Here is a 64,636-nt window from a genome sequence, read left to right as displayed (position 1 = left end):
CAGCTATTCATAACAAGGGTGGCCGTAATTGGTTTTAATATGACCGTAATTTGTAAATGACGACCGTAACTTTTAAAGGATGACCGTCATTTCTAAGAAATATCCGTATTTATATAACTACCTTTTTGTATCCAATGAAGTTAATCGTGTTGGTATAAACGTATTAATATGAGAGTAGTATCCTATAAGTAGAAGAAACTCAGACGTGCTTCAAATGCATAGTTCACCATATGTATCATTTTAACAGTAGAGGGTTGAATTTTTTAAATGAATTTGCAACAAGACATGCACATGAAAAAGTGGGGAAACGATGCAACAAAAGTGCGATAAATAAACTCATCATAGATACCAGGACTAAATTTTGCATATACGCCAGACGCGCGTTTCGTCTACAAAAGACTCATCAGTGACGCTCGAATTCAAGAATGTTAGAAAGGCCAAATAAAATACGAAGTTGAAAAGAAATGAGGACCAAAATGCCTGAACGTTTTGCCAAACATAGTTAAGATGATCCATTCCTAAGGTAGAAAAACCTTAGCATTTCAAAAATTAGAAGTTTTGTAAAATTTATAAATATAACTTCTAGTATATCAATGATAATTCATGTCAGCACATAAGTACTGACTACCGGGTAGGTGATAATTGTTAAAAAATACAATGGTCTTAGTAAAAAGTAAAAACACAAAAATACCGAACTCCGAGGAAAATTCAAAAAGGAAAATCCAAAATCAAAAGGCAAAATCAAAAGTCCAAACACATCAAACGAATGGATAACAACTGTCATATTCCTGACTTGGTACAGGCATTTTCTAATGTAGAAAATGGTGGATTGAACCTGGTTTTATAGCTAGCTAAACCTCTCACTTGTATGACAGTCGCATCAAATTCCATTACATTGTCAACGATGTATGAACAAAACAAACATACCCAAAGAGTAAAAATGTCAACGGATGTCTAGTTAGTAAAGCGCCTGATCATACTGGTTTGTACTTTATGTCGCCCCCAAATTCACAGACGCTTTGATATCTATGAATTAGTCATGCTGACATCCAATGCAGTAAGTTATGGTGACATTTTCTGGATAAAATTTAGTATGCGACACTATCGAAGGTATTTAGAGAAATTTTAAGATTAGCATATCTATTTACCCTAACAACTCTGTTGTCGTAAGTTGCACATATCGATTTTATTGTAAGTTGCATTTCAAAATATCTGCTGCGCCTGAAAACATATTTGAAATTTGACAACGCTTGATGTTTTATTGTGTGTTAGTATAGAATATATTCTATAAGTAGTTAAATATACAAGATGACAGTTGACTCTCGCATCGTCTTGATTATGTCTTCCTTTTTGTAGCGTGCTTAATTTTTTAATAATAGCCAGTCTAAATGATATTTCCCATTGTTATATGACTTTGGTTAAATGTTTGTGCAAATTTGTTGTTTTTGACACGAAATTCTTTCGGTTGTCTCTACTGAACCATTTCCTTGTATCTGATTAATCTTTAGGAATGTTTGGTTTTGTATTTGGTTCACTACTCAGCATGCTGCCAGTTTTTCCTTTAGAATGGTGTTCGCATAGTATATGTCTTGTGTATATAATATATATATATATATAAAGGATTCGGGTATGAATACATATTACACAATCAATACATACACAGAAAAAAACAACTACAATCAAATTAAAAGCAAAGACACTGCAAGTCATCTCAAATATGTTTGTATGTGCCATTTGTTTTAAAAGACCACAGATGCTTATAATATTATTATGTCAAATGATAAATCATCAAAACGTTTGATTTAATTTGATTTGGATAAAAATGTAAGACTAATAAATGGAGGACTGTGATTTTTTGCTATTATATGTCCCAGACTCTCTTGATAATTCGTAATTCATATTAGAGAATTATCTACAAAAACTTGTTTGATTAGCATAATTTTTTTTTAGCTTTCTGTTATCGAATTGAATAATATCCGTGTTATAAATGTCATTTAAATATAATTTTTCAGTACAAACGAAATTCACGTACCAACAATAATATGGTTCTGCGCTCATATAGCATTCTTTTTTGTGTATGCGTTTTTATGATGGCGGAATCGGTCGTTTGGTATCCAGATATGGTAAGTCATGCACTTTAAGATTTGTTTACGATTATTTTGACGGATATGCCATTTTGTATTCATAAAACATCAAAAAGTGTACTATGTTTATAATGAAGTACATCATAAACGAGGTTAGTCACATAAGACTAATCACACAGGCACTCGTCTCAGAATTTTTTGATTTATATACCTTTATATAACTAATAATGGTATATAGGACAGAAAAAAATTGAGACGAGTGCCTGTGACTAATCAGTAGCGAGTGAATGAAAGAAAGTTCATTCAGTTTTTTTGAATTACTTACTGGTTTCTTTATTACATTTTAGAGACGATTTAGTGCAAATCCACCGTCTATGTCAGTTAAATTAAAGACTGAACCGTATACCTCGGTAAGTATATTCAATATCTGTAAATTTACAAAATCAAGCATAGATTTTTAGTCAGAGGTTTTCATTGCGGAACAAGTATATGACAGTTGCATTCAGATATAAGGCTAATTTTGCCGCAAATAATTTACATCAGAAATTGATCAAGAAGAAATTTCAATGTAACAAAACAGAAGCTAAAAAAAAAGCGAGACCGCGTGCGTCGACAGTTGAACATCTACTCCTACACATGCATCAAAAAGCCATACAAATCATCACTTGCACGCAGCCAAATTCCACAATCGCTATAGGACAAAAATGGTGCACATTAGACGACTATACGACTATTCCGGTATTTCAAGATCTTAGGCCGTGTTCACACCAAACGCCATGTACAGTAAAAATGTTTACATTTGGTTTAATGTAATATACACTAGTTTCACATTAAATTTGTTCACATCTATACACCTTGTTTAGCTACCTGTACCTAAGATTTGTTCACATTTATAAACTATATGTCATTTAAATATTCATAACGTTGAACCGAATTCAAATTTTCGAACAACTTTTCTAGCAGTTAGGGAACGACCATTTGACTTTACAAAAAAGGAGTATGGATTTTTTCACAATTTGATTAAAAAAAATTGGGTCATTCATATGATTAGAATGAACAAATATTCTGAATCCAAAGTTTCCCCATATATCATTGAATTGGTACCGTCGAGAAAAAAAACTAATTATAAACTCTGACTCGGAACCCCCTTTTTTTTAAAGTAAAATGGTTGCACCTTTAAAAAAGTCATCTTGGATGATGTGCAGTAGTTTAAAGATGTCTCGAATACGCATTGAAAACGTAGGCTCGCCATCAGCGTGCTCACAGACGAAGAAAAATAATTGCGATGTTAAGGATCACTACATTTCTATCTTTTCTGTTTGTTTCAAATGGTATTTTTTCTCCGAGGAATATTTGGCAAAGGGAGGGGGGGTTATGTTTATTTTTTTTTATTTCTAATTGTATTTTTTAAGGATCGTAAATACTACACAAACAAACTATTAACCTCACCCTTTTTTCAGTAATGCAAATTTATAAGTGAATCGTATTTTGAGTATCAAGACGGTGGCAAATATTTCGGTCAGTGTGTACGTTCAATCGATTTGGGAAGACCTTTTCAAATGAATTATCTGTTCGGCAATGATGATGTGGCAATGATGATGGAGGAGTCTTGATTAGGGGCTAATAAGGCTACGTAAAGTAAATTTTTTTATAACAAATAAATATATCAAGTTTAGACTAATATTTCTGTAAACAGCTTTATTAATAAGTGTTATAAGTATCAATTTTATATAAAGATTGTTTCTATTTTAAATAAACATGGGAAAAGTAAAGTTCTGAATGCCTAGTTTTGTGAACACTTAACCTACACAAGGCCTACATCGACTATCGACTGCATGTAGACAAAACATGATTTAAACTACATGAAAACATTGAGTTTTATCAATGGGAACGTAATTATGTTTAGTTTATGTGTTTGTTACACTAACACAACACCGAGTTTATGTCACTGTGAACACGGCCTTAAATTAAAAACATTTCGTTAGTGAGTTAAGAACCCTATATTTTTTCGTTTAAAACCAAGTGCTTGTTTCAATATCGTTCATCCTCATGGCTATGTTGGAACAACAGTTTATGTGTTAAAGTACACACCTGCAAAGAGACCTTATAGTTTTGGTAGATTCCCTTTCTCTCAAGGTCACAAGGATATATAATATGCAAGCACTCACTATAAAATGTGATTAATCAAATGATAGGACATCATTTTCAATATATGTCTAGAAATGAAGAGAAAAAAATTGAAAAGATCAATTTGTTTTTGTCTTTTTGACTATAAAAGAGCTATTTAATAATTCCGCTTCATTTGAATCGGTAGTAAAGGTACACAATTAGTACTCGTTGGAATACTGACTGTCTGCTGAAATATGTGGTGTGAGTGCACAGAAATGCTTGCATCTCTTATATCCGAGTTAACTTTATTGAAAGGGAATCTACAGAAACTAGAAGATCTAAGAAATGTACACGCTTAAGAAATTAAGGAAAAACTTAATGCACAAAATAACAATATTACATATTTGTATTTGTTTTTATCAACATTTATGTATTCTATATTTAGATTCTGTCGGACAATTATTATATGATGCCTTCAAACCACCAAAATTCTAAAGATAGACAGTACTTTAGCATGCAAGAGCAACGAATTATAAATGAGCCTCGGAATAAAGACGATATCAAGGTAATACTGATCATCTTCACTATCAAATTCATATTATCAAAAAGTGGGGAGCTTATAAACATCTTGAATTTGAACAAAGAACAGTTTTAATAGTATATATGTTTTACCGTTTGTACACATAACAGACACATAATGATGTTATCAGCGTTATAATTGCTGGTCTTTGGAAGGATTTGAAAGTTGCCGCGATGAATTTATCAAATCATGATGAACGACAAAATATATTGAACATTACAATTTTGAATAATATTCTACGTAGAAATTATGATTTTTTTTTGTAATTACAAGCTGGTATTTCTACTATTCATCTGAGTACTTGATTATTACCAGTAAACGTTCTTAATTAATTTTTTTTATTATAGAATATTCTTTTTAGATAAGGGATAGGCTTAAAACTTTGGACGGGATCTTACACTCCTATCATTAGCCCGTACTGTGATGGTTTTGTTTATATATGTTTTTGGTACCAAGTGTAGCGATGACCAGATACTGTAATTCATAAATGTATCCAATAACTTTTATTTCATTTAGAATTTTATTCTATCTTAAACATCAATGTCATATTTTGATTGTCGAGCAAGAACAGAAGAAATTGGGTGGATTGTCAAAATTGAAACTCAATCGTTTATACATTAGGGCTTAAAGAGATATTAACTGGTAAAACATGAATAGAACACATAATAAATTGCATGTGTCAGACGCGCTTTGTGGATTTACTTTCATTGGGAACACTCATAGTATAATATTTATATGGCAATGATGTAAAAGAACCGATATAGTTGAAGAGCTATTTAACCAAAAAGGACCTAAAAATATTCAAATTAGGAAATAACTGTTTTGTATTTTAAGCTCCGACGGCATCAATCGGGGATTTGATGGTCGCAAATTAAGTTAACTGGCTACGCGTTAGCAATATACAATATTGTTATCTCCATTCTAATGAAACTGACAGAAAGCAATGTTAAAACATGTATTTTAAATCTGTCATATGCCGTCTGCGCTTGCCCGTACGTCCAATAGCATCATATGTCAATTGATGCCATGTAAAAAAGTGACGATATCCAATCAAAATGAACGTTACAAACGTTGTTGCATTAGAATCCATCTTATATCGTCTTAATTTGATTGTGCCTCAGGGAGTAAAAACCTTAGATTGGTTATAATTTCAAAATTTAGAAACAAACTTTCTTTTAAAGGTTTGTTACAAATTTTGTCAGTACCAAAGTACTATTTACATAGGTGATGATTCCCTTGGGGACTAAGGGTCAACCAGCAGAAGTTTCGACCAAGTACTGGTAAAAATGAAAATAACAGGTTATAAATGCATGCGCCCGAAGCGCCTTACTGGACTTTCTTTCATCAGGAACGATATAGCCGAATATATAAAAAGCCAATGATAATTGTGCTAATTCATTTGTAATTGGCGATAACTGGTTCTTTACCTGTGATTCATATCTTTTTCGTTTGAAATATTTTAATAATACAAATAAGTGCTTTTCTGATTAACTAAGATAGTAAGTAAAAAAATGTAACTGATTTGCATTTACAACAATACCCTTTTGATAATGGTATTTGTCTATTTTGATATTTAGTTTAACACTGATTTTATCTATAACTAATTGCACAAAAACTTGGACTAGACGAATAACAATATCATAAATTCAACTTACTGCTTGCAGTGTTTTGGTTAGACCCAGATGTAAACTTGAAAATTTTCATTTGCAAAATTCAATGTGAATTAGCAATGTCCAATATTTTGTAGTTTTAAAATATGAACACCTTCGCTTTCTCTCATTTGTTTCTACTTTATATAGCGGATGAGTGTTGCAGGAACAAACGCACAGCAAAAGCCAAAGTAGTTAACTACAACTTCTACAAATGGATATTAGTACACAAACAGGATGCCAGTGTCATGACATTATCATTGATGTTACTGATTTTTCTGTTGTGTGTGACACACAACTGCATAAACCAATAAATTATATCTATTGACTTTTGATTAAACCATCTTATATACATTTTTTGGCATGGTTTTATTGTCCCTGATTGATTTTGGAGTTTCGATTTGTGTATTATCCAACCCTTTTTTTATATAGTGTTTATTGCAAATTAGTAATTGTGTTTTTGTGATAGTCAAGACCTCAACAAAATGACACAATGTTAACAAAAACAAGACCCGATGTCAACTTTGCCATCACAAACGATGTTCACGGCGACGTTCTTTTAGTAACATCAAATGAAATCTAAGTTTTACATATTACAATTTTAAATTAAATGTGTTCTAATAAAGCTGCATTTCATAAGAGCAACATTTGCTCGCCCACAAAAGTAACTGAATCAGGATAACAGATACCACAATTTTCAAAAACGTTCCAAAATTATTACAGGGGTTGTCATCTTATCTAGAAAATAAAATGTTTGATTTAATTTCTGACGACCGATCTTTTATTGTTAAGTCGTTGATAGAACTATTAATAGCATTAAACTGACTAACGAAAAGGAATGTTACACTCGAGATGTTTCTTGTACCGTCCATCAGAAAGGCATTCCAGGATATACTTACTAATACGTGTAATCATAATAGTTCTTTCTTCTTGTGATCAGACGAATTAAAATATGTTTTTTAAGTATTTGAATGGATAAACGAGTTCTGAATATCTATAAAACCATTATTGTTGATTTACATTAAATGATTTACGTTTAAAAACCTAACTCACATAAAATACATTATTTGAAAATGTAATTGTTGATCATTGTTGTTATCATCTGAAGAAGAAAAAAAAAACAATTTCACATTATGTTCCCCTCGGTTTTGGTTTGTAACCCGGATTTGTTTTTTCTTAATCGATTTATGACAATTGAACACGGGTATATTACTATATAAGGTACAGATATGTTCTAATGATTAATGTTTCAAATTGCAAATAAGCTGCAGATTATAACAAAACATCAAAACCAGATTTAATCCACCATTATCTACATTAGAAAAAGCATGGTCAGGAATATGATAGTTTTATTCGTTTGATGTGTTTGAGTTTTTGATTTTGGCATTTGGTTAGGATTTTTCAGTTTTGAATTTTCCTCGGAATTCATCATTTTTGTGATTTTACTTTTCGTCTCAGCATATAGAATTAATCACTTCACGGTCGTTGCAGCCATATTGAAAAGGGACAGATTTTCATAATGATGGAAAAAATGCTAAGAAAAACAAGGAAAAACCATTTACATAAAACAGTTGCTTAAAACATGGATAGATTTTCGCGTAATTTCTTACTATTTTCACATCTATCCCAAAATTATGCCCCTATTCAATGTGACTGAAATCACCCTTAATTGCCCTAATACAGATTCATACTAACGCTAGTAAATCTCTATTCGGATTTATAATGTTCTTTGACTCTTTTTTTATTTAGTGCTCTAACTGATTCGATTTCCACTGATGGATCGTATGTACACGTAAATAATGAGATTGTTATCTAGTTTGCTAAAAGTTTACACATACATTGCATTTTCTTCTTTTCTGTGATGACTTATTCTAATATCTTTAAGCTTAAAATCCATGAAATTAAGAAGAATATACCAAGAATTTATCAATCTACTTAGTCGAAGAAAACAGACAATACCATGTCCAAACTTTCAAACTTATTAGTCGATTGTAAGTCATGGAAAAGTTTTCAAATTACATACTAGCGCTACTCTTAAACTAATAAAAATGAAAACCTTTATCGTAGCTGTAAACAATGTGTGTTTAACAAAATGGCTCTAGAGATTAAAAGGCGCCGTCTTACAGGATATTTTTTTCTGAGATTAACAGTTGAAATATCAATAAAACAAAACCAATCTTTTTAAGGTGTTTAACAAATCCACAAAACTTGCGTCTAAAAAATCTGCTATTAAGAAAAATGTCATTTCTACGACAATTGAAAATGTCATGACTCAAAAATATTATGAATACTATATTGATAGTTCACTCACCAAATAGTATGTATGGCATAAGTTGAAAGTGACATTTCTTATCTTCCTTTTCGTCTAAATCATGTCATCTGTCATAAATGACATTTGTTTTTTACTAATTTATTTAAATGAACAATGTCCTAGAATTGATTATATCCACTTCACTTAAACTTTGGTGGATAGTTGTTTTATTGTTAATCATATAACACCTCCTTTGTTTTTTGTATGACATATACATATATAATAAAAAAGTACAAACAAGGAGATGCTTTTATCAACGTGTATTCTTTGTACCTGTATTATAATGGTGGAATCGATGGTATGGTACCCAGAGATGGTTTGTTAATTGTATTCATTTAGTTATTTACAAACTTTCAGGTTTTTTTTAGTAAACTGTTTAATGAATGATATCACCCTTTTGTTCAAACTCCTTTATAATAATTATAATCCTGGAACCTTTGATAACTATTAGGTCATTTTTCAGTAGCAATAAACAAAATAGCTATGTCAATTGGACCTGCTTTGAAATTCTGTGCGCTTGAATTTTCACTTGATAACATTTTTGTTCGCTTTGGAGATTCCTTATATCGACAAGTTATTGGAATTCCAATGGGGACTAACTGTGCACAACTTATTGCGGACCAGTTTTTGTATTGTTATGAGTTATAATTTATGACTAAAATTAGCAAAGACCAAACGAAACAACATTTGATACCAAAAAATAGCAATACTTTTAGATATTTGTATGATATATTGGCTCTCAATAATGACGACTTCAGTATGTATACTAAAGAGATTTATCCTATTGAACTTACTTTAAATAAAGCTAATACTAACAATGACCAGTGCCCTTTCTTGATCTTGATATCTATAACATTAACGGAAATTTTAATACCAAAATTTATGATAAAAGAGATGATTTTTCATTTCCTATCGTTAATTATTTATTTTAGATGGTTACGTTCCCTTGTCACCATCTTGTGGTGTTTATATATCTCAACTTGTATGATTCGCTCCTGTATGTAACAACGTATTAGATTTTAGCGAGAGAAAATTATGTATTACTGAAAAATTACTACAACAGGGTTTTCGATATCACAAACTAGTCAAAACATTTACTAATTTTCATCATCGGTAAAAGGAAATAATTCGTAAATATAACTCAAAATGCAGACATTTTATACGTTCAGGTATTTGACATCCAATCTTTTATTGTAATATTCTTTATAAAGCACAAAAAGGTCAGTATTCACCTCAAAGCTTACAAAATCTTTAAACAGACTTATTAATAAGAGATATAGTTACGATACTTTTGTCAGGTCATTAAAGATTGCATATTTTGGCTTTAATATGGATTCACTTATAGGGTCTTTGCATCGGAACTAAACATATTTATTTAAAAGCAGTTGTTGGCATGACACGGGTTATGTTCTTCTCATATATTTTATGATAGTATGATACTAAACACCTAACGGGAGGGATTGTGCCTGATATTCATATGATGCAGACATAATCTTTCAATCAGTTCAATTGAGGTCTGGAGCTGGCATGTCAGTTAACTGCTAGTAGTCTGGAGCTGGCATGTAAGTTAACTGCTAGTAGTCTGGAGCTGGCATGTAAGTTAACTGCTAGTAGTCTGTTGTTATTTATGTAATATTGTCATTTTATTTATTTTCTTTTGTTACATCTTCTGACATCGGATTCGGACTTTTCTTGAACTGAATTTCAATGTGCGTATTGTTATGCGTTTACTTTTCTACATTCTACATCTAAAGGAATGGGGAGAGGGTTGAGATCTCATAAACATGTTTAACCCCGCCGCAATTTTGCGCCTGTCCCAAGTCAGGAGCTTCCGGCCTTTGTTAGTCTTGTATGATTTTTAATTTTAGTTTCTTGTGTATAATTCGGAGATACGTATTGTTAAAACTGTCGCCATATTCCTAGGATTGATGCAAACATATAAAATTTATAAATAGCATATATAATACAAACTTGATAATATGTCTCTTTATAAACATTATAATTTATAGATTATGTGATATGATAATTGCAGGAAATTAGTGAAACCAATATATTTCGATATGGTTCCGAACATGAACATTGCAATGTTCTATAATAACAATGATAGTAATTGTGTGAAGATGGTGAGGGAAGCCGTGGATGTTGGGTTTCGCTTTATTTTAATTGACACAATAACATTGAGAATGGAAATGGGGAATGTGTCAAAGAGACAACAACCCGACCATAGAAAAAAAAACAGCAGAAGGTCACCAACAGGTCTTCAATGTTTATATATATATATTAATTTATAAATGATAATTCATATCAACCAATAAGTGAATTTGTTTATTTGTCTGTCTATTTTGAAAAACTGACCGTAAGATATGAACGTTACAGGAGAAAGATATTCGATCCATTGTATAATTTTTCATACATATGTGCTCACCTGCATTTTTTTGTGAGTTTCATATTGTTCAAGATTTGTTTGACTTTTCGTCGTTTTTCGGTTTTTGTTTGTTTGTATGTCCTTTTGGTACCTTTTGCCTTCCTCTCTCTTATATATATATATCTAACTAATGCAAAGAGTCCTTTTGGCAATCTGTTCATGTTTAACTCGTCGTGACTTGTCTGTGCTGTTGGTTTGCTCTTGAAGTTTTCCTTCTGTACCAACCTTTGTACGAACTAGAAGCCGTAATTCCTCATTTGACAATAATTCACATACGCACCTTATGTCAACGCATGTTTGATGAATCATTACAAATATCATTTGCAGGATTTTAAGCTACAACTCTATATTATTTTCCTTTTGTTTGTTTCCTTTTCATTATTTTTGTAATTTTTGCTGTTACTTGTTTGGTTTTTGTTACTTCGGGGGAAGCGACGTTTTTTTGTTTGATTTTATTGTTACTGGAACTATAAGACTCTTAGAGTCTGTAAAAACTATAAACATGAGGTGTAACTTGAGAACTAGTTTAAAACGTTCTTTTTTCAATCAATAAAATATTAAGAAATAGCAATACTTATATTTTCAAGATCCATTTTTCGTTTGTTAAAGAAAAGTTCTCAACATTCATCTTAATCTTTTATTGAATATAAAAATAGAGTGCTTAAATTGAATGATGATCAGTTCCAGGACGGAACAAAAAGCGGAAAAAATAATATTTTCATAAACTCTGATCATCAAAGCTTAGAATAGTACAGTTGCCATAAACAATAATATATCATTTTATATTATCCATGAACGCTAACTATAACTGCAAATTCAACACCTCCGGTTTTTAAGACGAAATTTGTGTCGATCCTCCTGATTTACAAACCAGGCATGCATCTTGGACGAGTTTTTTGTTTTTTGCTTTCCTTAAATTTTGTCTAATATTTGCCTATCGTAATATATATTTGTGACTGTATTTTCTTTGTCATTTTTACTTTTCTTTCGAAGATGTACTTTTCTTGTAGTTGTAGGACATCATTTTTGTTTGTCAAATGCGTTTTGCACCTAACAAATAAAAAAACAACACTTCTACCATAACAAACAAAAACCACATAAAGTTCGCAGCAGTATGGACACACAGATTGTCAAACAGAAATATACTTGTTAAAATTAACTTTGCTTTCTTCATTTTAATATTTGCATTTTTACATTAGACACTTTAAATCATTTTTAGAATTATTATGACGATTCTCAACCGATGCATTTAAATCCTCATAACTTTGAAGATGAACAGTACAACATCATTGGGGAGCAACGACTTCTAGGGAAGCTGCGTAATAAAGAAGATTTCAAGGTAAAACATATCTGATCTTTTGTAAATGAAAAAAACACTTTATAGATTTCTAACGTCCAACGCCCTTTCTGGATAATCATATCGGAAAGTTTATACCAAAATGTTATAAAGCTAAATTTATGAAATGGAGATAAGATTGACTTTTATCATCTCATGATTTCGCATGAGATTTGCTAAAACAAGTGGCAATAACAGCGGAAATAGATTTAAAAGACGACACGTGTCATTTTGATCTTTAAAGATGTCAAAATTTCATACGAGCTTTTAAACGAAAAACTACGAAAAAAATAACAGCCAAAAAAATTCCATTTATACGACTCAATACTGAGAATTACAAACTCCACCAAAATATGACTTTTTCTTAGTTATAATACTGCAACCAGTATCTGAAAATAAAAATTTATAACGAAAAATACATATCTTTTTATACGTTTTTTTTATAAGAAATATCGATTTTTGAATTTCATATCGAGGACCTAGAGACATTAGAGCTTTTTTTTTGGCACAGTCCAACATTTTAATGTTTTTACAAAACAACCACTCATGCCTAATTTCTTTCGTTTCTGATTTTCACAGCGGAAGCGGATTCTTGGAGAAAATCCAGAGCGAAAGCCAAGATACCGATGATTATTCAGAAAAACAGATCACGTTTTAGCTGTCACATAAATTCACAAACCAGAGTTTGTTTGAACACTTTTGGTTGATAATGTGTTGCAGATGTTATGTAATTGATGGTATATATTAAAAAAAAAAGCCATTTTGTATTGATGGTATATATTAAAAAAAAAGCCATTTTGTATTGATGGCATATATTAAAAAAAAAAGCCATTTTGTATTGATGGTTGATGTTTCATTTTGCTGTAAGGAAAATATTACCGTTCCAGCATTTGGTATAATCATATAATACAATCATTATATGTCTCTGATAAAATCATTCGTCCTCAATGCTCTTCAATTTCCAACTTAATTTGGACTTTTTACCATTTTGATTCGAGCATCAATGATGAGTATTTTGTAGACAAAATGCGCGTCTGGCGTACTAAATTATGAGTCTGATATCTTGGTGATTTGGTTTTACATTAACGAAGTCGATGACACTAGTACTGATGGTGAAGTAAGTTTCTTCCCCGAGGTTATCACCAGCTCTGCAGTCAGCACTTCTGTGTTGACATAAGTTGTCAGATACATGTATTGTCATATTAATAAATTCAGTGTTTACAAACTTCAAATTCATAAAAAAATAAATGATGTTCTACACCAGGAATTAATGGCCCCTTACTGTATTTGGCAAAATCGTTGATGCTCTTAAACTTAAAAGAAACAAAAAATAGACAAAGAAACTAAAAATCACGCTCGTACACGTTTTCAAGTTGTAAATATCTTAAATAAAGACAACCGAATTATACCGCTGTTCAAAAGTCATAAATCGATTTAGAAAAAAACAAATCCTGGTTACAAAATAAGACCATTTTAAAATAAAATAAAAACAAACATAAGAGGAAACAAAAGAACACTGAAGTGCAACAAAAAAGCACCGACAATGCAATTTATATAGAAACGAACTTTTAGATAACAACTACTAGAACCATATTCCTGACTTGGTACAGAAAATTTAAAGACAAAATGGTGGGTTGAACCTGGTTTATGGCGTCAAACCACCTAACCGAGTCTTCTTACATTCTGTCATCAACGGTATATTTTTAAAGTAAAAACAAAAACCACAATACAATGATGTATAACTAAAGACAACGACAGACCTCGTTTGCTTGAAGTTGTAACAGGCGCATTTACATGCGACAGGGTTAAACTCATCTATTTAGTGTACTCGGTTTTGCTTTGTGTTTTTGTCACATTGAAAGGAATTCATACAGGGTCATATATAAACACACTCTGACATAATTTCAGAAAGGTTCAATTTTAATTGTGCACTTACATTTTACTTTTCTCTGTCAATGCTTTTGATTGCGTTTTGAGAAAAGTAATACTAAGATTGATTTTGAGCTTCACATTTCTGAACCCTACAATTATAGGTCTATTGGTCAAGACTTGCAATTTTCATATTCATGCAGGAAGATCCATTTGCAGCCTCATATTTCTTTACGTTTTCAAATATTGTGCCTACATTAAAACCGATCTAAGTGTCCAAATGAAGCTAAAGTTTTGTAGAAAAGATCTTATTGAAAATAGCCTTATAAGAAATGACGTCTGTGTTAATTGACCTTTCATCTTCCAATTAATTTGAACAAAACAGCAACTATGTCTTTTTGCTCAACATAGGCGACAGTTTTCTGCAAATCACTCCTTTTCAGACCTCTACTTGAAAAAGAACAAGAGGCTGACAGATTGACAGCAAACCGGATTTTTCTGCATGACAATGATATTTGCAACTCTGGATCCCAAAACACGATCAAGTATGAAAAAATAAACAAATTTTGTAGGGCTCAGAAATTGAAAGTTGAAACATTAATCTTAACCTCATATTTTTGGTATATTACATAATATTGGAATTTAAGAGACTTTAAAAGTACACTCACATTTGTTAAGCAGAGAGGGGAGGTAAACACATTGAAGTCAGTAATGAATGACGTGAGCTTTTTAGATTATTGTAGCAACTACTGTTCACTGAATCGAATTTGAAAGGCAGTTGTCTCTCCAAACTAACTTTGCCTTCTTGATCTGTAAACATTCATCTTTAATGGTAATACAGTGATAATATTTGAATAGAGGTTTCAGCAGTATTTGTTTAATAATAGTTAAAACAAGTAACCATAATTAAATCTAAGATGATTAAAAAGACAAGATGAACAAGTTATTAGATAAGTATAATTTAAAGTAGTGATGATACTTTTTATCATGAATAAGGCTGAATTTCAAGAAGAAAAGGCCCTGGCCATTAGGAGTTTGACATAAAGAACTTACAACTTTTTTTTCATGAAGGCAATATGTCAATGTTTTGATGTCCTTTCAGCTAAGCTTGTATTTTTTCTGTTTCATGGGTACAGAAACCAATCATATGAATAAAACATACATTTGTAACTATGCCCTTTTGGGGCTAGACTAAATTCATGAAAAAGTCATTTTTTATAAAACAAAATTGCAGTTTATTATCAATACATGATATTCAGTCTATCATAACAAATACATGATTTTAACATATGGAATATATCAAGAGAAAATTTAACAAAAAACATTATCATAAAAAAACCCATTAAATTCAAATACAATTTACATTTGAATCTGAGCAAGGATTTCAAACATTATGCCTTGACTTCTAAAAAACTAAATTATCTGTTGGAAATTTTGTTAGATCTTGTTGTAAATTGTATATATCTGTTGCTACTCAACTTCAACTTTGTTAGATTCATAATTAAATGAAATGACTATTTACTAGAGTAAAAAATATTATAAAACTCTCTAACTATTTCAAATAAATATGTTATGATACCCATTTATAAGTGGCACAGTCACAATTATTTTCATATCAATGTAAAGATATCCATTTATAAGTGCCACAGCCACAATTCTTTTCATATCAAACAATTATCTGGAAAAAAATGTTTCCAACACAACTCTTATTTATATGGATCTTTACAAAATAAAATTGTAGAGAAAAAAGGAAAACAAAATATTTCATTCCTATGGATAAATTGTAAGTAAAAATTCTAATGATATTCAAGGATGAACTTTAAAAACATTCTAAAAATAATGCATCAGAAATGTAAAATTGCGTATTTTCAAATATAACTCACAATCAAGTAATATATGCCATTGTATACCATTTAAGATATCTTTTGGTCCAAACTTTTAAAACAATGCCATTTTCAAAAGAAATTCGAAACTTTGGATGAAATTTTAGTAAATGCAAACATATAATGTACTTTTTTTCTTGCATTTCCATGAAAATTAGATGATAACTGATAATGAGTTAAAATGTATGTTAGCGTCCGTTTACATGAAATTTTAACCATTCAGGTATAAATTTCTCTATTTTCCTATGATGATTATCAATTTTTTTTCATCTTAAGTTGATGGAATACACAATTCAGAGATACCAGAAGGTGATTAAGAGCCTGAATTGTTCCTCTGGCAAAATAATGCCAACAAGATATTTATTTTTTTAGTTTGTTGTGAAATATTCATTTTCGAATACACAACTTAGTGCATTCAAGTAAAATTAAGGCCAGTTAATAATGTTTGCTCTTCAGTGTCTGAATCACATTATTTATTTGAGCAACAATCAGGATAAGAAATATTTCCAAGAAACTCTCAAGCTGTCCCCTTTTACCAAAGTATTTCCTTTTATTCAAATTTTGAAAGAAATATCAAGGCTCATATCAAAGGTGGACTTTAAAGTAATAATGATTGTTATTTTGATAAAATTGAGTTTTGCTTTTATTCAAACTATAAATGGTTTCTTTTAATCTGAAGGGCCTGCATTTTTTTCATAATAATGTACCTTATGAAGACAAAATTGAGAAATATTATGAAGACAATAGTGAATAAGAATGTGTCCAAAGTACACAGTAAAATTGGGGTAAAAACTCTTAATTTGGCATTTAAATTAGAAAAATCATATCAAAGGCAACATGTGTACACATTTTCAAGTTTATTGGACTTCAACTTCTTCAAAAAAACTACATTGAACCTGAAGGAAAAAAGACAGAAGAACAAAGGGATGCACAGACTGTAAAAACAAAACTGCCCATAAATGGGGCATATAAAATAAACTTAGAAAGCAAAAGAGATTCTATTTTTTTTTAAATATCAGCAGATTGAAAATTATGTCAGAAAACAAATCATTAATACCATTGAGATATTTTACATTAACAAAAAAATCCACTGTATAACTAATGTATATTAATAAAAACTTTTCATAATTCATAACATGTATACTATTAATATTACTTCACCAAATCAAAACAGACTACATCATAACTAAAGTTTATAATATAACTGTTCACATATATATATTTATATATTGGTAAATTTTACAACCTTCACATGATTTGTAATATTGTTACACTTTTAACATGATGATAAAGAAATGGATATCATCCCACTGTCTTCTTATTAATGAAATAAAAAATATAGTGAAAAGAATGGACATCATTTCTATGCATAACTTTATTGTTTTACAATACAAATTTTAAGAAATTTGTATATCTTGTAAAAATCTTTTTAAATCAATCTATATTAAGTTGTTACAAAAAGTGATTATAGCATTTCATAAAGTCTGCATGAAATTGGTATACTTTCCTGTGTATTTCATGATTATTTTCTGGTATTATTTTATTTTTGGTGCAGATACATGGATTTCATACAATAACTTGCTGTAATCTTTGGCACATATTATAAAATAAATAATAAAAAACACCTTGTTTTTGTGACAAATTTAAACATATGCCTGTTCTCTTATCACATCTAGATTATAGCTTCTTGCATACATAAAATCACATTGCCTGCATGCTAGGCACATAGTCACATGGTGGTGGGTCTATCATTTGATTGGATGCATGATGTCCAATGGAGACTACTTTGCAAGTCAGATGACAGGAAGACATGGATTACACTTTTAATAAGTGTCAAAGTTTTTCCTTCTGTGGTTTATTGTTAATTCTGTATGCCTTTTCTTCAGCTCTCCTGAAGAAAAATAAATATTTTCAAAGTTTGATATGTATATATATTAAAGAAAAAAATGTTCTCACTTTAAAAAGAAGATCTGGTAATGTTTTTCCATCACAACATGTCAAAAGATAGTACTGGCTTGATGTAGTTTGGACATCAAACAGTTTTATCCCCAGCTAAGTATATATCTAGGATTTTGATTGGTTAATAGACGTCGTTACAAAACCCATAGCCCCTGGGTGTTGCTAACCCATATCCCCGGACGTTGCTAACCATTATCCAGGGGAACTTCACGCAAGTTTTCCTTAGTTTCTTGATTGTTCCTTTTGAAATATTGAATTCTGTAGATTATTCATGATGTTTGTAATTAAACGTTTAATTCATTACAATTTTGTCCTATTATGTCGATTATTTACACTCATTCAGTCATGTAATGCATCACTTGACTGCCACATTTTCAAGGAATGGGACTGCTGACCTAGATATGCAAATGACCCACGTTGACTTTACACCATCTATGACGTAACTCTCACAACATTGAGCGCCAAATTTGACTCAATCCAGTTTCTCTGTCTCCGTTTTTAAAACGTCTTATATTTGACCACCTGTAGGGTTCTACCAAAGGTAGTACCCTACACCCGGTAAAAAATATGTTAAATTTCCATATTTTAATAAAACTTTTTTAGATAATGAAAAAAACATTGTTTTCACGTTACACTTTGTACCCAAATTTCCATAAAACTCGCACGATTCGGACTAAGACCGGGGATAAATTTGTTATCTACGTTCATATCCGTAGATATGGATATTTTAACACCCTACAGTACCCTGTACACCCTTTGGCTTCGCCTCATGGTGTACTGGGGTACTTCAGGGAGTTAAAATATCCATATCTACGGATATGAACGTAGATAACTTATAATATCCCTTTTGTTACCATGTAAGATAGTTATTAAGCACCAGCCTTTGAGCCAAGTGGTATAAGTAGTTCATCTATTTTATTCATGATCAACAGCAAAGGAAAGAGATATTGGAAAAAGTTAAAGTATTTTTCCATGAAATACAGATGAACAAGAAGAAAATTAATATAACAGAAGTAATATAAAGAAAAGAGAAGAAGATTTCCACCCTTAAACTTAATATCGAGTAGTTCTGATATGCTTCTGAAGTAGAAACTTGAAAAGCAAAAAGATTCATTTAGAAAACTAATTGTAAGAAAACATTTTTTTTTTAGATATCACAACGAAAAAATTTGTATATAACTTATAAAAATAACAATGTTATATCACACAGATAATCAAGGCTTAATACATAGATGGCAAAAATTACCTTGTCAAATCTTCTATATCTACAAGTTTAGAATCCTGCATCATATGTAGATCATCTCTTTCCATAAGCAGTTTTACCAAGTCTTCATTTAAATCTTAAAAAATTAAATCAGTGTTAACAAACATAAAACAGACCATAACCAGCTGTTCAATGAACTTAACATTTTAGTGAAATTGTATCAGGATTCATAGACATTATGAATTTAAAGGTTTGTTTTTAATATATTTTGGCCTCAAGCATTGCTGAAGAGACATTAATTGTCACACTGACCATCTGGTGAAGTAAAATTTTGTACCATTAATGTTATCATAAATTCCAATAAAGTAAATATTGTAATTTCAAAATCAGCTCCAAGAAATCATGTAGGATAAACATGAGTAAATCAGACAGCAACCCCAAAATGCAAAACAATTATGATTTTTTAGTTAAGATAAACCTTCAACAATGGAGAAGTGTCATTACAATATATTTGTAGTGGAGAGAGGTAATTTTTGGTTGATAAATTATGAATTTCAATTTTTTAATTACCGCCATTGTGAATAAATTTGTCCTTTTAAGACTATATGGTATCAGGTTCTATGGTGGTTGAAGCATTATGACTAGATTTACTAGTGGGTTTTCTTTTCCTTAATGCGTCTAGATTGGATTTTGCAGTATTATCTACCTCTGATATAAAATATTACAAGTAAAGGTGTCATGTGAAGATCTGCAATGTTACAGAGATATCAAAACTTCAACTTACTTTCTATTTGTGTGTGAAGGTCATTGACCAGTGTCTGTAACTGTCCTACATTCAACTTACTTTCTATTTGTGTGTGAAGGTCATTGACAAGTGTCTGTAACTGTCCTACATTCATCTCATAAACAGATTTACCATATCTATGATGGTTAGAAAATGGCAGACCAATCTACAAATACAAATAATTCTTTTACTTGTTATCTCAACTGGTGTCTTACATACCTCTTCTTTCAGGAGATTACTTTTTAGTAATTTTGGGGTTCTATTAAAACCAATGAAGTCTGACTTAACGATCTTGATTTGTCAACATCAAAATACGTTAAGTTTGTTTATGAACACAAATTATAGTCTTTCTAATGGTTTTAACTTTATAGATTGATGAATGTTCCGCAGTAAATATTACATGCATCATTAAGATAACCCCATAAAATACAGTTAGTTTGTGAACACAAAATTGAAATTATAGTTTTTCTAATTGTTTTTGATTTATAGATTAATCATGTTAATGAATGTTCCCCAGTAAATATTACATGCATCATTAAGACAACCAGTTATTAGTGTGATAAAATCATGTTAAGTTCACTGAATCGATCTTCAACAAGTATACTAACAAGTTAGCAATCAAGCCTGCATCATTAGTCACTAGTCTGATGCCCCAGACTAGTCAAAATTATTCGGACCAGTAATTTTTGCAAAACTTAATAATTTTTATGGCACATTATTCACAAGCAGTATATATCAATGTCGAAATCTTTGATTTGGACTGGCTCCTGGTCAAATAAACAACCTTAAGACAGGCAAGGTTCAATAAGACTAAAGGCATTTATCCAGTCATGAAATTTGAAGTTATAAGAAACCTATTCAAGTCATTTCAGACATCAGCCTTTTTAAAATACAAATGTATATCATATCTCTAGTGACATCTTAATTCAGACTTACTATATCAGCTACAGGGGATTTCTTCTTTTTCTGTTTTTCCACTTCTACTTGCATATGAGCCATAGTACTAGCCTGAAAAATCAAATAGTTTGTCAATACACCAAAGTAAAAATTTAAACAAAATGTGTTATAGAAGATTCAATTCATTCTGTCACTAAGAACAAACAGCATTTTGAATACCTTTACAGCAGATATAAAGATATGGTAATATCTTGAAGTCTTTTACAGGTTCTAAATTTTAACATAAATATAGAGATTTATTGCGAAATTTTATACCCCAGCATAATAACAAAAAAATGTTAACAAAGTAATACAACCTCATAGTGAAATGGCATACCTGAAATACTTGTGGTTTATTGAGGACTCTTTTACACTAATATAACTGATTAGAAAACCTAACATTTGAACACTGCACAATTTTTAATGTAACTGTAACATGAATAACAAACAGGTCAGAGTCCCTGCTTGCTAATTTAATGTAAAATTTCTTATTCATTTAATAGCAGCATTTCAAACTCAAACAGGCTCATATAAGTACTTCTTTATAAACTTTGAATTGACTGCCTTGATTGGTGGCTGCTTACAATGTCACTTACAATTTAATAATTGTTCTTTTACAATAAGTCTTTTTGGGTTTGCAAATTGTGCTGGTTTTTACCAAGTGTTGTAAACTGTATAATATATATCTGTGGGTAAATAATTTCCCCTGACATACCTGTGCTAATGCTATTTTAGCTTCTTGTTGTAATCTTGCTTGTTTCTTGAAGAAATCCTCATCTCTATCATTTATTGCTCCTTTACTATCTTCTGTAGATTTAGCATCCGATTTTGTCTGGTGAAAAAAAAAATTACTTAGTAACAAATGTAAGTCATTTAAAATCATTGTATTTTAAGACATTAGACAGCAAATCAACAACAAAAAGACAACGAAGAAAAATGCTTCTCAAAGAAAGAGCTTTGATTCTTTTGTTCTATTTCAACTGGGTTTCCGCCTGCCAGGAAACCCTTCAGGCCTTGTTTTTGCATCCATCTCCTTAATAGTTTGAGCCTTAACCCCCCAAAGTTAATTTAATTCTAACCATCCCTTTATTGCATGGAAAGTTGTGGTATGATTTCAAAGAGATTCATACACTTAAACACCAGTTATTGTCTGGAAACGACTAAAATGCTTATTTGGGGCCTTTGTTTGGCCCCTCATTCCTTAACTGTTGGAACCATAACCCCCAGAATCAATCCCAAGCATCCTTTTGAGGTTATAAACCTTGTGTGTTTTCTATTCACTTATACTAAAGTTATTGTCTGGAAACCAACTGTCTTCAAACGACACAGACAGCGACAACGAGGAAGACAGAGTGATACCAATATACAACCACAAAAATTTAGGAGTCTTATAAAAAGGGTGTGGGGGTTATTTTCAGGATTTAAATATTAGCTCATACCTCTGAAATGACAGGAACCACATCAGGTAAAGACACAGTTGTCTCATCTTTGTCCCCTTGAGATTCGTTCATGAAGCAGATCTGTAAGTTCATACCCGTCTGTAATTTGGATGAAAAACCTGGTTTCTTAAACATTTCACTTTCAAAGTCATCCTCAACAGGTCCCATAGCAAGCTTTCTACGGATTTCCTCACGATCATTTTTCTGGGACTGAAAAAATACAATTGTAATCACTATATTTTTGCATTTAGCTACTAAGTAACAGGTATATATAACCAAATCAAATTCTTAGATAGCGATTTTCCCATGGGAATTTATTTTTCATGATATATTATTTCAAAGGAAACCTGTGTAGTGTCAGATGTGGTATACCAATTTACAAACCTTTCTCATGGAAAGAACACTTTTAAAAGTATGTTTCATATCCTCACTATAATTTAGACAAGATTTAGTTATGAAAGTCTTAAAATAATATTACAAACCACTATTGCCACAAAAGTGTTTTATCAATCCTTCCTACATACCGACCTCAAATTATTGATTTTTCATAGTAAGAAAAAGATTAATTTTTTTTACTGACAATTTTCTATTTCTGTCATATCAGTCAGGTATATAAAACTCGTTTTTAATGATTATGAAATAAAACGCTGAATAAGCAATTCCTAACATTTTACAGTATAGAGAGAACTTGATCTTAATCATATAATATTAACACATCACATTATATTATGTTCATTAAATCTGATTCTCTTTTGCTTTTTATGTCATTAAAAAAGAAGTCCACAAAAGAAAATTATCTAAAATAATCTTGAAATCCAGCACGCAGTTAGAGCAATGGATTGAAATACAGGTCCGTTTACCTTATTTGAAGAGCTGGGGTCATGGACAGAATTACAGCCTGTACTCAGTGTACTGTTAAAGTAATATTTTCTATTTAATCAATTGAACCATAGCTTTTCTATCCCTGTTTTACTGGGAAAGGTTCCAAATGACCAATACATTAGACTAAGGTCACAACTTTTCTTCTAATTTCCTATGGGGATATTTGTGCTTGATGCCATTTTGAAGTTAAGTTTTTTCATCAAAGCTATATCATGTTTTCTTGAAATAGATCCTTCTTTGTATATATTATTCATGTTGTGAGATATTCATAAAACAACAGCATTAGATAAATAATTAATTATTGATTAAAAAAAGCTCAAACACTGATTTACATAGTAACATATATACATGTACTAATTATGAAATATGTGAAACATGATAGATATTATTCAAAATATAAACAAGGCAAAACATGTTTCTAGTATGATAATAAAATGATGTGAAATGTGGAGAATAAATCATTCCCATGAGGAATCAGGGGTTGAAGCAAAACTTTGCTCAGTGCTCAAAGCACAAAAAACATGCTTGAAACATGAAATCCAGCATTTTGATTTTGGATTATGAGTACTTACAAAAAATGGCCTTGAAGTCATAAAACTTCCAAGTCCTCAAGAAATTCTGACAAAATAAGGCAGTATGGTACCATTGAAATTTGGACTGTTTGTTGAAATAGATGTAAAAAAGAAAACTGTAAACAAAATATCTGATTAAGATTTGCCAAAGACTCTTTTCATAAGCACAACGAGTTTCTCCACTAATAAAGATACCCAATCAACTTCATCAATTATTCATAGAAAAAAGAGACAAATTTTCTTATATACTAAAAATCAATTGTTTTATTTATTGAATTACTATTTTTCTTCCGTAAACACAATTACTTTATGAAAGAAGTAATATGACTGGTTATTGTAAATGTTTGTCCTTTTAGCTACAAATGATTTAATGCAAAAGAGGCTAAAACTGTTTTAGTATTCATCTGATCTTTGGTGAATTGTGTTCCTACATTGAGTACATTCTAATAATGACATTTACTGTACACTTCAAATTAAAACAAGATGAATCGTTCACTACTTGTAACCCTTTCCCCTCACTGCTGTTTTTCAGGAAAGTTGCTAAGCTCTTTTGAATACTTTTATATTTACACATCATCTATGATTTCGATTATATGCCTTTAATTCAAATTTCTGTCCCATATCAAAATCTAGAGTGGTAATTAAGAGACAGATTGGCTGGCTAATAGTGCCAATATTAAATAAATATATTGGAAACTGTTCAGATTACCAATACATGTAGACAGCAAATAATAAAGCTGTCATCTATTTCATAAGAACTATAATTAAAGCATCATTTGTACTTCCATATTTTGACATCATGTTTCACAATACATTGGTCTGTATAAACACAAGTCTGATATAAAAACCAATATTTGAACCATTAGGTTTTACTTGTTTTATTTAGTCTATGGATTTTTGCCATAGCAAGGGCCATATTTACAATTTATTTCATATCTGATATTCTATCTGATTAGGGGTCAGATGGTCAGAAAATATTATAAATGTCCATCAGGCACAAAATAATAAGTACTGTACAAACAGTTTTGTTTCATACTTAGCAATTTTCTTTTATTCAATATATATATAACAGAGACTCAAAGAATCAATTTACTGGTAAAAACAATTTTGATAAAGATTAAGATAACTGCATTGTACCGGTAATTGAAACTTGGTCTTCATAAAATGTGGGTTTTAATAGAATTACCCTACTGCTATGTAGTGGTACTGATAAACTGATATCATGTCTGTTCATAGGAGAAAAAACTTGGCAAACTGAATTTAAAAGGACCAGGTTTGTAAAATTTGATAACTTTTTGGAAGTGTAGTGAAGAGTGTAGAAAAGCCATAACTGTCAATCATATTGAAACAACAATAACAAATGTAAAAGAAATTTATGTTGAACTACCATAGTAATTTTACACTCCAAAAGTTTTGTAAACTACTGTGTAATATTTACTGACAGTGATAGAAAACCATAAAGCCTTTGAAATTTACAATTACAAGATGCCTTTCTAACAATTTCTTGAAACATAAGCTTGGTTACATTGCAATTAATCTATCTCAATCTTGTAATACATTTCTGACTCTGAAATCAAACTCATGTTTGCCAAAGAAATTTATATCATAGTAATGAATCATGTGTGTTTTCCCAAGGAAATTCTCTTCATTTTATTAGAAAAGATACTGAAAATTAATTCTGCTGTTTGAATTAAAAAGAACTGGAATAATAACATGAGATTTGATTCTTCTAGGACTGGTTTCAATATAAAATCAAATATATCTTCTTGTTATTGTAGCTGATCACAAACAGCAAATATAACCCTTGAACATGAAATCCTATAAACTCCCACTAATTTCTGACTCGCAATTTGGTTAAGTATAAAATAAATTGAAAATGAATTCATTAGACCTACTGAGATGGGTACATGCAGAATCATGTGATTTACACTGATTTATTGTGTGGTTAGTCTATCACCAAACCAACATCAATAGGCCAAAACACAACAAAAGCAATCACCTCTCAAAAGTCTATATACTAAGTATTGCATCTGAAACATTATCCATCTCCCATTTATTAGTCCCCAAATATCCAAGGCAACTTTCAATTTGAATTTTTCAAATCATGTATCTAACTTCACTTAGGGTATCAAGTCTTAAACTCATTTAGTTTTAAATTTTAAAGCATAAAATTCCTACATATCTAAAATGGAATGAACATGGATATTGTCTGGAGAGTATTTATTGTTTTTGACTTTATTAACCATAGTTTTTGACTTTATTAACCATGGTTTTTAAGAGCATTCTGATATATTCTTGAATTATTATGTATTTTTTAGGAAGGTTACAATTCCCTCAAGAAAAACTGACTTTAGAAAGTATTGATTACTTTAGCATGTTTAGATTATATTATATCCCCGGTGTAAAATATTCAATCTATGTCTAATCTTTTGCCTTAAAGTACATGTATTCCTGGTGAGGGAAAATTTAGGAATGGCCACTCCTGAAAACCATCTGAGCTGAGATATACTTATATAATTTAGATGACGATATTTTCACATTACATTTAAAAAGAAAAAGATTTGATGTTTGTGCAGATGTCACTCAGTCCTGTAGCCAGTAATTTCCAAGGGGGGCTCAACTTTAACAGTCACAATTCGAACAGAACATTGACTTTAACAGTGCTTATTTGTTTTCAAGGGGGGGTGAGTTCATCCGAACCCCCAGAACCACGGCTACGGGTATGTCACTTGTAATAGTTTTAAGCCATTACTGATCAGTATTTATCTGACATCATGGAAAATTAAGTCACAAACAATGGGGATGTACATTAGAATGATACAATTACAAGTTTCTGATTCTGATACTGAAGACAAATTCTAGGTTGTTTCGTTATCATGTTTCGTCTAATGTTATATGAAGTACAATCATGAAGGAAGGAAACAAGCCTCTTAATGAATCAGTAATTGATTTTTCTTTGCAGAGTTCTGATTTGAAAAAAAAATACTGTTCTTTTATGAAAGTTCAATAAGCTTAAAATTATTAATCTATCTACTTATTAACTTCAATGTCTGCAGAATATATAAATACTGATTTTCATGTTTTTCATACAAGAAAGTTTTTTCTTCATAATGAATACTTTTCTAACTCTATTTATTTCCCTCTTTTATGTCAAGCGTTATTCTCATGAGTGTTGTTTCGTTCAATACTTTTTCGTGATTACTTTAAATGCAAAATAAATTTTTATTTACCAAAAAAACAACAAAAAAGACTCTTCAAATGTAAAGTACTTCCTATTGTTTTATTAAAATTTCGTTTCAAAGTTGTGTCTGTTTGTTTTGTTCATGCATCAGTATCAATATTATTAAATTTGATGCGACTGATGTACAAGTGAGAGGTTTATCGCTATAAAACCAGGTTAAATCCAACATTTTCTACATTTTGAAAATGCCTGTACCAAGTCAGGAATATGACAGTTGTTGTCCATTCCATTGATGTGATTTATTCATTGATTTTGCCATTTGATTATAGGGACTTTCAGTTTTGAATTTTCCTTGGAGTTATTATTTATGTGATTTTACTTTTTTGTAGGTTGTACCATTTATGAATGTATTATCATGTACAAGGTGATGTCTACATTGTTTGGAGGATGATATATCAGATTTATATATGTTTTAAAATCAAGGAGAAACAATTCACAGAATCCAGATGGATTAAGATTTGGTATCATTTTGGTCATTTATTACAACTGTATTATAGTATACATGTCACATCCAGTTTCATGCCAAAACAAGTTTTAAAAATATTCCTTTGAATTTAACAGTCGTAAGAAGTTCACCCTGCATTTCATTGCAGAAAAAATTCTAAGTCATGAACATATATTTTTGGTCTTTTAAAGAACCAGGATATTTGATTTGGTGTTTCCAATTATATTTTGAAAACTTGAGGTTACAAGCTAGGTTTTACTCAATCTAGAGATGCTTATTTCCTTAAATGCAATGCTACATTTTTGTAATGTGAATTTTTTCCTGTAGTACTGGACAGGATAAAACTTTACGCATGCCAAGTATTTCTTTATTTGAAACAAAGATAAATTCTGCACAATTTTTTGAAAAGTGCCATTTTAACAATGGCTAATAGGGGGGAAACAATGATGGTTAAACTTCAGAAGGGATCATCTAAGGACTGATTGTAATATTTGATCATCTAAACAACCGGTATAGAAAATGATCACATTTGCTTTACCCCTATTTTCTAGTTATAATAGAAATTTGCGAGTATTGTCTAGAGGAAATGATGATAGTCTGTCGAAAGGGGATGATAAATGGCTGACACATATTAAGAGAGAGCCATATCTTTTGCATGGTGAAGACACCCTCGTAGATTTCAAAAAGAGCAGGCTATTGCCTTTTATACAAAAGCCCTTGCATGGTCATGTTACAATTACAACTACAAACATCTATATTAAGTTTTCCCCAGTTTTCAACTGGAATCAAGGTAACAAAATTTAAGAGAGAGCCATATCTTTTGCATGGTAAAGACACCCATGTAGATTTCAAAAAGAGTAGGCTAAATACCACTACATGACAGCACTCGCACCCGCAAACGGTTTCCATCAATTTTTTAGCTATGTCAATTTTTTGGGTAAAGATAACATTAAACCAAGTTGAATAAGGCTATTAGAAGTAACTTAATTTCCTTTCTAAAAAAAACATTTATGTGTTTCAAGAGAAGGGGCAGATAAAAAATGTATTCCTTATATATGCAAAAGCACCTGCACGGTTACAGTAAACACCATAGTTCAACCATATAAAAAAACAAACAGAAACAGAGTCATGTTAAAAAAGAGACCGAGTCATGTTACAATAACATATATACTTTAAGTTTTCTCCAGTTTTCAACTGGAATCAAGGTAATAAAATAATTCCTATTTTTTTAACCCAAAAAAGAGTTTTTTTTTCAAAATCTCCAAATGCAATTGTCTTCCATGATATTTAATCAAAATCTTTTTTGCAACTTTCGCAATAAATAAATTTTATGTAAAATTATTTATACAGCAGTTATTATGTACAGACTAAAATTTCAAAATTACTGTTCTTTGAAAAAAAAAACATAGAATAATCATGACAATTCAAACAAACTAATGCATAACACAAAATTGATAAGTAAATAATAAAATTGAGAATGGAAATGGGGAATGTGTCAAAGAGACAACAACCCGACCAAATAAAAAACAACAGCAGAAGGTCACCAACAGGTCTTCAATGTAGCGAGAAATTCCTGCACCCGGAGGCGTCCTTCAGCTGGCCCCTAAACAAATATATACTAGTTCAGTGATAATGAACGCCATACTAATTTCCAAATTGTACACAAGAAACTAATATAAAAATAATACAAGACTAACAAAGGCCAGCTGACTTGGGACAGGCGCAAAAATGCGGCGGGGTTAAACATGTTTGTGAGATCTCAACCCTTCCCCTATACCTCTAACCAATGTAGAAAAATAAACGCATAACAATACGCACATTAAAATTCAGTTCAAGAGAAGTCCGAGTCTGATGACAGAAGATGTAACCAAAGAAAATAAACAAAATGACAATAATACATAAATAACAACAGACTACTAGCAGTTAACTGACAGACAAAAAAGACAGATAGAACTATTAAGCGCTCTAAGATGGCTTACTCACAAAAACTATAAAACTGAAACTAAGAAGACGAGACCTTCAAGAAAATATATCACAGAGATAACACTTATGCTCAATTAAACAAAAGAGGTACTTCATTGACATAAAATGAACATAATATAAATACCATCCAGTGGCACAGACTTGGAAAAAATCCTTACCATTGTTTGTGAACAGAATCCAACGAAAATCCAGTGCATGATCTTCACTTTACAAAAACAAGTGATTATAAACAACTTCCTATCACAAATTCACTTTTAATTAAAAAAAAAAGTAATAAAAACTATCCAATTTTTTTCCCCAATCTCTAAAGCTCATATCTTATCCTTATTCTGAAATTCTGATAACATTGTTATTTCTTCAATTTTCCACTCAAAGTACTTTCAACTCAATCTATGCACTTAATAAATCACAAAAATTAAGTACACAACTCTAAGGCTGTGTTTGATTAGATTGTGAATTTGATTATAAAATATCCATTGATGAGCAGCAAAGTAGATCCAATATTTGCTAAAATGAAATTGACAATGTGAGAAGCCAACACTACATTATATACTTATAGTCGTAAACTTCTATTGGGAATTGGATGTAGGGAAAATCATCAATATTAAATAAACAACACAGTAAAATCACAAAGAGAATGTCACCTTATGGGATTTAGAGTAATAAAAATGTCTGACCAACCAATGAGTAAACCAGGCAAGATACAAAGCGCCATAACTTATTAGATTATATCATTACTGAAAACACATGCTCCTTTCAAATAATCTTGTCTTAATTTACATATATTAATAAAGTAAGCGGTTGACACTGAAAATAGATGCCTACAAAATTCAAAAAGGGGTAAATCTAATAGATGAGACCATAATAAAAAGAAAGGTTTCAATAAATTGGTACACCCCTTATAAAGCAATGAAAGAGTTTCTATAAGATTCAGTAAGGCAAACCCAAATAAATGCTGTTGATAAAAAGTTAATGGAGAATGTCATTATGGGATACACATGCCCAAGCTTGAAAATATGCATAAACTTCTACATACAGATGCAGGATTCACATAGTTAAGACCAATAGTGATTATAAGCATTGTGTATAAGTTTCATATATCATTTGGTGGAGGCAAACTAAAGTTAGAGAACAACAATGACATATTTAGCTTTTTTTTCCATTAATAAAAAGGGCTTATGACTCAAGAGCAGTACTAGTGACAGCAACCAAACTTGATCTGATTCTGTGGTAATAATATAATAAGCATTGTATATAAGTTTGATAAAATTTGGTTCAGGCAAACTAAAGTCAGACAATGGAAACAAAATTCTGAAATTTTTATGTGTATAAAGGGGCATTAAACTCATGAATGGTAAAAGTGATATCATTTTATATATGCCAAAATAAAATAAACAGAGATGGATTTAGGGGGGGGGCAGGTGGCCCGGACCCCCCTTTTAGGTAAAAAATTTGGTTGCTTAATGCCTTATATAGGGAATCACTGAAGCGTGACTGGAGCGAGCCCCTCTTAGGCAGTCAGTGGGCCCCCACTTATGAAAATTTCTAGATTTGCCAGTGATTAAAGGCCTACAAATAGATGAACAATAACCATTTTATTGTAGGAAAGTTTTCATAAATTGTAATAAGTTGTTAAGGAAGAGTTGCTGATAAAAATTGTTCACCCCAAACAAAGCATTGGGAAAGTCCATATTTGATAAGGGAAAACACAAAAAATAATTAAAACCTAAAAAAACAAAATAGGTGCACAAATAGCATTACATGATCAAGATTCTGATAAAATTACATCAAATTATGAGAGGCTGATTTTAATGTGCACTATAATATTGTATATATCATATGTCCAACAGATATATATTCCATAACAGTCAATCAACTGGTGATGGCGTCTGTAATTTTTTTTTAGAAGGGATGATTTCAACTTCACCCCTTTAAAGGGCTAGTTTTGAAAGCTTCCTTGTGAGCAGCAACCCTCTATCAATTGAAATCATGATATAAAACTTAAGCCATGGAATACTGTTTCAACTGGGGATATATATACAGAACTCAATATGCAGGCGCTGCTGGAATGTTGCTACATAGAAATGGGAAGATCACAATTAAGAACCTGAAATCATCTCTTCTGATGTAAAGCATAAACTAACCTAATAAAAATTTCAATACTTTGGTGGAGACAATCTAAAGTCATTTAAAAAGAAACCAAAGAATAAAGACAGTGGTAAACCCAGACTTAAGGAGTCAATGTTCAAATGCTTTATGGTAGAGTAATAAAAATCTCTTTTCGTTTTGAAACACTAGATTTTTTTTTAATAAAACCGTGTTTTCTACAACAATTTACACTCATATATCAAAATAATTGTAGAATGCTGCACGGAAAGTGTAGATTTATAATGCTTCTACATTTGCTTAATAGGAAATTTATAGTGTCTGCTATGATTCACTACTGTAATTTCTCATTTGCCTTGCAAATATTTAAGATAATAAATGGTTTTCTTAAGCTATGAAATTATATGATTCTAGCTTTTAAGATAAAGCAATAAAATACTAGAATTTCAGTGGATTTTATCAGTCTTCAAGTTCTTAGAAATAAATATAAAATACAAAATCAATCATATCTTTAATATCAAAATGTAAAACATTTATAAATTAAAAAAGTATTACTTGCATATTGTCTTGATAATAATTATAGTAATTATTAATTACCCCTGATTTAAAAGGGCAAGAGACACTATTGCTCTTTTATTCAAACAGACAAAAGATACCAATGGTCACTCAGGTCTACTCTTATGGGCAAAAGATAATTGTGCTCTTCTACTCTTATGGGCAGGCAAAATTACATTGTGGGAGAACTTATTCCAGAGATAAACAATTTCTAAAATGTAGTTATCTAAAAAATGGTAATGAATATAAAATCTACGTATTTTCTATTGAAAAAATAACGTGAAATTCTGAAAATGCAAATGGGTAGCCAGAGAAAAATATTTATCTTTCCTGATGATTTATGGCAGTGTGGGAAGAAAACTACTTAGACCATGGATATGTAAATAAATCGGATACAATATGGTATGTCCAAAACATTAGTTCCAGACTAATAGACAACTTACTAATGGAAATAAGTTTTCTTAGACATAATTACATTTGTTAAAGCTTCAATATAAAGTTTACATCAATCAATATATCCATTGCGCTTTTGATAGGTTTTTGGAGGTCTTTTTTGTTTGTAATTGATTATGATCAACCGAAATTAACATCAAACTATAATCATCTGAATAACAATTCTTGGTCGAAGAAATGTGAATTATAATGAAAATATTAAGTACAAGTATGGCAAAGCGTAGGAGGACAATATTAACATTACCATCATTCTGAAGAATACATCTATATCTATTTCAAAATGATGTTTCAAATTTATATTTATGAAGTTATACTAGTGTGACCTTTTATGGACACTTGAAATGGTTGAGTAATAAGTTTTAGCATGTGTATGTCAAGTATTGTGTCAGAAATATTGATAATTTTTAGTTTCTATTACATAATTGTATAAACACTAGATGTCTACTATGATAAGGATACATGATCCAAATGCTGCAAGTCAACACTGTGCTATTTCAAGTCCATACACCAGAAAAGCTTATATACAAAATACTAAATAATAGTTCAAATTCTGCAGAGAAGAGAAACATATTAAACATACCATTGGATGTTTGTTGCACATTTAAAAACTGAATTGTAAAAAGTTTCAGACACACTCAATGTGGTGCCAAAACATAGTGTGTTAAATAGAAATAATATCTATAAAATATGACATCTTATTATTTACCATGTTTGTTTCATTTCGTTTTATCCATGGTTTCAGTGACATATTATTAAAGCTTTCTGTAAAATCATACATGTCGGAATCATCCCATCCTTCATAAAGGGAGCTACGATCAGTAAAATATAAATTGAGTGGTTCCACATCTTCATTCTCAATTCCCGCCATAGTATATCCTCACTTCATAACTAACTCATTTCTGATAATTTCCACTTTCAGAGCACAACGTTTTAACTTAGGACACTGTCCAAATTTGTTCTGTCAAAAGAGTTTGATTAGGTGAAGCATTTTGAACATTTTCATTACCCAGACTTTGTAACTGCACCAGCAATAGTGAAACTTTATAGGTATATCTATTAATGTTTTTAAATCATTGTCTAGGGTCATGATTTTGACTTTAACATGTTATCTTTGCCTAAGTAAACTCATAGGTGTGTTAAAATATTTCATTTTTCATTTAAATATATATCAGAATTTGTATTACATTCATTTGCATATGAATGGATCATATTTACTTACATACACATGTTATCTATCTTTTCACTATTTATGAAAATTTAATCCTATCCAAACCTCAATATTTTCAACTCGATAAATAAATCTCTTGCTATCTTTTTTAAAATTTTGTTTGAACTACATGTACATGGATAAACAAAGAAAAAGATGTAACAATAAAGTATAATTACCCCAAAATGAATTCCACTTTATAGTTGAGTCGGTGATTTTTACATACATGTACTATTAATAACCCAATTACTATATTTTGTGATCAATGAATGTTCCAAAGCAATTATCTCATTTCCTGACAAAGTACATAATGAGTAATATAACTCCAACAAAATTTTCACAAAATCTAATCTTTCAGTTTCAGACTTAAAATGTTTTAGTTTGTTTAACTTATATTCTTACTTTTAATTATCTATACTTCATTATCTTTGGCTTCAAAGCTGGTTTGTTTTATCTTTTATGTGTAATAATGTTCTTATGGCAAGAATCCTACATGTAAGTATTGCACTTAATTGTGGGACTATATACATGTAGCTATATATCAGCAAATTATTTCAGGGTAGTAAAGAATATTTCAAATTTTAAGAAAAGATAATGCTTTATTTTGTAAACTTCACTGTCAAAACATAAACATTAAAACAACATCTATTAAATAACTCAGTTTATCCCATGGAGATCCTCTTTTGAAACAATAACAAAGATTACTTGAACTTTGACACTTTAAATTATCAAATAATAGGATTATTTTTTAATCTCTTCTAAAATTCCACAAATTTTACCATTTTTCAGCAATTTGTATGTCCATTCATATTGTGTGTTTAAATAGAGGAAATAATTAAAGAGATACTGTGTAAATTTTAAAACTATTTTTTTTAGGAAAGAATATACAATCAACTACACACGGTCATACCTGTTATCAAGAAGTCAGCAAAAAAATAAATTGAATCATAATTCACCAAATAAATCCATTTCATTTCAATAAGTTATGATAAGGAATTTTGTGCAGATACATCCACATAAGCTGTGTGTTACAATGTATATACTGTAACATATATATCACATGTGTGTCTATACGGTTAAAAGGACTACAATTTAAAAAGTCACAATAAATCATTATTCATTTGGCAATCTTTAACAAATCGGCATTTTTGTGTAACCCTTTGGTTATTAGATTGTCAAAACTTAATCAGGTGTGTCTGTGTGAAATATACTATTATTCATTCATGTTTAAAACTTCATTAATAATATGACAATATATAAAGTATTGTTTTCAGTTTGTGACATTTTGAAATTTTGAAATCGATTAATAGTACCCATTTAAATCACAGTTTAGTCAAATAGGTACAGTTCTGAAATGAAACCATACTGCTGACTTGTAAATATATTTTCCCCAAATGTACATTTGTGAAAGCCAATTGGCTTTTTAATTACCAAAAATACCAGTTTAAGATCTTTAAGTATTAGGAAATTTTAGCAATTACAAAAATCCAAATTACTTGCCCTATTTTTCTTGTTTCAACAAAGTAAGGTATTAAACCCATGTTTTATTCTTTGATTTTTCAGAGATTTCATCTTGATTTACAATTGTACATCTTCAAAGCACAAAACTGATCATATAAAGTAAAACTGTATTTGACTACACTTAAAACTATTTCACATACAATTTTCAAAGAAACACATGTAAACATGCACATGTATAGCATACATGCCAATTGAATTTATAAGATGAGATAATCAGAATTCTATAATTTACAACTATTATATATTTTGTTTACTAAAACGTTATGATTCTAGCCAATTACACCGTCTAAATATCTCAAAAAGATAATGTAATTGCACTTTCGAAAAACCAATACAAAGATAGCTATGAAAAAAAAATCATATGAGCAAGGCAATTGACAATTCCTTGGATAACCAAAATCAATACTGAGTTATGTAACATTGTTTCTAATTACCATAAAGTAATATTATATTACCCACTCAAACTGGCAATCAATTTACGGTTATAAACAATTCTCAAAAGAAATCAAATTTTCACAACTGAACTGTTTTTTTCCTTTATAATTTTTCTGGAATGGAAGAACATAAACATGATTAAGGAGTGTTATATCTAAGTACCATGAGTACATAGGCCTTGCCTTAGTATTCATGGACTTGTATTTAAGAAGAACTTTTTTTTTCTTTTTCTTTTTTGTAAATTCGGCTCACAAATTATGCATATCAAATAATGTAGAAACGATGTTCAATAATTTCCAATGCTTCTGTAACCTTGACCTTTGTCCAATTATCTGAATACTCAAGGGGTACCATATTTTTCAACACAAGCAACTTAATACACCATTGTGACCAAAAATTGGTAAAGATATTATTATGGCCAGAAATAAAGTGACTAGAATAAACTTTTCGAAAAATTGCAGTCTATCTATTAAAATGAAATGCTGACTTTTGATGTATTAATCCAAAAAATCAATAGAGATCATATTCTTCCCAACATCAATTTTCAAGTTAAGTATAAGGTTTGAAAAAATTTAAGATAAATTTCTGAAACCCAAATCTTGCACAAATTTTACTTTAAATTGATGATGATAAATTAAAAGATGCAAGAACATGATCTATAACGTAGAAAAGGTCTACTCCATCCCATGGCATTATTTATCCAAGTTTGATTACGGTAAGTTGGACATAAAGTTTCCAAAGATGCTCCCAAAATTCGAACATTTACTGATAGAAAAGAGTAATGATGATAAGACTATAAATAAAAGTATACACCATGAACAAAATTATTGTAAAACTAATGTGGCATATATAATTATATTATAAATACATTTATATACTTCCAATGATTGACAAACATTCTGAAGCCATTTTTTTAGGAAGTTCATCTATTCTCAATCCCTATTGTCTATTGAGTTGTCTTTCTTAGCTTGCTGTGATTATCTTAAAATAATTGCAGTTTATCAAAGTTCTTTTAAATAGCTATATATAGTCACAGCAAGATATTGTTTGGCAAGTGAAAAAAAAAACATACATTCAAGTTTGGTTTTTATTATAATAGCCAATATATAGAAAAAGGGAGAAGTGCTATGATTGCCATATAAAGACAATTTCTGCTAAACAGGGACAAATCAGAAAAAAGTTTATTTTCAGAAGAAGATAAATTGATTTCCCATAGGGTTCAATGGAAACCTGTATCGCATCAATGCTATGTCACTCTGTCAAATCAACTAGAAAAATTTCCAGACATTCTACTATAGCTAATCTTCTTGGAACTTAAAAAATAATATAGATTTTTAGCATTAAACAATGTTAAAAAAGGAATCAAATTAAGGTAAATGAATTTAAATAATTTATAAGTACGGGTAATTGTTTTGCATTTCTATATCAAATGATTTTTTGTTTGAATTCTGAAAATTGGTTACATTTCTTAGTGTTTGAATTGTGACGTGACTTTTAAACATGCAAAAAGTTCTAGGACACAAAACAGACAGTTTGATATTTTTTTTGTAAAGAAATAATAATGTTACAAAAAACAAACTCTTTGCTTGATAACGCCTACCCATTCCTTGTAGGGTTTGGTAGGTACGTAGGGATTTTTTGGCCAACAACAAAAGTTACATGTTGTACACAAGTAAACAACATTACACTTCATCTGTTATAGATCTAGAGAAAAGGAAAGAAAAAAAACAATTTCCTATATTAAAGAGCTCCTACATGTATATACTTTGACCTCTGCTGGGGTTCAAATTTGAAATCTGATCATCACAAAAGTAACAGCACTTGGAACAGACCTTCATAAGAACATCTTTGCAATGTTTGATTTTATTTTGTTCAATAGTTTTAAAGTAGACCAAAGTGTAAAAACTTATGGACAGACTCCATGTGATAACAAAAAAGATCACATATGGACAAGTGACAAAATTGGACGAAATAAAATCCTTTTTTTGAATTTCCATTGGACAACACACTTACCCAGTAATGTTGATGGGCAGCATTACATTGTCTTGGGTGAAGATCAAGGCGAGTGATTCCAGAACTTTTATTCACAGGAGAAATAGAGTTAAACTTAAAAACACTTCTGTCAACATTTAAAATATCCATTCTATATACTCCATAGATAACAACTGTCACATTCATACAATTATTTCAGCAAAATTGATTCAGAGATATTCCACAAGAGAGAAAGGTATTTACAGATTCTTTACATCCTTTTCGTGTATCTTTTACAAAACAAATTGTCTACATGTACAAATCCTCTTTTAAAAAGACAAACTTTATCCATTAATCTTCATAAATACAATTATATCCTTTATCTAATTATAACTTGATTAACTAATCAACTTTCTCAAGACAATACTGTTTTGTCTCCTGTATCATGTGTTCCCACCTCAATAAAATACTACATGTAACGTTTTACTGCAAACAAGTTCAAAATACAAATGAAATACTAGAAAACTCTTCTTTTTCAATGTTGAGCAGATGTTTTTTTTTCTAAACACTTGTATATTCTTTTACTAATAATATTTATTATAGATGTATTAATAAAATAATCAGAGTACAAATATTTACAAACTTAGAAACAGTAATTAGGATTTAACCTGATATTTTTTCACATCCTTAGGAAACCTATATACAACATATACAAAGATATCACTTTACTAATTACTAGTAATGTAAAGTATTTTAATGCCGAGGTGAAGTACGTATACATCCTCCCGTAAATATGGTAACATGTAAATGTTTATTAATACATGTGGGTGATAAAACTGACAACATGATGCTTATCAATTGCAATGAATAGTCAATTGTGACAATTCTTTTAGACACTGAAGATACATGTAGAACTACTGAGCTAACCAGTTGCAAAAAATTAGGTCTACTATCAGGTTTTAACATACTATTTAAATTTGTTCTATGTGTAGTCAAACCTGCATTAAAAAGTCACCTCTATAAGAAGAATGAAAGTGCTTGTAAGCACCAAAGGATAAAAATAGCTTTAATTTATCAGTGAGAAGTAAAATTAATTGTATGAAGCATTGGTTGTTGTTGATTCAACTAAAATTATGGACAAAGGGAAATAACTCCAATTTTAAAGATAACTTTAACAAAGACATCATTGATATACAGATACCTTGCACAAGTAATGTAATGTTCTTGTCAAGTATAACATCATTTTGTTACATAAAATCTGGGCATATATTTCATTGATAAATTTCGGAAATGTTCATAGATCGAATGTGAAAAATGTTATGACCAATGCACTATATTTTGATTATCTAAAAAGAAGTTATAAACCTTGGAAGATTTAGATATCGAGTCAGTATCATAGGGTCTTGATTTCAAATGAAATCTTTACCCCAAAACTGTCTTGGCAGGTCACTTTAGAAAGACTAGAACTTACCTCTTTCTTTCTCCTCTCAAACTCTGAAGCCTGCTGAAGCTGTTGTTCTAGGGTATCCCAATCCATCTGAGGAATGGCTGTTTCAATGTTGTATACATCAAAGTCATCCTCCTGTCCATCTATGTCAATTGTTTGTTTTAACTGACCATTCACAGCAGACCTCTTTGGAGATTGGTTTGGAGAAGACTTGTTTTTGCGTTCCTTCATTAGCATTTCTTTGATAGAATTGCTGTTCAGATCTTTGGTTTTTGTCTCACTAGTTGCTGATAAATCCTGAAATGGATTGTTACGGACCTCTGATGGAGTATTCATTTGGGATGGATTCTTAGAACTTGTAGCTGAACTACATTCACTAGAAGAAGTTTCTTCTACTAAATTTTGACTTTTGTGCAAATCAAAAGGTAAAGCTTCAGCATTTACTTTTTTAAGTTCAGCAAATTCTTGTGCAATACTAAGCAAATTTGTCTTCCTAACACGTCTGCTAAAGTCTTCTTCCGTTTCCCTAACTCCGCGTTCTAGCTTATCTGTACTCACAGAAGAATCTGTCAGTTCATTCTTTTCGTAGATATGAACATCAGAAAATTCTCTTAGTGGTGCTAAAATTTCAACACTATAGTCTGAAGAAACAGAATCTGTGTCTGTGTCACTTTTCAATTTGTTTAACAAAATATTCCGACAGGGTGAAAGTGAATTCCTAGCAAGTCTGTCATCAGGAGTTGATTCTCTAGAAAATTTGTCACTTTGAATTTGATCTAACAAAGCTTCATTTGAATGTGTCACCTTCATTACATTCTTTTCACTATCACCATCTTTTTCTTCTGAATCAACAATTTGTTTTTTGTCATTTGCATTGCAATAACGTCTCCAAGCTCTTTGAATCCTAAATGAAAAATTAAAACTTATATTAATAATTTATCATGCACTTAATCAAATGTGCTTATATATAATGAAATTGAATGGATAATAAAGGTATGTATATATATATATTTTTAAATCTTTTTCTCCAATCCATTAAAATTCTTGGAATGTCTTTGAGGTCACAAAGTTACAAACTAGGTACTTAGTTGTTTAAGGATCCAGCCTGTTGTGTTTTATACTGTTGTTTAATCTGCTTATTATACTATTCCAAACCTATTTTTCATATAATGAATAACTACGTACAATACTATACATGGAAACTTTTTTATTTTATCAAAAATAAATATTACCAGTAGATTTAAATATTACTGAATAAAAGTATATTGAAGATGTTGATATTGACCTCTAGATTTGTTCTGGTCTAATTCTATTGGCAGGTTGCTGTATTATTGATATTTTGGCCTATATTTCCTTTATTTATATGGCATATCATTGATATTTTGGCCTATATTTTCTTTATTTATATGACATATTTTGAATGATACAAAGTGAGAAAGATACATAAGTATGAACTTACGTAATTACATGTGATATATATTTTCTAGCTCTGTTTCTTCTTGTTGTAGTATTATCATCTAACAAAACTTCTAACTGGTGACTGAAATAAATGAAGAAAAGAGATGTGAAATAAGAATGAGTGTTAAGTTAACATGATGAGGTTGTCATATTCTTATCTTCAGTGATCTGTAAAACTTAAAAGACATATATTCATAAAGTTTACATCATTATATTAACAATAATACTGTAAAGTTAACATCACAATTAACATGTGCACTAAGGGTCAAGTTGATGCAGTAAAATATCTGAAACCAAAACTACATACAAAACACACACAAACCAGGGGCAAATCTAGCCATTTTAAAAAGGGGGTTCCTAACCCAGGACAAATGGGGGGTTAATCTACATGTCCCCATTCAAATGCATTGATCATCAAAAAAAAAAGGGGGTGTTTCAAACCACTGGAACCCTTTTTATTAAGTTAAAAGGTTGTTGAATTTGCTCTTTTTTAAATACCAAATCTTTTTTCTATTAGGCCATAATAAATAAAAGTTTTGTTTGCCCAAACGCTACCTACCCAGAAAAAAGCTGCCTACTCAAATTCTTTTATAGTCCTGATTTGAAGAAGTTTTTTTTAATCAAATAGGCATGAAGACTTATAAACATCTGATACTTCAATTTCTTTTTTGGAAAAAAAAAAGGAAAATGCCTACCTAACTACCCACTGTCTCAACCTTTGGGTAGGGTTTGGGCAAACCAAAATATTTTTAAGTGTGGCCAATATTTTAAAGTATGCACTTTTTTACTTCACAACCAATAGAATTTTATTATTTTAAAATATGCATTTTTTTTTACAAATCAATAGAAAATATGAATGTTTTTTTCTGTACCTACTACTATGATGATTAACAAAATCCATGATTATCCTCCCTCACATAAAAGTTATATTACATTAAAGTACTTTGCACAGTAAAATCTTTAACTATCACTCCCATGTTAGTACATAATTCTCTTGACATGCTTGAAGTGGTATCACAAGAGTTCTTCAAAATCACAAATATTAAACATACAACTTCTTTATTAATTTATGTTCTAGCCAAAGTTTGATACATGTACCACTAAAGTCCAAAGTAGAAATTTATTGCCTGTTCTGTGATTGTAAATTCAGCCTTTACATCACTTATAGTTGACAAATTCATTGTACATAAAAGAAATGTACTTATATAACCTTATAATATCTCATTAACAACTACATAAAAAGTTAGCTTCAGGACTGGATCTGTACTTATAAGATATATTTGAACTGACTAATAATTTCCTTCTGGCATACTTTCTAAGATTCAACTTTAACGTGATAGCTTATATCCCTTTTTAATATGAGTATGACTTGATGAAGACAGAAAAGGTCAGATATCATTAAAGAGCAAAGACATATTTATTAAATACATTGTGTCTAATATTTTAGACTAGTATTTTATATTACTGGTAATAACAGAGCTTGCATTGAAAAGACACCAGAACATCCATGATATTTTTTCACATTATAAAAATCGTAAATGGTTGATTGTGTTTGTTTTATAATGGCACAGTGGCAAATATTTTATATATATATATACATGAACATGAGGACTACATGTATTAACTAGAGGCTCTTAAGAGCCTGTGTCGATCACCTTGGTCTATGTGAATTTATTAAACAAAGGATGCAGATAGATTGTGTTTTGGTGATGGTGATGTGTTGGTACATCTTACTTTACTGAACATTCTTGCTGTTTACAATTATCTCTATCTATAATGAACTTGGCCCAGTAGTTTCAGTGGAAAATGTTAGTAAAAATTTACAATTTTATGAAAATTGTAAAAAATTGACTATAAAGGACAATAACTCCTTAAGGGGTCAATTGACCATTTTGATCATGTTGACTTATGTTTAGGTCTTACTTTGCTGTACATTATTGCTGTTTACAGTTTATCTTTATCTATAATAATATTCAAGATAATAACCAAAAACAGAAAAAAAATCCTTAAAATGACCAATTCAGGGTCAGCAACCCAACAACGGGTTGTCCAATTTATCTGAAAATTTCAGGGCAGATAAATTTTGACCTGATAACAATGTGATTCCATGTCAGATTTGCTCTAAATGCTTTGGTTTTTGAGTTATAAGCCAAAAACTGAATTTTACCCCTATGTTCTAATTTTAGCCATGGTGGCCATCTTGGTTGGTTGGCTGGGTCACCGGACACATTTTTCAAACTAGATACCCAATGGTGATTGTGGCCAAGTTTTGTTTAATTAGGCCTAGTAGTTTCAGAGGAGAAGATTTTTGTAAAAGTTAACGCCGACAGACGATAAAGTTGGACCACAAGTTACAGACGCCTGACGCAAAGTGATGAGAAAAGCTCATGATCACTTTGCCCATCGGCAAAATGATCGGGCAAGGTGAGCTAAAAAAAATCAAACAATAGGTTCTACAGAAAGGGTAAACTTGGAGCAACGTGGGAAATATCTATTAAGGACAGAAAATTTACTTTGCCAAAAAAAAACTTCAGAGTTGTTGTAAGGGGATGGTAAAATGCAGAGTGTATAGCACGATGTTAATAAGGCTTTATTTTATACATGATCCTGAACAGTCAAATTGACACCCTCTCTAGCATGTTTTTTTCTCTCAGTCAGGTAAGCAAGTAAGGCCAAAGAAGTATCTTCAGAGTTAATATTAGGGTTATTGCATATAAGAGTTTGAGGATCTGAAGTATTAACTTAGTTAAACATTATGTAGAATATATCTATAAAATTACCCAGAATTTTCTTTAAATAAGAAGCCTAAATATCTCACTTGGATCATGAACAGTGTCTCAATCATCAGTGACAACACAAAATGTACTTGTGATTGTGGACCCCAAATAGAAATGTTTAATAGACTGCTGCAACAGGAACAAAAGAATATCTTCTGTCATATATGCATATTGAAATTAGTTTCAAAAATATAATTGAATATTGTAATTTGTTGGTCAAAGAAACCAAAACCACAAAGATTCAACTTCTTGCACAAAAAATTAAAACAAAAAATGGTCACCTATATTCTTAGTGTAACTGAAAGCTTCAACAAAGTCAAAGGAACCAAATGACTTTTTGTATGAAAATGTATATTTCAATGGAATTCAGATAAATAGAGCACAAATAAAATTTCCTAGTTAGTCTAATGTGAATCACATATACTCTTGCACTTTTTCACCATAACAGGAAATGAAAATTACAGCTGACTCATTGTCAAGAGCTGGTCAAGTGCCTGCAATTCTAATTATGTTGGGGAAATATTTTAATTTCTATTTCTGTAATTCAGCATTTTCAAATTGTCTGTAACTTTTCAAATGAATCATCTTAAAAATTGTGTAAAATATAACCCTATTGATTATTATGTGCAGTACACACGTCTCGGAAGGATGAAACAATGTGGACCACAATTTTCCTTTCTATTGACTTTTTTCTTGACTGAATTAAACATAGCTTACAACCTTTAGCAGTAGATATTACACCTTTTTTACCTTAATTAGAACACAAAATACACCTTTGTAAATTATAAATACCTGTCCCATTTGGTGCAATTTACAATCCACAAATTTAACACCTGATTTGTTTATCAGTAATTGAAGCATTGATATTGACATTCTGTCATTACTTTATCCCAAAAGACAATTATTGCTATTGTAATCAATAGACATAATATAATTAAGTTATATTTTCTGCTGTTACAATACAGAGTTATCCCTCTTTGTCACATGAAAGGATGATACAGGAGAAAACCTATTCTGTACTTAAGAGAACTAATTACCTCTCTGTGAATTACAAGTAAACCCAATGTCTAGACACTATTGGTAATAGTTAATACATTGAGCTAAATCAATATTACATAATACTATTTTACACATCAAGTCAAATTCCAGTTTCCATCAATAATCCTCAATAATCTTTAAGCTTACCATCACAGAGTTAAATCCCCACAAATTATCTAAAAGCTGGAAAATAATGAAAGAATCTGCGTTAAGGTTCAGTCTGCAGTGATTCCATTTTAGGATCACCAAGTTAAGATTAAAACTGATAGGACAGGACATTGAATGAAATTCTTTATAAGGGAGTGTATTGGTCTATTTTGGTTTGAATCGTATGATGTAATTCTAATCAATATAGAATACTAAAAGGGATTGATCTAGTAAATCAGGTTTTCTTCATTTCCTGTAGTTAGGAAGCAAAACTTAAATGTTACTGTAAATAACTTTGAGTATTAAAATACATGGCTTACACTCTAATTAATCTGGGCTGCAAATATACCTTTCAGATAAAACATTTAATTTAGTAACAATTCCAGAGAAAATGTCTCCTGTAATCATGGTTATTGAACTATTATCAAAGCAGACACAACAGTTTTATATCCATAACAAGATGTATACTGGTCTGGATATTAATTATCAATAGCATGTGTTTGAATGGAGAATCAATGGAAATAGGAATGCAGATATGAAATAAAAGAAAAACTCCCACTTAAAAATCTTATTCAAATGAGTAAACTCAAATACATTATAATTACACAATAAAATGCTTTGCTTAGCCCAGCTGGAGATGAGGGCAGAGGTCCAACCCAGAACAGGTGTGGCAAAAATGGACACAATATTCACGCTTGATACATAAAATTGAGAATGGAAATGGGGAATGTGTCAAAGAGACAACAACCCGACCAAATAAAAAAACAACAGCAGAAGGTCACCAACAACTTCAATGTAGCAAGAAATTCCCACACCCGGTGGTTTGCATTTGGATTGTGGTTAAATATTTGACACGTAATAGGTCTCTGACACAGAATAACTGACAAAGAACTTAGAATTGGTTTATATATGATTTGAAATTTATATTCAATTCTTTTGTCTGCTTTTGTGCAAAAAAAATATTATTGTTTGAAGAAAGTTTCTTTTTAATTTCTGAAATGAAATCTGAAATGAGAAAGAAATGCCCCCCTTTTTCCAACAAAAAAATCTTTCCCCAGGGTTTTGCAACCATAATTACCAATCCAAATACATTAAAAAGTCTTAAAATAGAGAATGAGATACATTATCATGGCTAAAATCAATATTCCTTTGATAGTTACTTCTAAAAATAAATTGACAGCACAACATTTCTTTCTACATAATTTAACAACATTGTACTTTAAATGTCTTTGGATTACCTCCCTTGAACTGCTATTTAATTGTCCATTAACCAGGAAACTCTTGTATTTCTCCCTTTTTTGCCCCTAATTCCTAAACAGTCTGAGCCATAACCGCCCAAAGTCAATCCCTACCATCCCTTTGTGGTATAATTTTGGAGAGATGCAGTCACAATTATGTAATTTTAAAAGTACAGTGCAAATGTTGAAATTAAAATGGCAATAATTCAACTGGTAAACTATCAACCTATGAACCATGAATCAATTTCTATATAAATAAGTCATGACAATGCTAATACAACTGTACACCAAATAAAACTGACCTTATCACAAAGACTGAGGGACAGGGTAAAATAATCTGTCTGTAAATGGTTTTACAATGAACACCAAATATCATTGACTAACCATTAGTGGTTCATATTATTATTCTGACATTATCATTAAACTATGTAAAAGTTTCAAAGTCAATGAAACATGAATTAAGGGAAGGGTCAAATAGTCTCCACTGAAAGCTTATAGAACTGCATACAAATATCATTGACCTACCCCTAGTGGTCATTATCATACTGACCTATTCAGAAAAACTTTTACAGATTGCTTAAATCAACTAGACCACATATATTGAAGAATAAATAGCAGTTTGTTGGAATACTTAATATTCAGGCAGAAATCAAACTCAAGGGAAAGACAGCTACATTACATAAATTGATATTGTTGAGTTTGTAGTTGATATGATTATATCTTACATGAAAACGAGCATTCTGTGAGTCAATACTTATTCTATTACTGGTTAAAAAATCATTAAGGTACATGTAGGTTCATATTATACCGCTATCTTGGATTGTACAATCACAGTACAAAATCGGTCTAGTTATTTGTTTTCTTTTATTTTCTTAAAACATATTATGAAACCTACTGTGAAAGTACTTTAATTCGTGGGTATCAATTTTCGGGGTTTTGCCAATATTTACATGTTCGTGGGTTTTTAAATTCGTGGATTTAACTTTTCTAAAAAAAAAAATGAAAAATTAAATCCTTTAGAAACAAAGGTTACAAATAGTCTGGTTGAAGGAAATTGCAAAGTAAACATTGACGCGTATAGATCGTAGTGACAACACTAATTACATTTTAACCCAAGATAAAGTTATCAACAGATTAAGGACCATCAAAGGTGTTAATAAGGCCATAAACATGTCACCTTAAGAAATCAGTATCATAAACAAATGCTATAAAGGTATCTATGTATTTTTTGTGATAGTAGCCAAATTGAAGATGAAAAACACTTTCTTTTTAATTGTTGTTTTTACTCTGATATCAGACATGAATCATATGCCAAAGCCTGTCTTTTAAATGTTGATTTTGAGAATTTATGTGATGTTGAAAAACTTCGTTATCTTATGTGTAATGAGAATATGGTTCCTCTTTTAGCTAGTTCCCTTTATCATATGTTTTATCGACAAAAACATGTCATCTAGAAATTATATATGTTTTGTTATTTTTTATTTATTTTTTTAATTTACGAAATACATTTTAAATATATCAAAGCTGTCCTTTTATGTATGTATTAGATGTTTATTTTAATGATAGTGTCTCATAAGTCGTTTTCGGCTGGCATCCTTTTACATAAATGTTGGGTTCTTATGACTTTATGTGTATATATATATATTGATATTGTAATGGATGGTGACACTTTAATAAAATAAATCTTATCTTATCTTATCTATAATTGTCAAATAATTCTTATCAAAATCAAGCCCAGCATGAAATTATTATTTCCTATATGTACGACAACTATGAGAATATAAAATGAACTTTATCATACTTGCATATCAATACCGAAAAAATGTGACTTCCATCGAAAAAGCTTTTTTTATAAGAATTTAAAAGATCAAAAGTTGTACAGTTTTGGTTATCAAAGATTAAATGGGTATAATCCTGTGTGCAGTTGTAGTTCTGTGACAGCTATTAAAATATTCTCAGATTCGAGTTTATTTAACATATTCTCTAGATCATATCAGTAGTCAAACCTAAATGGGAATCTTTTCATGCTTTGATTTGGACAATGGTTATTTTATTTCGTCGGACACTTAAATTCGTGGATTAAGTCATCCACGAAAACCAAGAAAATTGGTACCCCATGAATAAAAGTACTTTCACAGTATCTTCTCACAATTTATTTCAAAATTCTATCTCATGGATTTTTTTTTATGCACACTAATGTGTTTTTTCATAAACAAAGTAACCAAATTTGGGCGATTTTCAACGATTCATAGCTTGAAAAATAGCACAGTGACCATACTTTTTGAAAAAAGCATAGTAAAATCTTTATTTTGGCAAATTATAAGAAAATTCTGTCTCAAAAATATATACTTATGATCTACCTTAAATTGGAACAAAATGCTAAATTGATCTATAACTTGTCGTGGTTTAAATTATTAACTATTTTTTCTATATAATAAATATCAGGTTTATTTCTTCCAGCATGAAGAAGAAAATGTAAGTGCGGAAAACTGTTCATTTTTAGAATAGAGACAGACAGAATGCAATCCTAAAGTTCTCTTTGACTCCTCGGTAGGGGGGTAATAAACAAAAACATACAAAACAAACTTGCTGACCACTATGTGATACCAATTTACAGCCGCAAATTTGTTTGCCCTCGTAAAAAAATTAGATGAAGGTCAAAGGATATCTTCTTACAAGAAATCGACACACTAAGAATCAAAAGTTTCACTTGACTATTAAGAGCATAAAATTTAGGTTAAAATGCTCCACAACCTGTCAGAATTGAACTATCTGAATCATTTAAATTGAGGCTTAAGGTTAAATATTACATGTATCAGACAATTGTATAATACTTAGTTTTTATTTTTCTGTCTATACGTCATTTAGCTAGTGTAATGCTTTTATTGTCGTTAATACTGTGACATGGATATGAATGTTTCAAACTATCTCAAACAACATACATTTATATGTGTTGTTGAGTCCCTTTATGAGGATAAAGCTTACAGTCATAAAAAAATATCAGTCACCAAGAAATACCCATGTTACCAATAAACAAGTGCAATTGCAATTATTAATGCCATACCCACTGATATGAGATGTTTTATTAGTGTATGCTTCATACCTTCCATTTACATGTCAAGTATATAAATGATAATCATGATTTATACTCAAATGAGCTGATGGGTCTATTTCAGTTTTGAAACATTATTATGACTTTATGTGATGTAAAGAAATAACCTTTTAAAGTTGAGAACAAAATGAACATATCTAGACTCTACCATACTTTCTTGTTAGTCACAATATATATCCACCTAAGAAATTTCAACCTTTTTTTTAATTTGGAAAACAAGAACATAAGTATTTTTAAAACACCAGGATTTACTAAATATTTGGTATTGAATGTTGTAGGAATGGACTTTTGTTATGGCAGTTAACCCTTGTATATTGAAAAATTTAAGAAAATTCAATAATGAAAGAAAAATTCTTTATGAAGAAGCTTCTATCCAAGCTTTGTGAAATTTGATGAAGTTCATTTATCAGATTAACCCAAAAACTGACCCTCAACAGGGGAGGATCCAGCCATTTTAAAAAGTGGGGTTCCCGACCCAGAGTAAAGGGGGGTTCCAACTATATGCTCCCATTCAAATGCATGTATCCTCCAAAAAAAGGGGGGGGTCGAACCCCTGGATCTGCCAATGCTCAATGATGAATAAAAAGCCATGATTAATGACTGCACAATCAATCAGTCTTCAAACCCTTGGTCATTGACAAGACAAAAAGATCAAATGTTTGTTTTTTCATCAAATTTCTTTATACTGAAAGACAGTGAAAATACTCAGAAATTTGATTATGCTTCGTTTTAATACTTTTTACAAACAGGTAAGTTTGCAAGACATTCAGATATCAAAAAATATATAAAAGATATGCAAGAAGTTGAGGATATCTGTCTTATACACACAATGCATAGTTATGGGGAGAGTCTTAGAATCTGAATGCAGAAATGTGGACAGTTTTAGTATGAAATTCCATTTCTTCATAGTCCATATAAGCATGGTTAAGTACTCCTAAATATGTAAAATTACACATCTTTCTTTGGAAATTGGTTCTGTTTTACTGTTTTAATAACCAATGATATAACTTAATATTTCACAACTTACTTTTCCACTAACAGTTCTCCTTCTTCTGTTTGCTGCATGATCTTTTCAAATCTTTCTTGTTCTTGCTGAAATCAGAGGTACATGTATATAGTTATCTATGAAATCAGAGGTACATGTATAAAGTAATCTATGAAATCAGAGGTAAATGTTTAAAGATATCTATGAAATCAGAGGTACATGTATAAAGTTATCTATGAAATCAGAGGTACATGTATAAAGTAATCTATGAAATCAGAGGTACATGTATAAAGTAATCTATGAAATCAGTGGTACATGTATAAAGTTATCTATGAAATCAGAGGTACATGTATAAAGTTATCTATGAAATCAGAGTTACATGTATAAAGTCATCTATGAAATCAGAGATACATGTATAAAGTTATCTATGAATTCAGAGGTACATGTATAAAGTTATCTATGAAATCAGAGGTACATGTATAAAGTCATCAATGAAATCAGAGTTACACGAATAAAGTCATCTATGAAATCAGAGGTACATGTATAAAGTTATCTATGAAATCAGAGGTACATGTATAAAGTATATAAGGTAATCAAAGCAAATTCAACAAAGGTAAGTTGAATATTATTTCCATTTTATATCCCTAAAAAAAATTACGGTCAATTAGACCATTTCAAATGTTTTTATCAAACAGTTTGTTAAATATTACAAAATTAACAAAGCATTGACAACTATATAATACATTTTGAAGGAAATACATTCCTTTGGGAATAAGGAATACAGTGTTGTTGTACTATATCAAACTTATTGAGAATTAGATCATTGCATGAGATAGACACATTAAGGTATGTGACTGAATAAGATGTATTTATTGTACTCAAGTGGCCTCCCACTAAGCTAGGATAATAGTGAAACAATACAAAGAAACTAAACAAAACTGACATTTACTTCATACTCATTATATTGTAACTAAGGCAACATCTTAAGAATAGCAGTGGAAAGAGAATTGACCTAAAAGTACTTACATGTACAAGTACAACAAACTAGTTCAATCATTGTCAACTGACAGACAGAAAGTTTTCATATATGCATGCAAAATTAGATTAAAACATCTCCTGAGGTATGAAGTGCAAGAATAAGATTTATAATCAATACATTTAATGGCTTTATAGTGAACCTACATATCAATTTGTTGTAAACTAGTGTTGCTACTTTACTCTCTTGTTTATACATATCCCTTATATCATTTTATTAATATAACTTCAAGGTAGATAACTCTATGTTTTGCTATTATTGAAAAGAACATTTCTTATTGCCAAAAAAGTAAAGTAATGTGCTGTTATAATATGAATGTTTGAAGACAATTTCTATTTTACAATCCTTTCAAGTTAATAATTACCTGAGAAAATTGTTGGTAAAGTAGATCAACATATTTCTTTCTACCCTGATAGCCTCTGAAATGTCTTTGTATGCATGTTGCACAGTGCTCTAAATAGTTTTCTTCTTTCTTCTCCTGAAAGAATTAAGAAATATAGATTCAACTAATTTGTTTAATGGTTTACTGAATGTGCAGTATTTACTGGAATGAATACAATTTCACTGGGCATCATCCTAATAAAAAAATTGAACTTTCCCTTATTGTTTCAGCAATAAAATGAACTTTACTTGGCAATAGTTTTATCAGTTTTGTTTTTCAGACTGGCAACTTTCCTGAAGACAGGAGACATTCATCAGTCTCACTGATACTTTTATTGGGGCAACAGGGAAGTTAAAATATATTACCAAACTTATACATGTATTCACTATCCAGTACCATCCAGTAATATAAATTTAAAAGAAATTGCTTCAAATTAAAGATATATTATAAAGGGATGATCTGTTTGATTAAAATGAACGTTTTGGTTACAACTGAACATATAGATCAGTATCTAATTATTGAAAATACTAAACCAGTATTTAACTCTTTTACTACAATGTACATGTACTTCCGATATTATGAATAGAAAATTTGACAAACAGAGATATTTATGTGCATTAATGGAAGTGTTTTTTCCATTTAACTTTTTCTGCAGAACAGTTAATACACTCAGGATGCCATCGTTTTTTACTAGTTTTAATAAATTGATTTTTTAAATTTTTTTTTAAATATTTCCATGTTTCATTTCTGGCAAGATCATACATGTAACAAAAATTTCTTTAAATAGCCCTTTTTCAGGTTTTCATGATTTTTTTTTTAAAGGATAGGGGAATTGAAAAAAAGAAAAGGGATAGTAAATCTTGAAAAACATGTATAGTGGCTTATACAAAGTAATATGGCATTTCAAAGTTGGAAAAGATGTGGGTCTAAAGTTGATGCATGGTGGCACCCTCATGGGAAAACACTACTCTATTCATCTTACATGATAATAATGTACAACAACATTTCCTCCATCTCATGATCTGATATTTTCAATTCCTTATTACAATCTTATAAATATTATACTTACTCCAGGAAAAAGTACTTTAGTAATTGCAGGGTTAAATGCCTGTAAAACAAAACATCATTTTAAGGATAATGTGTCATTACACAACAACATGATTCTTATTTATACAGAAATTATTAGGCTCTATAGCTAGTTATGAAATAAAGGATGATACAGAAACTTATTGCAACCAATTACCAGTACAATGTCTATGCTTGAGCTTAAGGAAAAATCACATAAAAATACATCAAGAAAGACTATCCCATAATTAAACTCCCGACAATTTGCTGATATTTTGACAGAAGTAGAGAAACTTTCCTGTTTCATTAAATCACAAAATGAAATCAGCAATGATTTAACAGACACAAATACATAAATATATTTTAATTGACCTCATTAACTCTTTTGTTATTTAGAAACTAGCACAGTGTAAGGGAGATAATTCATAATCAACTTTATCAAATTGTTATTGTCTTATGAGGAGTGATGGGCCAAAACCAGTGAAATGGAACCAAATGTAAAGAAAAACTATATCTGTAACCAACCATCATAGAATCAAATACTAGAAGTCAGCTCCACATGTAAAGGCGTTTAAATTTTTTTCCATATAATTGTTATTTTCAAGAATTTTTCAGTCTGTAATTTTAATAATAATCTACAGAGTGAAACCAAATATACTTTAATCTGCAATTTATCATAGTAGACTCACATACTAAAAATCATAAACTGTTGGGACCAAAAGTCCCAAAATCAATCTCAACCTTCCTTTTGTGGTCATAATCCTTGTGTTAAAATTTCATAGATTTCTGTTTACATATACAAAAGATATTATGTGAAAACCAAGAAAATGCTTATTTGGCCCCTAATTCCTTAACTGTTGGGACCAAAACTCCCAAAATCAATCCCAACCTTCCTTTTGTGGTCATAAACAGTGTGTTTAAATTTCATAGATTTCCATTTACGTATACTAAAGTTATAGTGTGAAAAACAAATGTCTTCGGACGACGACGCCAATGTCATACCAATATACAACATTTTTTTTTTAATTTCTAAGGTCGTATAAAAATACAAAAGTATCATAAAAACGATCAGGAGTTGTTTCCCATAGGCCTAAGTATATAAATTGATTAAGAAATGTAATTTTTCCATGTCACAGTGGCTTCAAAAATGACTTATGTTTTGTCAATAACATTGCTTGTTCATGTTGTAATTATAAACAATGTTATAATTCATATATATCATCATCACATGTAAGCATTACTTTGTTTAATTGTGTATACATGCATGTTTTGTTTAAATGTACTTTCTTGTATCTTGGGCCCCACTTAAAAATATTTTGGTTTGCCCAAACCCTACCCAAAGGTTGAGACAGTGGGTAGGTAGGTAGGCATTTTTTTTTTTTTCAAAAAAAGAAATTGAAGTATCAGATGTTTATTATAAAATTGAGAATGGAAATGGGGAATGTTTCAAAGAGACAACAACCCGACCAAATAAAAAAACAACAGCAGAAGGTCATCAACAGGTCTTCAATGTAGCAAGAAATTCCCGCATTAGTCTTCATGCCTATTTGACTATTCAGGACAATAAAAGAATTTGAGAAGACAGCTTTTTTCTCGGTAGGTAGCTTTTGGGCGAACAAACCTATTATTTAATATGGCCTTGTATGGCCTTGAATAAGTCATCCTGCAGCCAGTTTTATGAGCAAGTCCAAAGCCTGTAACAAGTTACTATATATTACAAGTGTACATTTTTGTACCTTCATAACTTCTATGTTCCTTTCCAATCTATCATGTCTGAGTTGTTCTAGATCTGGTTTCTCTAATGTTGTATCACTCTCAGTATTCAGCTTTGGGTAAGACACCTCTCCTGGTTCTTTTATTGAAGTATTCATTTCTGGTGATCTAAAATTCTAAACGAAAAAAGAAAACAAAATGTCTACACAAATACTCAGTGATAACATGCATATATATATTGAAGATTTTTTTTTATTAATACTGAGATTTTAAGCAAGATGAAGGAGGATTATAATGTACTAAGGGCATTGGCATTACAGTAATTCAGATAAAGCCTTTTAATTATTCTTTAGAATACTTTCCATCTATTTGATACATTGTACATACTCTTATTCCTGTTGATAAATTTACACCAAAAAAACGCACCAATCTAGCATCAACAAGAGGATGTCAGTGTGACAGCAAACTGGATTTCCCTCAGAGGTTGAACCCTGTACAGTTGAGCAAGTATGGACACTACATTTAAGCTTAAACACCTCTGGTTTTGATTGTGATTGAATATTTGACACAGCATAGATTTGCGAAACAAAATGAATGTGGTCATAGAACAAAATGAAGTCAAGAACGGAAATTTTTTAAATTGGACATTTACCTAAATGTACAGTATTATGGTACATGTACAATATCCAAAATCTACATTTTGTAAGTACATGGTTAGAATCATAATGTGAGTGTGAAATGTGTAATTTTTCCTTTTGAGATCAATATTCTTTTGTCAGCTCTGCCATTCATGTGTCCATAGTTGTTATCATAAGGATTGGGATTTTTTCTGTCATTTCTAGTCTGTTTCGGATGATTCTGACCTCCGATCCTTAGTTTCTTCAGATAATTCAATTGGGGACTCAGAAAATTTACAAAAATTATAACCCAAAATCCAGTCATTGTATTTCACTCACTTCCATGAAAAAGGGGCATGACATCATTTTTCTCTCCCCTTAATAGAGCACGACGTCAAGAAAACACAAGAGGGTGCCATAAGAGACCAAAAACATCCTGCTGGAAACACTATTTTCATTGATTTGTAAAATTTAAAGCAACAGAAAGCAAGTATGGTGAACAACCCGGCAAAGCAAAGTGACCGAGGGGAAAACTACTTACCCCTCCAGTCACCTACATTGTACTAGCATGAGCCATAGACACAGGTCTGTGGAGCTCTCAGGGCTTCTTCTGCTGCTTCTGCCTGATAATGGCCATAATCAACGAGCTGATAAAGGCCACAATCAACGAGCTGATAATGGCCACAATCAACGAGCTGATAATTATGCTTGGGGAGAATACTAGCCTTATTTGTTTTTAGTCCATGTCATGACTCATGGTTACGTATGACGGTATGTGCAATGTTTATCCCTAGGTGAGAGTTGGTTTAGTATATCTCTTTGTGTGTTCGGACCCGTACAGTAAAAGAGGCCAATATTCCCGGACGGTGATTTCTTTTCTTATCGCCGCTTACTTAGTCTTTTAATCGCTAATTTATAACAGTTATAATGACTAATGAGACCCAACAGAAATGAGAGAAGACCACATATCGACATGAGGAAATTTATTATGCAATATATTTACCTTTCAAACTTGCAGCTATGGAAGAGAAATATTCTAAATGGAGCTATGCTAATGTTCGTATTGGAAACTTAATGTAATCAGCGTTTCAAATTACATTCTCAATTTCCAACTCGAAAAACTGACTCAAACCGGAAACGTCATTTGCTAACTTTGCTGTTATTCCACAGTTTCGGATTCACAAAAAATAAATAAAAATGTTTAGGTGTCACTAAAAGGTATACGGAGCGTCCGGAATAGCCCCGAGAAAATTATACAGACTAGCCACTTTAAGACCAAATACACATGTTAATCAAATACATTTTTACCAGTTATACGTTCCATGCAAGACCATTATATTCCAAAGCAAACAATGAGATAACATCATACTAAATTGTATACGCATATTGTTGGTTTTATGGAAGTCTGAGTTAATTAAATTTTGATATTTCTTTAATTCATTTGTAACACTTTGTAGTGTATAGTTTTGTAATGAGTTCTATCGGCTGTTATTCCTATTTCACAGAGGTGTTTTAATTGTACTTTGAATGATTCATCTTCTATAGAAATATTTTCGATGAGGCAGTGGTTCTTATGAAACGGTTTTGTTTCATATGTTTCAATTTTTATTTTCAATGTGATTTTCCCCCCATGATCTAAGACATATTTTCAAGGACGTATAACTAACATAGTATACGTCCTTAATATTTTTTGACCACTGATTAAATACACTATTTTTTATTATTTCATAATATGATTTGTATTCATTAAGTTTTTGTATTTAACTATTCAATAGTTTAACTTCCCGGATAGAATTTCACAGATGAAGAAATAACAACAACTACTGTGACATTTTTTTCCACCGGATCAAATTTCGACCGGAAAATTTGCTTCTTACACTATATTTTCCAGGAAATTATTTCCCAGAAAAAAATCAGTATATCAAAATAGGGGAAATGTGGAATGACTAAAAGAACAGAACATTGAAACGGGAATGTGTAAATGAGACAACAACCCGACCATGCCAATGGAAAACAACAAAAAGGTCTTAACCGCAGCAGGAAAATCCCGCACCCGGAGGCGGGCTTCATCGGACCGCTAAACAATAATGTATCAGCGACATGGATATGTTTCTGAGCGCTTAACCCTTCCCTAGTTTTTTGGGCAGTGGTGAAGGAGCACAACACATAAGAAAAACCTTACAAATCGATCACAAATGACTTAACTCAATATATTGATACAAAGCACAGAAAAAAGACCAAAAAAAAACCCCGGACACGCACATCATGTGTACATCTATGATTTCGTATACAGACCTGATAAACAGTCGAAAAACACACGACCTTGAGTAACGCCAAACTATAAGAAATTAGTATTGGTAAGATATTTTTATATCTACTGTATATAAATATTCGAAACAATTATTTATGCCAATTTTTTTTTACAGCTTGTACACCAGTTAGAATGTAAATCACATTGGGGTAGTTAATTTTGTTTCCATAATTAATCTTAACGGATTTTCAGTTTCCAAATCTCGAATCAATCGTTTGAACTTTCCGTGGTGATCTTCTTATCCCAGCATATAAGTTTACATAAACGGCTGCCATGTTAATTTGGTACTTTCGGACATGTAACTTAAAACGATTTCATCAACTCTATTAAATTATAAAAGTTAACTAGTATACACACAGAGCTCACTTTCAGTTGGCTTTTATACCTTTTTACAAACAGGCGGAAGTAACCAATTGTTTTCGGAATTGGGACAACTTTCTTTCTATCTTTCTTTTAAGTTGTATTATCATTTCTTTTAAAACCAGTTGTCAGCATGATATGGTTATGTTCTTCGCGTATATTTTATGATAGTATGATACTAAATCTCCAACAGGCGGGATTGTGCCTGATATTCATATGATGAAGACATGATCCTTCAATCTGTTGAGGTCTGGAACCGGCATGTCAGTAACTGCTAGTCGTCATATTGTTTACATATGTTGATCATTATCATTTTGCTTGTTTCTGCGGTTACCTTTTCCACAGTGGCACGCGGTATAGGTGGAAGGTTGATATCTTACAAAACATGCATGGTAACCCGTATTTTTGTGCCTGTCCGAAGTCATGACTGCCCCTTGGCCTTTCTTAGTCTTGTATGCTTCTAAATTTTGGTTTAGTTATGTGTATCGTTAAGTAATACGTCCGGTTTCTCTAAACTAGTTACCATCAGTGATTAGGGACAAGCTCCATGTGTGAAAACTAAGTTTTATCGCTGTGTTGAAGACCAATTGGTGGCCTTGAGCTGTTTCATGCTCTTTGGTCGGGTTTTTAATTGTCTTTTTGACACATTCTCCGATTTCGTTCTCAATTTTATTCATTTATTTGGCATTGAAAATTATTTCTTTACAAATACACAAATAAAAAAGGTATCTGCAATAATTAAGTTTGTGTATTTAATGCAAGACATCAAAAGTTTTATACATTCATTTACGAATCGTTTTGATATCCATGTTCATCTAAGTGTGAACTCCTAGGGAAAGGTGTGGTTCCTTCAATATAATGAGTTCCAAAATGAACTGGTTGCGTGACAAGCGTGAACATAACATTTTTGAGATACATCTGACAGAAGAAAAATATTGGAGTGAGATGGATTAAATAGTATACGAGATCTCAGCAACAGTCGTTAGCTGCAAAGGACGATTGGCAGACCTTTGAGCATTGTGACGTTCTTTGTAGCATGCTTGGAAACAACGTTTCTTTTTCGTAAAGCTATGGCGTTTACCACCATGGGTATACTGTCTTTCAAGGTATTGTGGACATATTTTAATTGGTAAGTAACATATTTCATAAAATGAAATAAGATCACATAAAGTTTAATTATTATAATATAGTTTGATATGGAAAAAATAAAGATTCAAGACGTGGAACTAAATTTCTATATATTATTTTTTTTTGCTTTTAAGTGAAGAACCGCAATGGACGCTATTGCACTGGATATTTGGAAAGCCACGTGATGTTTGTCCTACCATTGCAGATTTGTTGCAGGTATGTCTATGAACAGTTACAATAATAACATTGTTATGCAATAATATTATATATTTGTGTTTGTGCATTTCTTTATCAGTTTTAAACTGTAAATTTACACGTAATTGAATTTGAACAAGATTATGGTGAAAGAAGAAGAAAACCACATAAGATATCTAATGAACAATTAACAAGTTGGATATTGCTCATTGTTAAAGGCAGTACGTTGACCTATAATTGTTAATTTTTCAAGTTTCATTTGGGCTATTGTGAGACTTTTCTCATTGGATATTAAACCACATCTTCTTTTTTTTGTATCATATAAGACGTATGACGGAAATATGCGAATGAGAACTCAGAGTTTGTGTGTATAATGAGTTTCAAATTCCCGCCTTTAATATATTATATATAATTCTCCGAGTGTACATAGTTTTATTTTTCAATGCATTCTAGTAAAAAGACTTCAAATGACTTTAAATCCACCAGTGTAAACAGCCTGTCCCAAGCCCGGATAAAGGAGGAGGAAAGTCATTATTCTTTTAATTGTCGCAATCGTATATTTTTATTTTTGGCGCAAATGATACGAACAGGTAGCGCAAACGTAGCAAAGGAGAAAAAAGTTGTGGGACAAAAGTACTCAATTCTCCCGTTTAACCCAACACTTTACTTTAAGAAAGCTTCATACATTGATTTTCTATTATAATCTGAATGTGTTTGACTTTACAAAAAGTACAAAGGTAATATGAAAAAATAATTCTTTCTTTCAGACATTGTCTCTGTCATTTCTTTTGTTCGCTATAGTCTTCTGTATGGTGTTAAAGATTGTACCATGGTCGAGAAAAGGATACATATACTTGCAAATATTCGGTATGTTGAATCTTATGTTCAACCTATGATATTTTTGCTAACAAACCTTTAAATTAATTTTTTTAAACAAATTTAGCTGCCTCTTTTCCTTACAGGGTTACATAATTTAAAAAATATCTTTCAGTAGATTCTCATATCTCATATCTGATCTCATGTTTTAGTGCTAGAATTGCTTAGTCTTTCCAGTATCAGTAAATCCTAGATCTTGGCTAAAGTATTAAAGGAATTATGCAAGACCCAACCTTTTCGTGAACTGTAATATAATTGCACAGAATCCATGTAGATATCTGTGTAAAATTTGTGTATCAAACCTTTGGATGTTAACTGTAAATATATTAAAATATATATAAAGAGGTTGGGTCTTGCTTAGTTCCTTTACTTTATTTTAGGCCAATTCAACGTAATGTTTTTTGCCCAAAAAATTTAACTTCTGGAAGATGAATTTCAAAATGACACTGAATTTAATTCCTATTATATACTAAATTATTGACTGCATTGTTAGATCATACATATTTTGTGTTTATGTGACCACGTGATATTTCAAGGAGTATATCATGTCTTATTTGTAGGAGAAACCGTTAGATATGCACGTGTGATAAAAGAATCGGCGGAGACCAAGGGCCCGAATAGAAAATCAAAAGAGGTGATGTAAGTATCTGCTGGTATTCTCCTATGTACAATCCAATAAGTATACATTGATTTATAAATTTTATATTTAGATTACGGTATGGGTTTATATCATCATCCATGGATCAGTGTTAAAGCCAGCGTACGGTGATAAATAATTGTTCACATCTTTGCCCTTTGGTCTATGGAGAAAATCTGTCTCATTGTCAATTGTGCTACCGATCTCCTCTTTTCGAGCCTGTGAGATTTTGTCGTGAAAGTGAGACATAATTATCCAACATTCCGCCGTCGTCGTCGATATTTAGGTATTGTATGTGGTTAAAGTTATTTTTCACATCAATAACGTTTCAAAACCTTCCTGTAATTCGAAAAACTTGGACAAAAGCTTTTCCATGATAACAATTTATTGTCCATCGCAAAATTTGTATTTCTTCCTTTGTTGTATCTTACTGCTTAATAACAAAGCGGTTTCAAAAGCTCTTCAGCTTTATGTCTTATGTCTATGTCTATGTCTTATGGTTTCGTTTGCAGTCAATATTGAGATACAGTCTTGGGTTAAAGTTTTTTTAGACATCAACAACTTTGTCAAACCTTCATAAGTTTCCATAAAATTTTACCAGAAACTTTTTATGATTTTAAAACCTGTAATGCGAAACATTAGAGAATGATTTATTGTCAAGATTCTTTAATTAATAATTAATTCATAAATCCAATTTTCAATACGGTACGAATTATCCAAGTATCAGCTTTCTTGACGGGAACTTTTTTTAGATGATAATATTTTGACATTTATTTTTTATTTTTTACAGAGTTACAATACAGTTGCCATCAATATATACCTCAGATGTACGTGAAAGAATACAGATTCACTGTGAAATATTGCCGAGAGTAGCAACCAACGATTGATGTTTAAATAATCATATAATAGAAATAAAACTATAATGTCGTTACTCTAGTTTTTCTTAGTATTTAGTGACTGGTCCATTTTTTCTCCGAGTATAGTTGCCCCGATCAGGTATGCATGACAGAACAATTGTTTTATAGCTGCTGCTATATACAATATTGTAACACAACCGTCAAATATATATACACAAATGGTCGAAATATTGGCAAAACCATCCAATCTTTGACAATAACATATCTTTCATAAATTTTCAAAGAAAGCTTTTAAAATGTCTGTAAAGTTTTGTCCATCATAGTATTTCACTGTAACATTATGATCACCATGTAAACCTGCTATCATACCGGAAAGCTCTGAAATAGAAAACAAAAAACTGATTTTCGAATTTTAAATTATTGACCTCAACATTAATGCGGTTATGGTTATCCGTTATTCGGTTTTTTTCAATTAGGACGCTAGGCTGTTGAATTCAAAGTCAAGATCTAGTATTCCTTATTGCAATAAATAAATGTTAACATAAGCATAACATAAGCCTTCAAGAAATATTTTCAAGTTGATGAGTTCTCGGTGACATCTAATACATTTCTTTTTTTTTCATGGTTGATAGTTTTTCTCAGTATCCTATACATTGATTGGTGATTTATGTGTTATCCAGAAATTTCTACATAACTTTTGCTTAATATTTTGTAGAAAAAATTAATAAAACAACGTACTTTTCCCGGAGTTTGGACGGAAAAGGCACAGTATTTTCTTATCCATCCCAACTGCTCTCCCGATCTCATAACCCACACCAAGCGATGGCTGTGTTACCTCTGCAATTACAACTAAAATGGAGAATTTATAGCCGTTATATTATGATTAAGTGCAATTGCTGATATATCATTTGATCATAGTTGTTTTCAAATCTTAGTATTTGAAAAAGTTTTCAACTCATGAGGAATCTCTAGTATCAAGAATTATCAATCACACAAGTACATGGCATATACATACTAATGATACTTCCTTCAGTAATTAAGGTAGTTTTACAGATATAAACCGTACATTTCTTGTTCCTTTTCCTTCTTCTCCATATAATAGAATGTACATTCAATAGGAAGCAGACTTTAAATCTAACATGCGGAACAGTCGACAATATAAGAGTGTAAGATTGTACGATTTCTATAACAGCAGTTAAACATGTGTTAAAGTGTCTTGAAAATAGTCCGGAATATGACAGTTGTAATCAAAAGTTCTGTTTCTGTGTATGTTAGCGTTTGTTTTTGTTGCAGTTCAGTGTTTCTGTTTTTCCGTTGTTGTCCTATTATGATTAATATTTTCCCCTAGGTTTAAGTTTGTGACACTGATTTGTTTTCGCTTAATCTATGGAATATGACTTTTGAACAGCGGAATAATACTATTGCCTTTATTTAGCATCTTGAGCATTTCATACCCCAAACTTGAAATTTCAACAAACTGATCGAATGTAGTATCATTTGAATGAATACAAGATTGATTGTTAGACAACACATTGGATTTCTTTAATAGAATCAAAATATGTTTGAATAAAATGTTTTTAATTATTTGACAAACGACGTATTAGTGTGACCTTTTAAAATATTTAATTACAGATAATATAGTAAATTATGAAGAAGTACTCTACTGAAGAGACATTCCGCACATATAAGTTTAACTTACCATCAGAACTCTTTAATTTGGTCAAACATGACTGATGTACCTCTTTATTTCCCATTTTTATTTCATCTATTAAATTATACAAACAGTTATTTAATCTGCTTAGCCTAACATTACACATCTAAAATTGAGAGTGCAAATGGGGGAATGTATCAAAGAAACAACCCGACCAAATGAAAGAAAAACAGCAGAAGACCTATGGGTCTCCAACACAGCAAGAATATATGAAACTCGGAGGCAGGCTTTAGCTTGTCCCACTAAACAAAACTGTGCACTTATTCAGTAAGAATGGAATTCATTATAAACCCCAAAACATACAAGTGAATTTAATTAAAAATTATACAAGACAAACAGAGGCTCCTGATTTGGAACAAGTGGAAACATGCGGCGGTATTGTGAGATCTAAACCCTCCCCCTTTACATATAGCGAATGTAATAAAAAACAAACACACAACAATACGCACGGTAAAATCTAGTTTAAAATAAGTCGTAGTCCGATATTAGAATAGGTATCAAAACTAACTAACCTAGCGAAATGGCAGTAAAACATGAATTAACAGAGAACTACCAGCAGTAACTGATATGCCAGCTCCAAACCTCAAATAAACTGATTGAAAAATCATGTCCTCATCATACAAAATTCAAGCACAGACCCCTACGTTAATGGCTTGAGCATCATATTACTATCAAATAATAAAATATATGAAAAGAACATAACACGTTCCATGCCAACTGGTGTTGATATTTTCAACATCATTGAGTTACAATTTGTGACATTTTTTAAGAACTGCATCTATGAGTATTTTGATACAGTACTTAATTATTTATAATTACTTGGTTCTAGGTATGCCAACGATATCAGTTAGACATTGACAAATAAGTTTGCAACGCAACAATTCATGCCATTTATTTTGATTGAACGTACACGTCGAAAAGAATAAAATTGATACATTCTATTACATATGTTAAACAACTTGTAAAGAATGCCCCATACGGTTAGAGAGTTCGAACAACTATATCTTTTAATGCATTGTATCAGAAAGTTTAAAAGGTTCGTGCAAACCTATCCGTCCAATTAAGTAAAGCCATCGGAATTCATTTTATCGTAATATAGTATATTGGCTGTTTTCCTTTAGATGTACGACTTGTCATGAAGTATTAACATGACCTACCTTGTACTGCTGTTTGTGTTCCAATCTATTCTGTGAGTACTTCGCCATACTTAGATTTCAGTTCACCAATTATAGAAGCGTACAGCTCAATGTCTTGTCTACCACCTCGAACGCTTCCACAGAAATATATCTTCATTTTCAGTCGGTATAAGGCCGCGCACTACAGTAACTTTTAATTATATATAAGTTATTGATCATTTGTTTTCATTTACTTCGTGTGTGTTTAATTAGGTTATGACCAGTTTGATAACTTTTGATAAATCTAAAGATTACATTTTATCTAGTGAAACTATCTGCCATATTGATTCAGAACATCTCAGACGCAATTTTTTTTATTTAATCAGTAATAGAGAAACGCACAATTAGGATACCACTCTATTCTGTAGGCATCATTATTATAATAGATATAGGAAGATTTGGTGTGAGTGCCAGCGAGGCAACTCTCCATCC

The 64,636-nt window shown here is 30.8% G+C and overlaps 4 protein-coding genes across 6 annotated transcripts; 2 read left to right on the top strand and 2 right to left on the bottom strand.

Annotated features, from left to right (window-relative positions):
• The first annotated feature begins 2,024 nt into the window (after nucleotides 1–2,024).
• LOC134709526 (uncharacterized) lies at nucleotides 2,025–6,776 on the top strand. The gene is made up of 4 exons (XM_063569684.1): nucleotides 2,025–2,123; nucleotides 2,432–2,494; nucleotides 4,639–4,758; nucleotides 6,573–6,776. Exons 1-4 carry the CDS (start codon nucleotides 2,043–2,045, stop codon nucleotides 6,615–6,617), a joined length of 309 nt encoding a protein of 102 aa, XP_063425754.1. The 5' UTR covers nucleotides 2,025–2,042; the 3' UTR covers nucleotides 6,618–6,776.
• An 8,798-nt stretch (nucleotides 6,777–15,574) lies between these two features.
• Nucleotides 15,575–56,134, bottom strand: LOC134711788 (IQCJ-SCHIP1 readthrough transcript protein-like). 3 transcript variants are annotated; one of them, XM_063572669.1, is made up of 13 exons: nucleotides 55,958–56,134; nucleotides 54,361–54,513; nucleotides 52,629–52,667; nucleotides 51,542–51,655; nucleotides 50,184–50,248; nucleotides 40,846–40,926; nucleotides 39,411–40,290; nucleotides 22,569–22,778; nucleotides 21,845–21,961; nucleotides 21,130–21,201; nucleotides 20,194–20,359; nucleotides 19,452–19,545; nucleotides 15,575–18,137 (listed from the first exon to the last, which is right to left on the bottom strand). In XM_063572669.1, exons 2-13 carry the CDS (start codon nucleotides 54,493–54,495, stop codon nucleotides 18,080–18,082), a joined length of 2,031 nt encoding a protein of 676 aa, XP_063428739.1. In that variant the 5' UTR covers nucleotides 54,496–54,513; nucleotides 55,958–56,134; the 3' UTR covers nucleotides 15,575–18,079. The 3 variants fall into 3 exon arrangements, with proteins under 3 accessions (XP_063428739.1, XP_063428740.1, XP_063428741.1); XM_063572670.1 differs by having other exon boundaries at nucleotides 20,254–20,359; XM_063572671.1 differs by lacking the exons at nucleotides 50,184–50,248; nucleotides 51,542–51,655; nucleotides 52,629–52,667; nucleotides 54,361–54,513; nucleotides 55,958–56,134 and adding an exon at nucleotides 41,717–41,776.
• Nucleotides 56,135–58,336: 2,202 nt separating this feature from the next.
• On the top strand, nucleotides 58,337–61,358 carry LOC134709524 (uncharacterized). The gene is made up of 5 exons (XM_063569682.1): nucleotides 58,337–58,754; nucleotides 58,888–58,969; nucleotides 59,716–59,815; nucleotides 60,385–60,463; nucleotides 61,252–61,358. The coding sequence occupies exons 1-5, from the start codon at nucleotides 58,696–58,698 to the stop codon at nucleotides 61,346–61,348; spliced, it is 417 nt and encodes a 138-aa protein (XP_063425752.1). The 5' UTR covers nucleotides 58,337–58,695; the 3' UTR covers nucleotides 61,349–61,358.
• An 8-nt stretch (nucleotides 61,359–61,366) lies between these two features.
• Nucleotides 61,367–64,293, bottom strand: LOC134709525 (5-hydroxymethyl-dUMP N-hydrolase-like). Its single transcript, XM_063569683.1, has 4 exons — nucleotides 64,187–64,293; nucleotides 63,018–63,083; nucleotides 62,057–62,167; nucleotides 61,367–61,696 (listed from the first exon to the last, which is right to left on the bottom strand). The coding sequence occupies exons 2-4, from the start codon at nucleotides 63,070–63,072 to the stop codon at nucleotides 61,587–61,589; spliced, it is 276 nt and encodes a 91-aa protein (XP_063425753.1). The 5' UTR covers nucleotides 63,073–63,083; nucleotides 64,187–64,293; the 3' UTR covers nucleotides 61,367–61,586.
• Between the last annotated feature and the right edge of the window lie 343 nt (nucleotides 64,294–64,636).

Source organism: Mytilus trossulus, chromosome 3 (genome assembly GCF_036588685.1).
Source record: "Mytilus trossulus isolate FHL-02 chromosome 3, PNRI_Mtr1.1.1.hap1, whole genome shotgun sequence".
NCBI lineage: Eukaryota > Metazoa > Mollusca > Bivalvia > Mytilida > Mytilidae > Mytilus > Mytilus trossulus.
This window is presented reverse-complemented; position numbering and strand designations above follow the sequence as displayed.

What these genes read in the sequence shown, in the direction of transcription:
- LOC134709526 (XM_063569684.1), top strand. Translation starts at nt 2,043, where the DNA reads ATGGTTCTGCGCTCATATAGCATTCTTTTTTGTGTATGCGTTTTTATG. An exon ending in AGACTGAACCGTATACCTCG is followed by an intron (nt 2,495 to 4,638) that starts GTAAGTATATTC and finishes TTCTATATTTAG; the next exon opens with ATTCTGTCGGACAATTATTA. An exon ending in GGAATAAAGACGATATCAAG is followed by an intron (nt 4,759 to 6,572) that starts GTAATACTGATC and finishes TACTTTATATAG; the next exon opens with CGGATGAGTGTTGCAGGAAC.
- LOC134711788 (XM_063572669.1), bottom strand. Translation starts at nt 54,495, where the DNA reads ATGAATACTTCAATAAAAGAACCAGGAGAGGTGTCTTACCCAAAGCTG. An exon ending in TGGTTCCTGTCATTTCAGAG is followed by an intron (nt 21,962 to 22,568) that starts GTATGAGCTAAT and finishes TTTTTTCACCAG; the next exon opens with ACAAAATCGGATGCTAAATC. An exon ending in CCTTCACACACAAATAGAAA is followed by an intron (nt 19,546 to 20,193) that starts GTAAGTTGAAGT and finishes TAATTTTTTAAG; the next exon opens with ATTTAAATGAAGACTTGGTA.
- LOC134709524 (XM_063569682.1), top strand. Translation starts at nt 58,696, where the DNA reads ATGGCGTTTACCACCATGGGTATACTGTCTTTCAAGGTATTGTGGACA. An exon ending in CCATTGCAGATTTGTTGCAG is followed by an intron (nt 58,970 to 59,715) that starts GTATGTCTATGA and finishes TCTTTCTTTCAG; the next exon opens with ACATTGTCTCTGTCATTTCT. An exon ending in AGAAAATCAAAAGAGGTGAT is followed by an intron (nt 60,464 to 61,251) that starts GTAAGTATCTGC and finishes TATTTTTTACAG; the next exon opens with AGTTACAATACAGTTGCCAT.
- LOC134709525 (XM_063569683.1), bottom strand. Translation starts at nt 63,072, where the DNA reads ATGGGAAATAAAGAGGTACATCAGTCATGTTTGACCAAATTAAAGAGT. An exon ending in CAAATTAAAGAGTTCTGATG is followed by an intron (nt 62,168 to 63,017) that starts GTAAGTTAAACT and finishes TCTCCATTTTAG; the next exon opens with TTGTAATTGCAGAGGTAACA. An exon ending in CCGTCCAAACTCCGGGAAAA is followed by an intron (nt 61,697 to 62,056) that starts GTACGTTGTTTT and finishes TTTCTATTTCAG; the next exon opens with AGCTTTCCGGTATGATAGCA.